This window comes from Mytilus edulis, chromosome 8, assembly GCF_963676685.1.
Source record: "Mytilus edulis chromosome 8, xbMytEdul2.2, whole genome shotgun sequence".
Taxonomy (NCBI): domain Eukaryota; kingdom Metazoa; phylum Mollusca; class Bivalvia; order Mytilida; family Mytilidae; genus Mytilus; species Mytilus edulis.
The window spans coordinates 33,803,403-33,875,491 of NC_092351.1; the positions used below are offsets into that span (position 1 = coordinate 33,803,403).

A 72,089-nucleotide genomic window follows, 5' to 3' on the forward strand; every position below is an offset into this window, starting at 1 on the left:
TTTTAATATTCATATGTATAATATCAGAAAAAAATGATATACTGTTATTTTTATTTTGGAAAAAAAGGGACATGATAATTTTGATGAAAACTAAAAGCCTTTTCGATATATTTTTTTTAATTGTGTCCCTAGGTTTCTGTCTAAAATATTTAAAATATATAAACATAAAAAAAAGCACTCCAAAGAAAGTTCCCGACGGAAGTCCCTAACCGATTGTCAAAATCTAAAACTTAAACACATCAATTGGATAGAAAACACTTGTCATATTCCTGAATATAGAATATATCAAACAAATATTCTTAAGGAATGACTGTTATACTTTTTCTGTCTATGAAAACATAACTTCAGAAATTTGGTGCACACTAAATAACCCGCGTAGTACTCAATGCATAAAAAACACCCATTAAATTATATTAACAGGTAAAAAAGGATACAGACGGTATATGAAAGTGATACATATGTGTTCAATTTGAACAGAATCATGTCAATAATGTCATTTGAAATACAAACATGTCTTTCGTCCTTGGACTTGAACAATTGTTTGTCTGAGAAAGAAAAGCGAAATTTACCAAAGAGATACTAAGTCAACACACTAACAATGACGAAAAACGATGAAAAGACAAGCAACAGAACAAAATAGGAATCTAACGACATGGCAACAAGGACAAAACAAAACCGGGTCGAACTCTTGTAACCAGATCCTGTTCTGCATGCGCACTCGTCGTTTTGGAGAGCATCAATTTTCTCCCTCAATATAGATCTTTTTTCTTCTCAATATAGATCTTTTTGAAGATCTTGTATGGCTGATAAGTTTTGCAGCATACAACATGATTTAGACTTCACTTTCCTCGACTTCATAAACGAATAGAACATCTTCTACAATATCATACAGGGACTAGAATTATGTATGTATCATGTTCTCTATAAATTTAGAATCAAATAATTTATTTGCAGCTGCGTGTTACTAAATCATTTTGATTAACAAATAATTTGAAACAGAAAAACTTAACTGCTATATGTCTCAAATACTTAAGCACGACCTGAATTCATGATGTAAGTTGATTTAACAGAATACATTTGACATATATAAATAAAAAGTACAGTTATACCGTATTTTATGAGTTTCAACTGACTGAAGTTATCTACTTTGCTTTTACTGTTTATCCAACCTGGACCAAAGGACCAGTGACAGCCATTGCCATCCCTTGTCGTCAGTAATCTTTCGTCCGTCGTCCGTTAACTTTTATAACTATTATTTCTTCTTAAGCAGCTGTCAGATGACTCCCTGTAGGAGGTATTCCCGTAAATGACGATTTTTTTTCTTTTTTCTGCTTTTTTATCAAATATAATATTATAGTCAGGAATAAGCGTTTATATCATATTGATGCAGACAAATGATCACTTACACCAGATGTAAAACACGTTTAACAGTTAGCTAATATAATCTATCGGTTTCTGATTGGAAGCCTCTGAATACGGTTTTTTATATATTTTTCGTCTTTTAACCTGTTTAATTCCCCAAAAAATAATAACAAAAATACCGATCTCAAAGAAAAAGGCAAGAAGGAAAGACCCTTATCAAACACAGCAATAGTAAAATAACAAAAGTATCGAATTCCGAGGAAATTTCTAAACAGAAATTCCCTTAGCAATTTGAAAAAACAAAAGTTCAAACACATCAACTCAAAAGATAACAAATAAAAGCAACAATAGTATATCGCTGTTTAAAAGTCATAAATCGATTGACTGTCATATTCCTGACTTGGTACAGACATGTTCTTATAGTAAATAAAAGTATTTCCCAATTACGCCCCATAAATTTTCAATCGTACAATTGAAAGCCATTGTATGATGATGCGCTGTCAATTAGCACTTGAACACCGAGTAATGTATCCACATAGACCCCCAGAACACGGTTATTTCATTGTGCATTTCTTTTAGAAAAAAGTGAAAATTAACAAAATCGCATCTACGCTTTTTCAATGATAGTTTTACGGTGTGGTTAACTACTTTTGGGACAAGTTATTACGAAATTATAAGACAATTCATAAGTGCTTACTCAAGATATAGACAATTTTATGTTAAACGGCTCTTTAATTCTTTTGTCAGCTTCCGTAATACTAGTTTTTGACTTTTTTCAGCTAAACAAAATCAATTCTTTATTCTAAAATTCATGACTGTTAATTTTTAACAGACGTTGAATGTCCCTCCTTCTATGTATGTACTGGTAAATGTCTCCGATATCCGAAGAACCCCCTCGAAAGCTTCCAGGATACAGTGGCATTCATGTACACTCCCTATCGAGATTAATGGTGATGTGTCACTAACGTATATTTATACGACAATTATTTTTACAAGGACAATCAATCCCCAACCAACACAAAGGGAGTGCTAGGACACCGTGAAGTGTGTTATTATGGTGGAGGAAGCCAAAGTACTCGGAGCTTTCACATAACATCAGTTGCATTACTGGATATATTTAACCATAGTACCAACATATGTACTCACCTAACTTTCAAAAATATGTTTTGGCTAATACAATGCCTCCCTGTATAATTTCTTGGCAAAAATTGAAAATTTGGCTTGTGAAACCCATAAAACTAGTAAATTAATGCTATATCTTTGATTACAAATGTAAAATGTTTCACTTGCTCGCTGCGAGTCAACTTATTATGCGTAAGAACACAACCGTGAAGTTTAAAAGATAATACTTCTGTTTCTGAATTTTTAATTTTAGAAAAAAAATTACCAATGCCTTACAATATAATACAATGAAACAAACTTAAATAAACTACATGTACACAATCAGTATCTGTCACATTGACACTGAAATCCATATCAATGTTATGTTTTTCAGCTTGAATGAAATCAAATATTACAATTTCTTAAATGCAGGTTATATTCACTTAAAAGAAATTCGAAAAGCCCAACCAAGCAAATATGTCAACAAAAGGAATTGAATGATTTTTAGACGCCATTAAGAGGTATGAATCCTAAAATGCGTAGGAATAATAATTCGAAGTAGAAAAAAAAATAAATGAAAATAAATAATTCTAATTATATTATTGAAATTGTGTTGAATTTGGAGGTAGACTTTTTCAATATATATTGTTGGCATTCCTATGGGAACAAGCCGTGCGCCTCTCCTTGCCGACATCCTCTTATTTTCACATGAATCGGAGTTTCTTCAGACACTTGTCAAAAACAAGAAGACCAAAGAAGTCAGATTATTACATTTGACTTTCAGATACTAGTATATTAATGATGTTCTTTCCATTCACAATCCGAACTTTTCTGATTAGGTTCCATTTATATATCCCCCAGAACTAGAAATAAAAGAAACTACAGACACGGCTTCCTCCGCCTCATTTTTAAACTTAAATTTCGAGTTTAACATACAACGTCATCTCAGTACGATTATCCATGACAAACGAGACGATTTTAATTTTGAAATTATAAATTCCCCCCATCCTTAGTAGCAATATACCAACTTCACCTGCATATGGGATATACATTTCCAAACTTATTCGATAATCAAGAGCTTGCAGCTGCTACTCAGACTTTGTAAAACGTCACCAGTGTCTTAGCTGAACGATGACAAATCAGGGGTATGTCAAAGAACGTCTCGTCCTTTTTCTTAAGAAAGGTTCATCGGAAGGTACCAAGATCTTGTTGATAAATATTCCATATCAACTAAACAAATAATGCATGATAGTCTTGATGTATAGATTCTGCGTACTGACGTTGTTTATCATCTTAACAACGTGTTAAATTGTTCTTTTATTTGTTTTTTTTTCAATTGTTAATATTAATTTTACTGTTTGGTCTGTTTTCTGTGATATCCATTTGACGTAGCTAGTTACTAATACATCCCGTCAATGTATTTGTGTTATTGTTAATTTTTGCTTGTGTGTTATTTATGTGCGATTTTTTTTGTGTTTTGGTTCATATGACATGGCTTTATACTTTTAAAGATTCCGTCATTATGGTATTGTTCTATTATATGTCGTTATGTTTTTGTTCTGTTATAAATTTATAAAAACTTCGAACGACTAATGACAAAATTATTTTACTCGCGTAGTGGTATTAACCATATGTGAGTTCTTAAACATTCTAAAGAACTTCGGGATAAATTTATATCTAAGTTTGTTTCTAGAATAAGCTCTAACATAAGTTCTGATTGTTTAACGCTGTATACCACAATTTCAGTTGTGAAATTAGATATATATTTTTTTTAAATAATTTCAACGACAAAATGTTGTGACGTTTATATTTTCTGACATCAAACACACGAATCATTGAATGTGGTTTTGAAATTTAATAAGAAGCTTTTTTGTTGAATATTTGATTTTTTTTTAGATTCTAACACAGTTAAGAATGCTGTACCAATATTTTGACTATATATTTGACTATATTACCTTTTATGTCTGTTTTGTACACGCATCGTTGTAAATATCACGATCGACTGTCATACAAGTGAGAGGTTTAGCGCTATAAATCAACAATTTCTACATTTGAAAATGCCCGTACCAAGTCGGGAATATGACAGTTATTGTCCATTCGTATGATGTGTTTTATTATTTGAGTTTGCCATATGATTAGGGATTTTCCGTTTTGATTTTTCCTCAAAGTTCAGTATTAACCATAATGATAATGAATAATATGTTACTCAATTCGTTACCATCTGACATTTTGAAGCTACTTCAGTCGCTTATCAATCTCATCATGAATATCAAATTTCAAACTTCTACTTGATTCAGTTTGTCCATATACAGCACAGTTAAAGTACCACCACTATCAAGTCACAAATATCACAGAGTCTAGTAATCAGTTTCATGTTGCATCTGGTTACATCATCAACTCATATATAAATGTGCATATTTTAACATCATCAACTTAAATATAAATACATTGTTTAGTCATGTTTTTTTTTCTATTCTTCCATAGTGCGGTATTTTACTTCAGATTTGAAAAGATTTAAGAAACCTGGTCTATATTCTCCTTGTTTATCTGATATCCTATAAAAAGCTTGGATTTTCTCATGTATAATGGTGACCTTCATAGTGTTTTTCCCGATTCTGTTTTTCACGATCTTTCTCCGATTTTTGTCCTTGTCTTCCACCATGTTGGAAGGTTTTATATCACGTGATTTTTTGAACACCTTGCATAACCATCTTCCAAAGCACAGGGCAAATGAAATAGCTACAATTACTCCTACAAACAATCCGAATGCCATGATCGGAAGAGGAGGTTGCTGCTTTTTCATGTTCCTGTACCTCCTGCCTTCTAGGAATTGCTGAAAAAGATATTTGTTTAGAAAATTATAGTTTCATATGAGAGAGAGAGAGAGAAATAAAAAAATAAAAAAATAAAGTTTGAAAAGTTACCTTAACCATCTCTCTCTCTCTCTCTCTCTCTCTCTCTCTCTCTCTCTCTCTCTCTCTCTCTCTCTCTCTCTCTCTCTCTCTCTCTCTCTCTTGGCTCTTTAGTCCTTTAAGATTTGACATAGATACACAAAATTAATAATTTAAAAAAAAAGTTTTTCCACGCAGTTGCACTTTGATGAAAATAATGATACTGACCAAGAAATATGTGTTTTCTAGAACAGGTATTTAGCCTTTATCATACGCCTTAGACCTTAACAATTGCTTGATGTAAGGTTATATTACAAGAAAAATATTTGAGGTGAAAGTTTCATGTGTTACATAGCTTTAATTAGGTCTTTCCACTTTTCTGTGGAAAGACCTATTGTTTTTCTTCTGATTATTTTTTTTTTTCTTCCGCCTAATTTTGTTCTTGCGATAAACATTTGTTTCGCAATATGTCGCTTAGATATTTTGTATATGATATCGAACAGTTTATGCGCTTTTGAAATTTACCCTGCGTAAACAAATACTTTTCTTTGTAGGAGTTATCTCCCCAAACACTGTTTTCCTTGTTAGCGCATCTCCTTCGCAACCGTAAAAGATTATGACAAATTTATTTTACAAAATTGCTCGTTATATCCTTCGCATGACTTGTCCTATTTTGACCGAAGCGATATAACCGCTCCATATGAGAGTTATTTCCCCTTATGCATCTGATATAAGTGATATGAATTTCTATCTTATAAACCATAAGTGATAGAGACCTAGGATCTTTTGATTTGAGGTCCTTGGTCCCAAAAAATGAAAATTAGGTCAAGGTCAAAGGTCAAGGTCATATTTTTATATTTGAATTTGGCTTATTTTCACTTATATCCAAAGACTGTATAAGATATCAACAAATTATTTTTACTAAATTGTTAGTTGCGACATGTCGTAAGATGTAAATTTTGATTGCAAGCGTACGTTGAATGTGAAAGGGAGTTTTCTCCCCTCTTGTATTAAAAAATACGCGTTTGGTGATATAACTCATTAACTAAATATAATTAAGACCTATGGTCTTTTGATTTGAGGTCCTTGGTTTATGACCTTGAAATTGATCTCAAGGTCATAGCTTAATTTGACGTTCTATATTTTGACCTTTGCTTTTATTCTATATGTATACATGATAAAGATATACATTTTTTAGAAAAAGGTATCAAGCCATTTAACCTTGAAAAAAAACAACCGGAAGTGACCTTTTGTAAACCGGAAGTAGCTATTTTTTGTACTTTATTAATATAAAAGTATATAGAACCAGATATTTTTGGAATCGGTTTCAAGTAAATATTTAAATATAATCGGAAGTAACATTTTTCAAACCGGAAGTAACAAATTATCTCCCTTATTTAAAAAAAAATGTATGGAAACAATATATTTTTGGAATCAGCTTACTAGGAGCTATCATTTGACAATTGAAATGACATTTTAAACTTAGTTTCACAACTTTTCATATCAAAAAGGATGGAAAGACCTTCAATTGTTCTCTGAATTTTTTATTTTTTTTCTTCCGCCTAATTTTGTTCTTGCGATAAACATTTGTTTTGCAATATGTCGCTTAGATATTTGGTATATGATATCGAACAATTGATGCGCTTTTGAAATTTACCCTGCGTAACCGAAAACTTTTCTTTGTAGGAGTAATCTCCCCAAACACTGTTTTCCTTGTGAGCGCAACTCCTTCGCAAACGTAAAATATTATGACAAATTTATTTTACAAAATTGCTCGTTAAATCCTTTGCATGATTTGTCCTATTTTGACCGAAGTGATATGAATGCTCCATACGAGAGTTATTTCCCCTTATTCATTTGATATAAGTGAATTGCATTTCTAACTGGTAAACCATAATTGATAGAGACCTAGGATCTTTTGATTTGAGGTCCTTGGTCCAAAAAAATGAAAATTAGGTCAAGGTCAAAGGTCAAGGTCATATTCTAATTGAATATGGTTCATTTCCACTCATTTCCAAAAAACGTTTAAGATATCGACAAATTATTTTTTTCTAAATCGTTTGTTGTGACATGTCGTAACACGTAAATTTTGATTGCAAGGGTACGTTGAATGTGAAAGGGAGTTTTCTCCCCTTTGGTATTTAAAAATACGCGTATGGTGATATAACTCATTAACGAAACATAATTAAGACCTATGGTCTTTTGATTTGAGGTTCTTGGTTAATGACCTTGAAATTGATCACAAGGTCATAGCTTAATTTGACGTTCTAGATTTTGACCTTTGCTTTTACCCCATCTGTATACATAATAAAGTCATGAGACTTTTTGACAAACGGTATCAAACCATTTAAACTTTAAAAAAACAACCGGAAGTGACCTTCTGTAAACCGGAAGTAGCTATTTATTGTACTTTATTACATAAAAGTATAAAAAACAAGATATTTTTGGAATCAGTGTCAAGTAAATAGTCAAATATTATCGGAAATAGAGTTTTTCAAACCGGAAGTAAGAAATTATCTCCCTTATCTAAAAAAAAATTGTTTAGAAACCACATATTTTTGGAATCAGCGTACAATAAGCTATCATTTGACGATTGAAATGACATTTTAAACCTATTTTTACACCTTTCATATTAAAATACATTGTTTTGGTGGAAAGACCTTCAATTGTTCTCTGAACAATTGGTTTTTAATTTAATTAGGGTCTTTCTGTTTTGAATTTTCTTCGGAGTTCAGTATTTTTATTCTTTTACTTTAATTGAGTATCTGACACACAACACATAAAAACGGATGACTCCTCTTGTCAATCTGACGGACTATTGCATTTGCTATTCAGATATTCGAACAACCAATATCAATCTTTGGAGTCTTAAAATTAAAATTATGAATAGTAAAGGGCCAGCATCATTAAGACAAATATTCAACTACACTAGAATTTACGTTTACCTGGGTGTATTGCGTTACAGTGCATGTACGTTTGTTTCACACAAACATTTTGTCAAATTGTATCAAAGGAGTAGGTCCGGTAAGGACCTATTTTGGCCTCAAATTTCAGGTTCATCTTACGAAAGATTTTGACCACTTTTTAAACACTAAAGTGTCTATTTCATTTGAGTCAATTAGATTATGTGAAAGATTTTTACTTATTTAGTCATTAATAACGATCAGATTTAAGCTCAAATATGAAAAATCTACCAAATATGCCGAAAAATGTGATTTTTCAGATGGTTTTTGTCAAAAATAAAAGTGGCCACATCCGTGTTCATCCTTAACCTTTATATATGTTAAGTATTATCATAAAACACAACTTATTTTTCAATACTTTGGATGAACACGAACGCGGCCACTTTAGTTTTACACGGAAACCGTCTTAAATAAAACTAAAATGCTAGAATAGCTATATATATAGTGAAAATCTCAGTAATTTAGCATGACCAAATGATGCTAGTACCCGATATATGTGCATTGTTTTGTCAAAAACAGCCCATATTTATGAAGCAGAAACATTTTACTGTCAAATGAATAACTAAAAAATTATATTTTAACAATCCTGTAAAACTGCTATATTTTTGGGCCAAAAAGAGGTCTTACTGGACTGGATTCCTTGAATCTTGAATTGAAATTCACCCTTTTTGAAAGCATCTGAGAATTTCATCAGTTTCTCATCTAAACTTGTATGTTTCTGCTCCTCATTATCTTTATCAGTTTTCGGCCGAACGGATGGACATAAATGATATACATGCAGTTGTTTTTTCACAATGATATTTCACAATACCACCGTATGCCATTTTCTTGCCAACTCATTTTTGCTACAAGTTGAGAAGAAGATTCCGCAATCATCTCATTGGTAACGATATTATGAAGTTTCTACGTTAGGAATAATCTCATGTTCTTGACATGTGTTTTCTAACCTAATGCAAAATATAGTCCATATATCATCATAGGACAAATCACATAATGATATCACGCCAAGGTGTTTTGAAAGACACTGGTTATGTACAGAAGTAGCTTTATTTCTTACTCTTGTTAAATACCAGTCACATTTAGAAAATTAGCTAGTGATATATTATTTAAAATCAAAACTAAATTAAAGTAATTGGTTTCCACAAAACAACGGATGTCAGGAAAAGTTTTGTAACGAGACTAATAAAACAAATCTTTGTCCGTTTTAACCATTCCTATATAGACATTATCATGTTTATACTAACATGTTTAACCCCGCCACATTATTTATGTACGTGCCTGTCCCAAGTCCGGAGCCTGTAATTCAGTGGTTGTCGTTTGTTAATGTGTCACATATTTGTTTTTTGTTCATTTTTTTTACATAAATAAGGCCGTTAGTTTTCTCGTTTGAATTGTTTTACATTGTCTTATCGTGGCGTTTTATAGCTGACTATGCGGTATGGGCTTTCTCATTGTTGAAGGCCGTACGGTGACCTATAGTTGTTAATGTTTGTGTCATTTTGGTCTTTTGTGGATAGTTGTCTCATTGGCAATCATACCTCATCTTCTTTTTTATATTATCCTTTTGAGAGCCCTATTGTTCACAAGAAAGTGAAATTCCCGATATTATATTCACACATTACCTGTGTTTTTTTGGATTTCTGTTTCTTTCTTGCTGCTTTAAAGGTTAATTCTAAAATATAAAATATTCATAATCTATTTTAAGTATGTCAACGTAAAGTACAAATAAACACAATTTTAAAAGGTAGGTTTTTCCGAGTGGATACACTTTGATCAAGTGTTGATCTCCATGTCACTGCCCAATGAATGTATGTTTGGTTTAGCAGATATTTAGCCTTTCAACAAGCGGCCGAATACCTTTTATATGACGTGTTGTATTTGTAACTAAACACGATACTTTGGAGTTATAGTTCCTTTTAAAAGTACCCAGTTAGATATTTCAACTAGCAATGATAAGATTTAGAATCTTGAAATTATGAAAAAAATTGAAGGCAAGCAACATTTATACAAAATGTCAACTACAGTAGAATATAAGTTTACCTGGGTACGTGGCGTTACGGTGTAGGTACGTTTTTTCACAATGAATGTCTTTACACGCAAACATTTTGTCAAGCTGTATAACGTTCCCCTGGATATTGAATTGAAATTCACCATCTTCGAAGGCATTTGCAAATTTCACCAGTGCCTTTTTTTGATGGTGTTTGTTGGTACAGCTAGATAAACAGTTATTTGTTGTGCCAATACGCAAAACCAACGCATACCGTGGTTTTGCCAACTCATCTTTGTTACAAGTTTAGAAAGGTAATTCTCGATAATTTCATATGTAACGTGCATATTGACCGTCGGTGTGAAGAAAAGTCTCATTTCCATGACATCATTTTCCTTTTCTGTTGTTGAACAATTCTGAATTAACTGCATGAAATGCGTAATGCTTGGAACAAGATTCGTGTTGAATGATTCCCGTATGCTCCAAAATATAGTCCATATATCATCATTTGACAAATCACATAATGATATGACACCAAGTGGTTTTGAAAGACATTGGTTACGTACGGAAATAGCTTTATGTTCTACAGTGGAACAGTTGAGATGCAACCACTGTGTCAAAACAGGAGCCATTTGGACCTGAAAGCATTTTTGAGCATTATCAAACCATGAAGAACCATTTTCGGATATCTTCTTTTTAGTTACTGGCGCAATTTTACAAAAGTTGATACCTAATTCCAGCAGTTCCTTGTAATTTGTACCGTCACAAGAATATTTGTAATTCAAGCAATCGCGAAACCAGAGGCAGTCATGTCCTGTAGGAGTGTAACACTGTTCTGATATAGGTAAAGGTGTAGTTGAAGTAGTCCTTGAGTATTTTATAACATGTTGTCCGGGGGTACATGCACAGTCGTTGTAAACATGTCCATTTTCCATATCATGCAATTCGACCATACACTGATACCAGCAGTATATAGGACGTCTGCCATACCGATCTTTCTCACAGGCATATCGGTAATTCGTTTTCATCTCGGCATAAGAATTTGTTATGCATGTTGCATACTGTGGATGATCGTACCTGTCCAATGATACACAATCGTATAACCCACTTGGTCCATAATCAGGATTACAATGCTGATAACCCGTACACAGAGTTATCAAACATAATATAGAAATTGCTTTGCACACTTGTAGTACTATATCCATGACATTAAAAACTGCTACCACAAACGTGAACATTTAACACAGATCATATTGTTTTTTGTTCTTCAATAAATTAAAACAAGAGGTGCTGTGAAGGATACCTAGGGGGGAAATAATCAGGATTGAAACGTATTTTTAGATTATAAAACCTGTTAAGATAATGTGATAAAGACAATTTTTTAATATTGGGTATTTTACAGAATTTTATCTTGCTATTTATGTTTTTTTTTTGCATTGTTAATGTTACCTTGTGAATTTAGAAAATTCCTTGTTTCGTGTAATGATATGTTACTTAGGGCGTTTTAACACCAAATGTTGTGTAATATAAATATTTTACAATTACGCTGATGTAAAATGTCCGATGAACATTGTTTTCACATTAAATATATTTTCTAAATTACCTGTACATGGGAATTTTTATGTTTATTACAATAAAAACATAGTTTAATGTATTTAAAATGACATGTCCTCTATAAAGTAAGGTTGCAATATGCAGCAACTATTTATATTTTGTATAAAAGGGGTATCTAATATAACATGCGTTGATTCAACATATTTAGAAAAATATGCGTTTTGGATGAATTCAAGTTCTTTGAAATTATCAAGAGTGTCACAATAACTTAATTAAAACGCAAATGCATCACCAGGTAAATTATTTTGCGAATAAACATGTAAAGGTGGAAAGGTTAAACAATGTGAAAGATTTTTTTCAAAGACCATTCATGGTTAGATTAAATGAATTTCGAGAAAGGGAGAATATAAATAAAAGAAAAGTCAATAGAGGATTTGAAACCCGAGTTAATTTTGAATGTTGTAAACTGTTTAATACGAAATGCATTCTTGTCTGCAATCGTTTAAAGTGTTGTTTTTGTGAGACCGTTTAAGACATGATTTCAAATTTTTATGATGACATGCTATATCAAGAAAAATGGTTCTAGTGTTCCATGAGATACAAGAAGAAACGACATTAATCATCAGATTTAAGTATGGTCCATCCTAATTTAGTGTCTCCTGCTTCTTCGTCAATATAAACCTGAAACCAAGTGTTACGCATATCGGAAAGCAAGCGTTACCGTCGATTGAATCGGAAAGCAAGCGTTCTGGATATACACCATGATAATACTTTTGAATTATTTCCTGGTTATTCGTAACATAATCTAGTTCTGAATACCTAGTTTCATAAGCACGTACCCTACACAAGACATTTATTAATGGTGCAACCAATAAAATTGTATCCTTTTAAATATATTAGACAAAATTTAACCTATAAATTCAGAAACTAGTATTGCTTCATTGATAACATTTTTGGACTCGAATAAACAAGAATTTTCATACTATACATTTAGCAAAAGGCCGTAGCTCAAAATTCTAGCAATCTAAAATTAGTCTGACATACTAAATGAAGTCGGACATCCTTAAATAAGCTAGACAACCTAAAATAAGTCGGACATCATAAAATAAGTTGGACATGATAATAAGTCTAACATCATAAAATAAGTCTGACATTCTAAATTAAGTCTGACGTCTTAAAAAAAGTCTGACTTCCTAAAATAGATCTGGCAATCCTGCACGTTTTTTTTTAATATTGATTACACATCTTTAACTTAATATTGACGAAAGATATATCATTCAGTAATTGTTGATTGTCAGCGTATAAACTTCCAAGGTTTTGTTGCCGATGTCTTGAAGATAGTGTTTAAAAAGTAAAATGACAAAAATACTGAACTTAGAGGAAAATCAATTTAAAAAGTCCATAATCACATGGCAAAATCAAATAACAAAACGTATCAAAAACGAATTGACAAGAACTGTCATATTCCTGACTTGGTACAGGCATTTTCAAATGTAGAAAATGGTGGATTAAACCTTGTTCTATAGCGCTAACCCTCTCACTTTAATGACAGTCTCATCAAATTCCGTTATATCAGATCAATGAATTATGAGTTATTACATTTTTTTTTTTTATATTTTCAATGTGTTCCTTTTTTTTTTAATCAAACTTTTCCTGAAGACTCATTGAATGATAAGTTGTATTGACTTTTTTCTTTCTGAATTAAAGGATAACTTTATTGCATTTGAAGCTTTAAGGACGTCCATCGGTAGTTTTATTATTTAATTTAGTTTACCTGGCGACTCGTAGCGGAGACAGGTAAACGGGTATTTGCGACAGTAAAACGACCGGTGGACGTCTGCAAAGCTTCAAATGTAATACAGTTATATGGGGACGAAGTCCCCAATTACAGTTGAAAAATCAATAAAAAAAAATCCAAAATTTCGGGAAAATTTCCCGAATTTTTAATTCTTCTAATGAACTCAAAATCGTTAACTTTTTTCAGATCTACTTCCGTTTCCGGTCTTTTTCCGTTTCCGGTCTTGTTTGCATGAGACTTTGAATAAAATGGTTATTTATCAACACATCAACAAATATAGGAAGGAATTCAACACCCAATCATTTTTAATAATTGTTTCATATGAAAAAAACGTTACCTGGATAACAGCGTTTCTTTGTTTACATTGAATATGACGTCATAACTTAAATAACGTCACAACTAAATCCCTAACAACAGAACCAACATCAGAAACGTTACGGTATTTCCGTTTCTTTTATCAACATGTTTGAATTAAAAAATAATAATACAGACTTCGTCCCCATTCACAGGTAATGCCTACCTCATATTATCTATTCTAATGCAAAACAAGTTTATAATTAAATTTCATTATTTCAGTGTAACTTCTTTTTTAAAGAAAATTTCGCGAAAAGATGTTATCTTCTTTGGTCCCTACACTAGGTATGCTTCCAGCGTCAAACATACACACCGGGCCTTTTCTGGCTTCTGTGCCGCTTCGGAATGTAATAAAAATCTATTAAAATAAGATTTTTAGGTGCAACATGTGAGGTTTTTTTAGCTTATTACTGTAGATATTACATGTGAATACATTCAGCAATTCAAAATGTCGGCTTCCTTAGTAACCGACAAGGAGATAGAGAATTTTACGCTAACTGTCATCCAATCAGAACCATTGATACAAAATAATTGCATTAGAATACTATTTATATTGCAACTGTTTATTTCCTTTATATAGTACTATAGCTGTATTTTGTATAATGTCAATTTTATCATGGAACATTTTCTTTACAGTTAGGGGTTCATTAAGGGATGGAAAGAGGTTTAAAATGTCAATTTATAAGTTTTAAGTTGCAGTATGAAAACAATTTAAGGTCAATAGTCAGAACCTCGCTCTACCCAGTTTCTCAGCCTCATACAAAAAAGTTTATATTTTTTTTACATTAACCTTATATTGTTTATTTACCGTCAAGTGCAAATTTGTTCACATTCTTTCGTCATATTGTTTTCCTCTGACTTGCACTTTTTATTGGCTGGATTCATAGCGAAAAGTGAAATCTCAAAAAAAATCAACGCCGAGTAAAATTCAAAACGGAAAGTCCCTAGGAAAGAGGTACAATCAAAGCTCAAACAAATCAAATGAATAGAGAAGTCTTGTATCAAGGTCACTGCATTCGGGGTAATTACGTCGAATGAGTGTCTGGGAAGTCAATAATCGATACATTGAAAAAGATTTGATGTTGTAAAGAATTTTTTTAATCGTTAACGTTCACTTCTTTTCGAGTAAAATAAAAAATATAAAACATAAGGATTTTTTTTTAAAATTTGAAATGCCATAGGACTTTTATATAGAAGGGTTTGTCTTATTATTAAAAGCCGTACGGTGATTAATAGTTGTTAATATTAAACATTAGACAAACAGTTCATTTGGAAATTCATTAAGTATGACTCCTTCATTTAGATTACTTTCTTTTTCGTACATAAGTAAGCACTCTTATGCAGCTGACATGACAATAGGTTTCATTCAGGTGAAGTGCCTTCTCTAATTGACTATGACCATTATCAACTTCCTGGATTGTGGACAGTCCAGCCTATGGCAATTTTTGTTCTTTTGTTGAAGGAGTCGTGGTCGTATATAGTTTACTTTTTAAAGTTGTCAACATGAACAAATTTTTGCTCTGTTGTACACCTGATTCTCACCACAAGATAACTGTATCTAATGTTTCACATTCAGCCAAAATATTTTCAAAATAACGATAAGGGCACTTGCTATTTCATGTCCTCCTCGTCAAGGCAAAGTTCCGGCTATACAGCATTGTATATACATTTATTCTGAGAAAAGTCAGCAGTAAGTTTGTCCATGTTGAGTTTTCTTTAATAAAAGAAATATGAAATATTAGCTCGAGGACGTAATAACATTCTGCATATCAAAGCAAACAATCAACAATAGGCTTGACAACATGTCTGTTCTTGTCTTGTTCCACTTAACGTTGTTTTCATTTCAGTGTGATTCTCGTATTCTTTCTTAATTGCAGATTTAAATTTGGCATTGCACAAGGTCATGTTTATCTCTAACTGTTTATGACGACTTTACACTAAATCCATTGGATGTGTGATGTGAAATAATTGATAATTTAGTCTTAGCTACAGTTTTTTTAATTGTTAGTTGTTAGTGGCTTTAAACTGAGCTGTTAATAACTGGGATTACTCGCCATACAGTATTTAGTATCTTTTTGTTTATGGGGTATACAAATACCCGGCCACGGCTACTCTGTAATTTGTTAGATGTATTTCTTTTTGTATCCATCAGATGAGTCAAGCCTTTTTTAACTGACTTTTCTAATTCGTTCTTATGTTGTACTGTTACACCACTGTCCCATGTAAGAGGAGGGTAAGAATCCCGCAAACATGTTTAAACCCGCAATATATGTTTGCGTCTGTCCCAAGTCGGGAGCCTGTAGTTCAGTGGTTTTCGTTTGTTGATGTGTAATATATTTGTCTTTCGTTCATTTTTGTACATGTATAAGGCCGTTAGTTTTCTCGTTTGAATTGTTTTACATTTGTCATTTCATGGCCTGTTAAAGCTGATTGAAGTTGAAGGGGACTTAAGGTTTGCAGTCCCTCAACCTCTCATAGAACAATAAGCAAATACCTTATATATGCGGTATGGGCTCTGCTCATTGTTGAAGGCCTTACTTAGACCTATATGTGTTAATTTATGTGGAGGGTTGTCTCATTTGCAAATGACCCCATCTTTTTTTTATATTGAGTAAATATTTATTGCTATGATTTATCATACATTCTGTCAATATGGTTTACCTATATGTTGGCAACGCACCAGGTCGTGTGTTTCTGTTTATGTAGTTTTTACAATGAATCCGATTGATGTGTACCGATTGATACATTAGTTTGTGATAACATGATGTATTAACTAATTGTCATTGGTTTGGAACTACATTCAAATAAGTCAAACTACTCTTATTTTTGTGCTTTGTGTCAATGATTTTATGTTATTGCTTTTCCCTCATGCCGATCTTTTGAGCTGGACCAATTGAAATTTATTTTACAGTTTGTTCTAATGGTGTAATTTAACAGCCGTGTCAATGGTAAGAGCGCTCACAAACGTGTTTTACTCTAGATCCGCTACATTCTTTGCAATACAAGAGAGATTGAGGAAGTGAAAACCTAAAGTCCGTCTTCAACTTCGTACTTTGTTTAACCTTTATAACATTTTTGGATTCGAGCGTCACCGCTGACTTTTTTTAGAACGCGAAACGCGCGTCTGTCGTAAATACAAAATTTTATCTAGTTTTCTATGATGAGTTCATTTATATCAAAAGTCAAGTGCATATAGTCAATTATTTGTAGTTGGTGTATAAATATCATAATAATTTTTTTTTTTAAATCATTCTTTATAAATTACAAGATTAAGATCATTTATATGGTGGCCGGTTATGACCATTTCGCGTTTTCGCGTTTTCGCCCTTCACAATAGGTAGGGCAAAAACGCGAAATAGCGAAGTCGAAAACGCGTTCCGGAAAGAAAAATGTTTCACTTTTTCGCGTTTCGACGTTGGATTTTTGCGTTTTCGACTTCGTGATTTCGCGTTTTTGCGTTTTCGCCCTATATAATATGAAGGGCGAAAACGCGAAAACGCGAAATGGCCTTATCCGGTCACCATACATTAATTTTCCCATGTGTTTTGTTTCACAATTTACGTCGGGGCTTTTTATACCCAGTATATGGTTTGAGTTCTTTTATTGTTGAAGGTCATACGGTTGCTTATTATTGCTCACAATCATTCGTTTGAGTACAGACAAACCTATGTATCTGGATAAGTTTTAAAGCAAAGCAAGCCCTCGATAAATAATATAAAAATGCATTTAATGTTTAGAAAAATTGGACATTTTTACACTTTTGTTAACTGTAATTTTAGAAAAATGTGTGCTGTTAACTGGTATTTGTTAATAACTGACTAATTTTAAGTAGCAATGGTCTGTTTTCATAACATTGACATTGTTGTGAACTGCTATTGTGAACTAACAATACCCCTATCAACGGTTTTCGATTTTTGAGTTCTCCGTTTTCTTTAAACGGTTATCAGTATTTTAATGCTGCTGTTCAAAATCAAAAAATGTAAGCTATTAATGGATCCCGCCCTGTCTGTTCCTCAGTTTCTTATTGTTTAAAAGTGTCCATCAGTACTTCTGTTAGGCGGAACAAATACCCGTTGACTTGTTTCGTGGCAGACGTTAACATGTAGAACTTTTTTTATTATTAATCCCAGAGAGTTTCAAAGTGCATGCATAATATTGTGAATGGTAAAAAGTCAAATTCCAAACATAAATGTGAACAAAAATGGTCGTTAATTCTCAATACAAACTCCAATTGGAAACATATCCATGTATTGCCCTTTTATATAACAAAAAATTCAAAATTGCAGTGGTTTCAATACAGATTAAAACATCAAAATTTTTAGTACAAATGAACTTCTTTTTTAAATAAAAATTAAAAATACAAATAAGTGTAGTTTTGGTTGCGGAGTGGTCGAAACAATAGAACATATATTCTGGACCTGTCCATATATATCAACATTATGGGAAAACATTAACTCCTGGATATTTGAGAAGACATAAATAGAACTAACTTTAAATATTGATTTGGTTTTATTTGGTATTCTAACAAAAACAGATAAAAATGATAAAAGAAACTTAATACTTCTATTAACAACATTCGACATTTATAAGAGCTATTTATAAATGGAACAAACCAATATAATAGCACTAAAAAATAAATTTTAAACTTTTTGATAGAAAAAAAGATATTTTATCAAAAAAAATTACTCTGTAGGACAGAGAACTGCTGGAACCCTGGATTCCTTTCTTGTCATAAAAACAAACTAACAAAAAAAATATTGACTCCACAAATATTGTCTATATATTTCATATCCAACTAGCCTCATCCTTGCAATCATATTCTGCAATGTACCAAACTATCACAGTTGTGTCTATTAAGTGATCATTGAGTATAATATATATCTTCTGTGTAGTGTATATAACTATTGTGCATAAAAATGTGTATAACGTATTATGCGGTGCATAACGTTTGTGCGCATTACCATTACATTTGCGCGCAAAAATCATTACGTTTGCGCGCAGCTTTTCATTACAATTGCGCGCATTTATTTGACAGGTAAACACAGGTAAGCTTAGGCAATAACTCTTATTTATCTATAAATTTATTCAATTATTTTTAAGTAAGAATACCCAAGCAGGATAAGTCGGTTGCAAAATTATATTCTATCAATCAGATTTGCTTTAAAAAATTTATAAAAAAATCAAATGTTCGTTACCTGACAAAACTTTACAAACCTAACTTAGATTTTTTACGAATTTTAAAGAGATCACTATTCGGGGTACTTAGATATAGGAAGATGTGGCGTGAGTGCCAATGAGACAACTCTCCATCAAATAACAATTTATAGAGTACTTGTTCACCCAGGAAAATTTGAAATGAAGTTACATGTATGCCTTAAGTTATAACAGAATATTTTGTCTAAGAATACAATATGAACAATATATGATCAAAATTAATGAATCTTTATTTTATTTATATTTCATTACATACCCTTTTTTTACCTGAGTTTACCTGTAAAATAAATGCGCGCAAATGTAATCAAAAGCTGTGCGCAAACGTAAAACAGTTTAATCCCTAAATGCGCGCAAACGTAGTGCGCCCGTATAATGTTAATGTGCAAATAAAAAAGAAATTCATAATAAAAAATTTACATATTTTTTCAATCTGTACATTTGTTATATCAGGTAATTATGTTTGATAATCTTAATGGTAATCTTCTTTTTTGAAACTACTGACATGTATATAAAAAAAATCTAGTATGGAACATTTTATGTAGAGTATTAACAAAAACTAACAGTTGTAGAAATATGTTATTTACTAATGTTAACGAGGCCGAGATAAGGTACCGGTACTTAATGTTTTTCATCTTACAAATGTACAAATTTCAATAAATATGATACATCTTTTTTTAAATATAGAACATATTCGATAACACGGTAATTTAAAAATGTATATAAATAGATATATATGTGAAGAGTAAATAAATACATGTTCTCATCGGTACACGTTAAGTTTAAATGGTCATCGTCTCACCTGATTGCTTATGTATACCATACGAATGATTTCCCTTTGTGCCATGCATACCTGTAGTCAACACCAAAAGTACACGAAGGTGTTGTAAATATCTATATGACATACGCTAACAATTTATTGTAGGAATCAACAAAAAGACATGGGCTACGAACTATTTGCTTTTGCTATTGTTGTAGCACTGATGGCCATTTACGTATACAACAATGAACGAAGAATGGGGGAAATCATTTATAAACTTGACCAAACAGGTAAAGAGATGTTACAAAACATGCTGTTTTTTAGACAAATGATCGTGAAAGAATATCTAACGGTTTCAAGCATTGCGATCGGATCGTGAAAGATCTGGAATCGGATTGTGAATGCTATTAAGTGTAATCTTACTTCAAAATCTGTGAAAATTAGTCTGTATTTTTAAACGGTGTAACAAATAAAAAAAATGTCTGTCAAAAGGATTTTACTTCCTTGAAAACAATGTGCACTACTTACGAAAATGAAGTTCTTTTTTAGAAAACACAAAAGTCGACACACAATCCCATGAGCATCATTAAGAAAACAAATCACGTTTTGTATCTATAATGGTCACAATGCAATATATTTCAAACTTAATCTTAATTGTGTGTCAGATATTAAAGTAAAAATATACAATATTATTACTTGAAAAAAAACAATTATTTTGAAAAAAAACATATCGTAAAAGAGCAGAAAACGCATTATTTTGGTCGTGAAAAATAAGGGGTGACTAGGTTTAATTCCCGATTGATACACTTGTAATTGGTTGAATGGTGTCTTTAATTACATTGATTCAATGCATTCATGTGTGTGTGTGTGTTTGTGTGTATGTGACATTTCTATACAAAAAAAAATTTAGACCTATTTTCATTTGAAAGGCAACGCTAACGAGGCATCCTAGATAGCGTACATTGTAGAAAAGTTAATATCTTAGTATTTATAATGTTAACTGAAGCCACAAATTAGTGAAGCGAGAAAAAGGTCTGGTGGTCTTCTTCTGGACATCTTTTAATATGTACGTTTTTGTTTTCACAGGGATTAAATCGAATAAGCGATATTATCTTATTTTACTTACAGATAAAATTGAACATGTTCTTCTTTCAATTAACAGTACAAACTTTTTTGATTGGGTCCCATTTATAGTCCTGAATTAGATAATACAGACAACACATGCATGTATAAAGCTCCAAATGCATGTTTTTTAGACATTTATGAACCGAATTTGATCATCGCATTACCCGAGTCTATGAAAAACTAATTCATTTCGAAATTATATATATTTTCCTTATCTTGGTAGTAATTTACATACTCTATATGCCTATGGATAATGAATACGATTTTCATGTACTTGCAACTGCTCCTTAGAATTTGTCAAACATCTTTAATGAATGAAGCTTGGATCCCAATATGGAATTAACTGATCCCATATATATCGTCTTGGATCTTCACATGTAGTATTTTGACTAGCGGCTTATCCAAGTGATCAATACTTCAATACTTATAGTATTAAGATCCTACTTCCATTGTCTATACAGAAAATATATGTCAACAATAACAACTGTTTAGCTTTAAATTTGTATTATTATTTAGTACAATCGTTCATTACATGTATGAATTTCTCCGCCTGTTGAATCCTTTCAGATTTCTTTTCTTTTTTGCTTTGAAAGGGAAGTAGCTCCAAATTGCGATGTTTGTATATAACTAAACAGTTATTCTCTCGACGAAACTGTTCTTTTGACGTTCATGTAAACATTGAGTTTTTATCACTTGGAATAGACCTGACTTTAAATTGGCATATTAACTGCAAATATCGCGCGTGATTAAGAGTAAAGGGTGATTCTATTGGGGAACGCAAATAAAGAAAAACAAGCTTTTTAGAATGAGCAAACGTGCGTTAAATAAATTTCAATAGTCTTTTTTTCTAATTATAACTTTTTTTCAAAATATGAAAACTTATAATTGGTAAATTGAATGCGCTATTTTAATCCTTTTTTATTAATAATTCTGGTACCTTTAATAACTTTTAATATAATAAAAAAAATCTCTAATAATATTAACTTAAAAAAACTCCCGATTCTTTTTTAGGTGATCGCCAACCAAAATTTTCATAAAAAGATTGAAATTCAATTCATAGTTGGTTATACTGATATCATGCTGGTAAATGAAGTAAACGATTTGTGCAGTAGATATTTTTATCTTGTTTGAAATGATTATTTTTTTTATCATTTCAGCTCAGCTACAGCAGGTATTGCATTTTGTTGATATCAAGTTTTCAGAAATTGAAAAGAAAACTAGGACGAAACTGGAAGAAGCTGAGAACAGACACAAATTAACGACTGATAATCTACAAAAACATATATATTGATGACATAACAAAACTAAGTAAATATCACTAATTAAATCAAATCTACAAATATACTTCTTCTTTCAGAATTCCTCGTTCTGCCCAATTTGCACTAACGTCTGTTTTGATGAATTATGTTATTAAATATCTCTGAGGAGGGAACAATAAGCATTACAAAAACAAATATTTTAATGATTAACTTACAGAAACAGGAAGCTATTGATTTTCGGAAACAAAAATGTATTTCGGCTTTGAGGTGTTTTCTAAAATCATTTAAAATACACAGTCGGAAAGCTGACCCCGGTTTGACCCCATTTCTTAAAGCAACAATGGACGTCATGTGATTACCGTATATGGGCATATTTTTACCAAAAAAAATTAAGCCCGTTTTTTTGAATTTGTAGTACTTTGCATGAATTAAAACTAATTCCTTTAAAGTGAACATTCTTTAGTATATAAGAAATATATTTCTCAACTCATTCATGGATTACACTCATTTTTCTTTCTCAAATGTGTCTTCAAAGTCAAGGTGTTGACGAAAACAAATGGTCACAGAAAATTAAAATCGTAATTTTCTTTCTTAACTTCTCGGATGCTGAATTCAAATTATGTTATGTAACATGGACTATGATATGTCAAATTTGTGCCAGTTGATATGCTAAGATACGCAAATGTGCCACTTAGATGTGTCAATATTTCTGACGAAGCGGTGCCGACGGTATTTCACGAGTTACGTCCCTTTGTTTGACACTACCATGAACAACTTATTGTTATATCAATCACCATATGCTGTTATTTACAGGTAGATATTATTAATATAATCTCATTAAGTATACTTTGATACTGTAAAAAAAATAGAGAAACATTTTTTATCACTTTTCAGAACTTAGTCCCAGTGAAATAGGCCCTATGTGTCCCTATGTGCCATAATAATTTAATATTAATTTAATATTCCAAGGGTTTATTTAATTTTCATTATTTTTACTGCTGTAACCAAATTATTTCTGCACAGAAATAAATTTCTACTCAATCAATACAAGGGGTAGTTAAAATATTCATGAATAATGGATCTGACAAGACAGGATTAAAATGGAGTTCCTTTTCATTACTGATACCTGGTCCTACCTTTTTCATTTAAACTTAAAATAGATCATAATGAAAGTATTCTGAATGTAAAATCTTCGTTATTTTAGATAAAAGGAAAATTAGTTTGCAATCCTTGTATGAACAAACTAAATATAACAATAAATGTTGTTTCTTTGATTTCATGCAAGTTAAAGTTCTATTGAAAGGACAAAAATTATAAAAATAACACACTAAACTAATAAATAAATGATGCTTATCATGAACTTGAAAATAAATTAGACAAAATTGACCCAGTGATATTTTCTTTATCTTTTTAAAAAAAAATAATAACATTCAAAAAACTATGCATTTTTATATTTATATAAAATATGAATCTTTATCTTTTATATTGATATAAAATATAAAAAAGAAGATGTGGTATGATTGCCAATGAGACAACTATCCACAAAAGACCAAAGTATTTCAGGGCAGTTTCTGGGGGGCTTAGTCAACAATTATGTTTAAGATCATAAGTCAAAATTAAGTCACACTTCATGTCACGGTCAGTATGATAAATTAATGCTTTGAATAAGATTGATTAAAATAATACTCTGAATGTGAATGTTTTAAGGCAGCAACCAGGGAGGGGGGGGGGGGGGTACTGTGGATTTTTTTCCAGACAAGTTGAAAACAATTCTTCTCTTTCAATTTTGGCATTCCATTTAATGGCAGCTGAGGGTTAAACAAACATTTTTTTCACAGGGTCAAAAACAAATTATTTTATATTCAAAAATTGGAAACAAACTTTTTTTTCAAAACAATCAATAGCCACCACCCCCTACCCCCACCAGAAACTCAAATGATTAATGGCTGACTAAGTTCAAATTTAGGACACTACTTTTTCATTTACTTTTTCAGGATTCCCATATCACAGAAAAAATATATTATTATAAACAACGAATGAGTTTTATGTCAGTCATCTCAAGCAGTTAAGGTTGTGCAAAGACAGTATAAGATTTTCTTACCTTGTTTTTAGTTAAATCGTACATTTCACTGACCTAAAGAGAATACTAAATCCAGAGTCAAATATTCACAGATGATTTGCCATTTCTTTTTCAAACAAACATGTGTGTACATTGACTGTGTTCAGATGCAAGGTGACATCGATGTGTAAGACCGAAAAACTACAATGTAAAAAAATGTCTTTCTTTAGGAATTTATTTCAAACGGGGTTTCTCAAGGGGTAATAGATCGTTATACTTGATGTTTTTGGTTTTTTTATTTTATGATACGTATTATTAATTGTTTGTACATGTAGTCTTTGTTAATCTGTAAAATAATAGAAGAAAATGACATGTTTGAAAAATTGTTTTCCTTTTGATAATAAAATCTATGCTTAACAAATCGAAATAAATCTATTTCAGACCCAAATGGCAAGTAGGAAACTGAAAAAAAGATTAACTTCCAAATTGGCGCCAAAAAAAAATCCGCGAAATTAACGCAATTTCATAATGGCGGGTTTTGATATCGGTCCCATTTTTGTCTTAAGTAAGTAGCAACAAAGGTCGTTTCTAAGGGCTTGCTTCCCAACTGTACATGGAAAATCGTAATAACAGGAGCTGACGGAACAGACCCAATTCATTTCAAACAAACTGATTAGAACAATCAGCACAGTTCTTATGAAACCTGAATAAAGAGAAAAGGGAAAAGGGAAAACATTTATATTCTCTTTTGGAAATACTCAGAAAGCATTCCATATGGAATTTAAATGTATCTGTCCTGTAACCGAACGTAATAACGCGGACTTAGTGAAAAAAATCCAATAGCTTGTCAAAAGGTTTATCATCCGTCCAAATTCTTGAAACATGCTTTCTTAAAGGTTAACTTTCCAACGATATGATTTGACAATTATTCAGTTCCATTCCAATTTTCCGTTTACTGCCCAGCTTTTTTTTTCTTAAGTACACACCAATATTTGCCGTCAGTGACGTTAACAATAACGTCGCGTCATAAGATTTTGAGTAAAAGGGTACGACGTCTTTCAGTGATTGATTGATAATTTTGAGACCTCTTGCTTCTCCATGCGTAGAAATATAATTTTCTTTTTCGGTAATACTTTTATGAAAAATGTTGGTTTTTTTTAATCCTATGGGCAAAAGTAAGTTTAAGGAGACGGATTTATATAGTTTTTTCAAACTTGTTTCCGAATATTTATTTGAACTTTATGTAACAGTATAATATGAGGCAGGCATAACCTGTAAATGGGGACGAAGTCTGTATGAATTATTTTTTTGTAACTTAAATATTTGTTAAAAGAAAAGAAAAACGGAAATACCGTAACGTTTCCGATGTTGGTTCTGTTGTTAGGGTTTTAGTTGTGACGTTATTTAAGTTATGACGTCATATGCAATGTAAACGAAGAAATGCTATCATCAGGTAACGTTTTTCATATCAAGGAATTATTAAAAATGAAATTGATATTGAGTTCCTTCCTATTTATACTAGACGGATAAATATATATTTTACTCAAAGATTCATACAAAAGAGACCGGAAAAAGGAAGTACATTGTAGATTTCTGCGCAGGTCCGGGATTTCAAAACATGACATAAAAAAAAAAGAACGATTTTGAGTTCATTAGTACAAGTAAAAATTCGGGAAATTTTCCCGAATTTTTTATTTTATTTAATTTTCTACTGTTATTGGGGACTACGTCCCCATAATATATATCATGTATTTTTTCATTAATAAATACTGTTTAAGCTAAAAGTTAGTTTCGGGGTTTTTTTTAGTTGAAAGATGGTTCCATAGTGTTCAAATAAACAGTGGATAGTTTTTTCATTGGCAATCATTACACATTTCCTTATTTTCATAATTTATACTGATACAAAATTTATCAACTTTCGGAGAGTTTTTGAAAACGGAAGAATTATAGTTACGCATTTTTTTTTATCAAGATACCAGTCATACTGTGGCTTAAATGTTCAAAAGTAAAAAAGAAAAATTAATTGCAAACACGAAGAGTAATCTTCGCAATTAAAAAAATAACAAATTAATGATTGAAAAGGGATACGCTGAAACTAGTCTCCATTTTTCTCCGCCTGCTTTTTTCTTTTCCAAACAATTTATAAAAACATCGATGAGAAAGGTTCGAAACTATTAAAACATTACTACATAAAAACAATTGGAAGAAGTAGAATTTCCCCCTATACACCGGCTTAAAACAAATGACCCCAGCAACAATCATTGTGTAAATGTATTGGCCGTTTTGCAAGAACAGTTACTTATAATGCCGTCATAGACAATCGAAAATTTTCCACTTGAGTTGATGTGTTTCTTTTGTTGTGGAGTATAATTATTTGTTGCCTGTAATTTTACTATTTGTCAAATTCTTTTAACTTTGGTACTAATAACTTTGTATTGAATATATTTTGCTCGTTCGAATAATAAATTGATGTTCAAATTTGCAAGATCTCCGAACAAAATGGCCAGTGAATTAGGCTCGGAATCAGCCATAGAAACGGCTAATATTCAAAGTTGTTAAGAACCGCCTGCAAACGAAAAGCAACTGATATTTTTTTTAAACGACCTTCAAAAAATAATTTCTAGAGCTCCGGAAGACTTCAACTCAGTAGGTAAAATTCTGGTCGCAAGCCCGGACGAAGGAGACAAGATAAAAAATCATTTACGAAGTAGTTGAAATATCAAAATTGGATCAAAAATAAATACATGCAAATTTTGGGCGAAATTAGATGATTTTTTTCATTTGTGCAAATGGTACCTATATTTTTTCAATGGACTGGCGCAGAAGTAGCATTGGCGCAAATAAGGTCATTTTTGGCGCAAAAAGATATCACCCGATTTAATGTTTGACGTCATGTAAAAATATATCGGTTGACGTCATATTGCTCGTGAATCAGATATGGCCGACTCCAGTGATTCAGAGCAGTTTTCAGACGTTGAGAGTGATGGTGATTTTGCTATTTGCATGACTAAAGATTTGCAGAGAACAGTGGCCCTCAGAATGTCCCTTCTGTCGACGCTAAACCTATTGACTACTTCTTGCTGTTTCTGACACTTGATTTTCTACGACATTTTGTCAGAGAGACAAACAGGTAAAATTTACAATTAACTGTTGCGTTATATGTTAAATTTCACATTTGAAAATAGTCACAAGTTTACTCAGTACGATATATTAATGCACACGTTGCGATTAATATGAAGACATTTGCCTTTGTTTTTTCTTACCTTTGCCTGGTCGTTTCAACACATGTTATAATATAAAATATAGATATGAAATTGGTATATAATTTTGCTGCTTATAAACACTAAGCAACAGAAAATAAATCATAAGAACAAAGACTGGTCAGCAGGGAGTCAGAATAATAAGTCAGAGTAAGGTGACATATCTTCCTGCGCAATATAAACTTCTGAACTAGTACAAAGCAGAGGACATTGTTTACGTTAGTATGATTATGTTCTCGTCCTAAATATACGCATTAATTTGACGCTGGACGTTAAACAAAAAAGCACTAAAAATTACCTAATGGGCTACGTGCATTCGTGAGTTAATAATTTATTAGGCCACGCGTTGAGAATGTTAACATGTTTTAATTCTAAGATTATTTTTACTATTTGAACATTTCATATCAATTGTACTGTCATTTTTTTTAACAGGTATGCACAAGACTTCATCACTAGTCGGCAGAGGATTAGAAGATTTTCTCGTCTTCATTCCTGGTTTAAAGTTGGTGCTGTAACTTTAGATGAGATGAAAGGATTTATATCAGTAATGCTTAACATGGGTCTCATACGTAAACCATCCATTACAGAATATTGGAACACCAAATTTCAAAGCCAGGATACTGTTTGGTTTCGTAACATGTTTTATAGAAATCGATTTCAGAGCATTTTAATATTTTTTCATATCGTCTTCATTCCTGGTTTAAAGTTGGTGCTGTAACTTTAGATGAGATGAAAGGGTTTATATCAGTAATGCTTAACATGGGTCTCATACGTAAACCATCCATTACAGAATATTGGAACACCAAATTTCAAAGCCAGGATACTGTTTGGTTTCGTAACATGTTTTATAGAAATCGATTTCAGAGCATTTTAATATTTTTTCATATCGTCTTCATTCCTGGTTTAAAGTTGGTGCTGTAACTTTAGATGAGATGAAAGGATTTATATCAGTAATGCTTAACATGGGTCTCATACGTAAACCATCCATTACAGAATATTGGAACACCAAATTTCAAAGCCAGGATACTGTTTGGTTTCGTAACATGTTTTATAGAAATCGATTTCAGAGCATTTTAATATTTTTTCATATCGTCTTCATTCCTGGTTTAAAGTTGGTGCTGTAACTTTAGATGAGATGAAAGGATTTATATCAGTGATGCTTAACATGGGTCTCATACGTAAACCATCCATTACAGAATATTGGAACACCAAATTTCAAAGCCAGGATACTGTTTGGTTTCGTAACATGTTTTATAGAAATCGATTTCAGAGCATTTTAATATTTTTTCATATCGTAGATAATACTACAATACCGAACCGGAACGACGACAATTATTCACCTATATCAAAATTTCAATGCTTCGTTGATCTTTTTAATCGAAAGTCGAAACAACATTACATTCTAAAACAGAACCTAAGTATTGACGAAAGCTTAATCGCATCTAAAGGCCGGTCATCAATAATACAATATATTCCTTCAAAGCGGCAAAATTTGGAGTCAAACTTTGGGTATTAGCCGAGGCCGTTAGTGGCTATATTTGTTAAATCAGTGTTTAAAAGGCAAACAATATGACCCAACACCACAAGGAATGTTACAGGATGCTTACGTAGTCAACAAACTGTTAGATGCCGCAGTATTGTTTAACAAAGCTTATCATTTATCTACTGACAGTTTTTTTCTCCTCAATTAATCTTGTTAAAGAGCTTTTAGCAAAAGGAACGTTATTCACTGGAACATTACGCGCTAATCGGCAATGCCAAACACAATAAAGAATCCTGTTTTGCAGGAAAAGGAGAGCATTTATATTAGACAAGGAAGAATTATGTTAGTGTGCAATGTGCATATAAAGAACGGAATGGTCGAAAACCAGTTAGAATCATATCCTCTTTTTCTAAAGCAGCATAAGAAAAGGATAAACCGGCTATGATTTGCTCGTATAATAAATTTATAGGGGGGCGTAAATTTGGCTGACATGATGAGAGTTACAATAATGGACGAAAAACGGATAAGGTTTGGAAAAAGGTTGTTTTTAATCTGATGCATCGTATGGTAATCAATGCATACATTATTTATAAAGAAAACACTTCCGATAATCCGAAATTGTCGAGATTATCCTTCACACAAAGGCTTATCGAGGATCTCGCTAAAGATCACATGGTACTAAGAAACGAAAACCAAGACGACAATAGACAAAATAAGAACAAACACAGAAGCAGAAAGTTGCGCGGTCATAGAGAAAAAGATTGCGATGTATGTTCAGACAGAAATGAATAGGGGGTCGAAGGAGGAGTAGGACAGTGTGTAGAGTTTGCGGTAAAGGTGTTCACCGGGAGTGTAAAGACAATCATTTATGTGTTGAATCATGATTAAAATATATTTTTTGTTTCTAATCAAATGTTTTTTTTATGTTATACCAGGTGTTAAGACAGCCCACTACAATTACACGAAATAGTCATTTATAATGCATCGAATCCTTATCCCTCACATAAAGATGGCTCTGTACAAGGAGCATGATAATCACTTTTTAAATTACCCTACCTGATCTATTTCTAGACGGTTTTTTTTTTATTGATTTTATCGGTCATTCTATTTGAATTGGCATTCGCTCATTGAATGTTTTATGCTTGTTGTATTGTTTGATTTCGATTCAGCGCACTTTTGAAGAATCATTATTCCATAAAAGGTGCACATCAAGTGCATCAAAATTGGTTTTTGTAATTAAACTTTTCGACTGCTATCACTATTTAGTGAAACTGTAACATTTCTTCGATACGATTTTTTTCATACAATACAAAAAAAATAATCAGCCGAAAATCCACACAAATTACAACAAATTCAAATTGCATAAAATTATGGCCAACGCGGTTTAAATGAAAAATTGAAAGCACTTTACATGCATAACACAACGTTCTATAGCCCCTCCCACAGTACACAGAAGAAGCGACGTCACTGAAGCCTATTGTTCGACGTCAAGAAAAAAACATCGGCCGAAAATTGGCCCGTGGCAGGCAACGTAGTAAATACAAATCGGACTAAAATCGGCCCATGGCACAGAAATTGTACCATTGAAAAATTAAGTTCACAGGTTTAACCTTCTCGAAAAGTGTGGGATGCGTCGTTGTTTCATTAATTACGTTTATTAAATATTCGAAAGAAACCAACAGAAGTCAATTCAGGAATACGATATACCAGATAACAGATAACCCAAATTCGTTGAAATCCCTTGTAATATTTCCAACATCTCCAGATTACCTTCGTTGTACAAATGTGAACAAATTGTAAGACAAACTAATATATGATCATAATATGAAAAACAAGAAATAGTAAGTTTGAATTTTTGGCAATTTTTTGTCATGGATTTATTAGGACAGTTCAACTATGTATCAACCGGCCAACGAATTTGCATTCATCGACAATTTCTCATTAATGTCCAAGATAAAAAACATTGAAGGGCAACCATCATATGTTTTCTCCAAATGGCGACTGGGCTACCAGACGGCAACTGTGATAAATTCAGCCCGTCAGTAAAACTATGTATTCAGTAAACATTCTGTCCAATCCATGACGCTTCTTTTGGCAATATCTGAAAATATACAACAAACAGCAGAAAAAAATATTCTAAAGGGTGGGATAGGGCGGGGTTTTGTGTTCCTTCAGAGTTCAAATCACACAATGAACAAATCACGAAAAGCATGCAATTTTATACCAAATAAAAGCGGGAAAACCGCTTATGAAAAATGTAGGTGAACAAAAGACGCTTAAGTCCGTCAAAATTAAAGAAAAGTTAACTCTAGTTTAGCAGACGATACTCTCAATTTATTAAATTGATTTAATGCTGAACGATTAAATCTTATTATTAAATATTCGAAAGAAACCAACAGAAGTCAATTTAGGGATACGATATACCAGATAAAAGATAACCCAAATTCGTTGAAATCCCTTGTAATATTTCCAACATCTCCAGATTACCTTCGTTGTACAAATGTGGACAAATTGTAAGACAAACTAATATATGATCATAATATAAAAAACAACAAATAGTAAGTTTGAATTTTTGGCAATATTTTGTCATGGATTTATTAGGACAGTTCAACTATGTATCAACCGGCCAACGAATTTGCATTCATCGACAATTTCTCATTAATGTCCAAGATAAAAACATTGAAGGGCAACCATCATATGTTTTCTCCAAATGGCGACTGGGCTACCAGACGCCAACTGTGATAAATTCAGCCAAATGCTAGCAAACTTCGTTTGTGAGCATCGCCAAACAAAATTTATCAATCCATGAAAAAAAAATTCAACACTTAAACAAATTCTGAAGTTACATAGGTTTTCAACTCAACCATTTCAGTTGAACTTAGTAAATCAACCATACTTACAACAGTTCAACGTAGTAATCAACCATACTATAGAACAGTTGAACGTAGTATATCAATCATACTGTACAACAGTTCAACGTAGTATATCAACCATACTATACAACAGTTCAACGTATTATATCAACCATACTATACAACATTTCAACGTAGTATGAAACCATACTATAGAACAGTTCAACGTAGTATATCAACCATACTATACAACAGTTCAACGTAGTATATATCAACAATACTATAGAACAGTTCAACGTAGTATATCAACCATACTATACAACAGTTCAACGTAGTATATCAACCATACTATACAACAGTTCAAGGTAGTTTTACAACTATACTATACGACAGTACAAATATAAGCAACGTGTACAACTCAACATTAGCTTGACCGGGTTCCTATGTTAAAACCAATTTGAAACTGAACTCTTATAAAGGATTTCTCATCAATAGGTATAAAAGCGGACCATTATTTCCAGGTCGTATTTGCAAAAAGTTATCAAACTACGTAAATGTAGAGGACACATCTCATTTGTTTATTTTTATCAACAAACTTTTAGAGTAATGTATCTCCCTTTTTTTCAGTTTAGAAAAAACTATAGTAATAAAAAGCTGACTTTACATGATCAATATATATATCTCGCCTATGTTCATCATGTGATGGAGTGGCAAGTTCATTCGCACGTAAAAATGCAGCAAATGCTGTTTGAAGCTTATAATTCTTATATTTCAATTTGCAACAATAGTCAAATTAACACAATGAAATTCATTTAAATGCATAAAAAGATGACTAAAGCATAGGTATTATTTTTATATAAGTAATGTCAACTAATAAAACTTTGTCCCAATTATATGGCTATTTTGAAAATGATCATGACTCATTTGAATAAACTGCACAACCCAAGAAAAAACCACCTGCACTGTCAGCATACAAATGTAAATCAGCATTAGAAAAGAGTTCATTTACATTATATGTAAATTAATTTTTGTTAAAACTTCCTTTTGGGTTTTGTCTATTACCAGAGTTGTTTCGGAAAGGTGCAATGTCATTCTTATTATAACTAGATGGATCAGTATCAATTTCATTGTCCATAAATCGACGACATCTTAAGGCAGAGTGATCTAAACCACATTTGAGACATGCATGTCTGTATTGGCAATTGCGTTTATTGCAAAATCCTTTGAAATTAAAATCGTAGCATTTATTACTAACATCAGCGTGTTGTTGTTTTGAAGTATTGGCTGTTAAAATACGTAACCACAAAAACCATCTATGGATGACCATTTCTTTGTATGGTCCCTTGATACCCTTAAACGGAATTGTTGGTCATAAGAATAGCATTTTTCAAAAGAATGATCAGCTGCTGCACCCCTTATGATGGACATATACGAAAACAGTTCACTTGCCTTTCCAGGATACCTTTCGACAAGGACCTGGGCATAGGCAATAAATGAATCAGTCCAATCTTCAACAGAACTTACAGTATGGGTTTTTTTAACTCTGTTTTGTATAACTAGCATACCCTCATTGATGCCAATTGTATTTTCGGTATTTGTTTGGCTGTTAAAATTCTTACGGTGCATAAGAGACAAATCAATGTATTCAAAATTCCAAATTTTGTCCTTAAGTTTTTGGCTTATAAATATGTCAACTTCATTAAAGCCAGGTAACATTAGAGGTTCATCATAAACTTCATTTACCTCACCTAATGCAGCTAATTGTGGCTCATTCACTCGAATGTCAACAGGTCGCATGGCAACTACTTCGGGTTCATCAACCCGCTGTCTTCTTTCTATATGTGCTTCTTGTTCTACATGAGCTGGTGGACGCCTTCCCACATTTCTCACAACTGGTTGTGGCTGTTGTACTTCCCTGGGAACCCTCCTAACCCGAAGCTCCGGACCTCTAACCTGGTCCTGTCGGCGACGTCTTCCTCTACCTCTTGGCATTGTTATAACTATTATAATCATAAATACAGATTAGATACATACATCAAGCTTTAAAGTCCAGATAATATTTAAACATGTATGAATTTAACATAAGATAAATTGAAATAAATTGAAATACCAAAATGTTTACAATGCGTAATCTTAACTGAACTTTTGATACATTTTTATGCATCAAAACAATGAAAGTTGATTAAAAACATAACTCAAAACAGCTTTCTTAACAAAATAAATATCGTTTTGAAAACGTTTGATAGCTTCTATTACCAAGCTTAACTTAATTAAACTATGTTTCCGCAAATTAAACACACATGTATTAATCATGTAACGTTTAATAAAATTAAACGTTTCCGGTCATGTTAAATATAACACGGCATACACAACATACATTGTAATTACCTGTTCAAAGTGTATCGCTAATACATTTAAAACAAAATATATCACCTGTAGTAAAGCATTTAATTTTAATGCTATAGTGTGTGATAACATTGTGTGAGGGAATTCGACGTTTGCTGTACCACTGTTCACTCCAGTGCAATTTATGACAATACCACTGCATCAATCAGAATTATTTTTTTTGCAGTGTTTTAAGAAATGATTTTGCTTTGTTGTCGAGTATTAGTTGAGAAACATTCAATGTTTTAAAAAGGCGAATTTTCTGTATAAAGTCAATGATTATGTTGACTTTTGAAGGCAAAACTTTCTACAGCCTTAAATACGCTAATGAAAGATCCAAAATCTATACCAATACATAATGACATGTTTATGAAATTATAACAAATCTATTGGTCCACAAGTTTTTATTCGTTATTGCAAAATAATGAACTGAAAATATCTGACATTTTCTCCCTACCCAGTTTACCCCTATACATTTTTATGATGTGGACCGGTCATTGTTATTAAATTGAGGCAATTTGATTGGATTAGATTGTTATTAGTTTACCTTCAAACTTGTTTATGCTTTTCATACATGACTATTGATTAATCAAAACGTGCATGAATGTGTACGGTAACTAAAATGACCTTCAGACTGGACACTGGACGAGTCAAATTATGTTTTATCAATGAAAGTTAAGGTATGAAAAGTAAGAACTGCCAATTATTCTATTTTCACAAAATTTTCGGAAAATACAGTTGAAAGGTTATTTTTTAAAAGCCTATTGTGAAGATTAAAGAGAAAGTTTACAAATAATAGGTGTTGTTCCATTGAACAAGTCATTTTCGTAAGAGAAATGCCGAAATATATTTTACGCACGAATACGGCAGGTAAAATTATTATTTATCATAATAAAAAAAAATATTTTTCAGTCTCATTGGAATATGTTCATTACAATTAATCCCAAACTTAAGAAGTAAGTTAATAAAGTCAAAATATATCCGAACTGCCTATTTCTGCACATCAAAAGTCAATACGATCGTTTTAAAGTCAATTTCGTCTACCTCACACAATCTTGTTAGGCACTATAGTCAATGAAATATACGTGTGCACAGTGTAACATAACTATTATTATTAATTATAGTTTGTTCCGTGATTTATGCTATGCAAGACTTAGTGAGAGAAAAATTGAATTAATGAATCGAACTGTTTGCAAGAAATAACTTTAATTAAAACTCAAATAATTTCTTTTACAAATTACAGAAATAAAATAATCCAGAAAATACAATTGCAGTAACTAATCTAACATCAATAAAACACTTATCTTATGTCCGAATCTCCTGTCCTTTTTGTGTTCCTTCAGAGTTCAAATCACGCAATGAACAAATCACGAAAAGCATGCAATTTTATACCAAATAAAAGCGGGAAAACCGCTTATGAAAAATGTAGGTGAACAAAAGACGCTTAAGTCCGTCAAAATTAAAGAAAAGTTAACTCTAGTTTAGCAGACGATACCCTCAATTTATTAAATTGATTTAATGCTGAACGATTAAATCTTATTCAATAAAGCAATATAAGTATTAACTTCTCCTATTTAAGACATGTTCTATATCTCATTCTACCCAATCGAAATGTGGCCACATAAAACAGCAATCAGTGTTATTTGTTAGTTTATAACTTCAAGGTGGCGTGAATATTGATAATTTTCATAATTTCGAAGTATGCAGAAAAACTATGACACCAAAGGTTCTTTTATTTTATACAAAGACATGTATAATGACTGCAACATCGGTTAATCGCGTTTAATTTTATTGGGGATATTTTCAATATAAGACATTCTTTTAAAGTTCGTAAAAGCCATAAATTTTCCAATACTGTGTGAAATGACCTATCATATGTAAACCGAAAGTCTCCCCCATTCTTTCAATCATGGGTGTATAGAAACCAGATTTTTTGAAAATCATTGTAAAAACTTTTTTTTTACAACGGAAGAGACTTTGATTAAATAAGAAGTCGCTGAATATTTCTCATTCTGTAATGAATTGCTACTTTAGATATAGGAAGATGTGGTGTGAGTGCCAATGAGACAACTCTCCATCCAAATAACAATTTAAAAATTAAACCATTATAGTTTGTCTGTTTCAAATCAGTGTAAAATAAGCTTCCGATGTTCAGTTTTGTTTAAATGTACGGCTGTTGTGAATACTAGAAACAACTTCACAATTTAAAAATAAGGAGATGAGGTATGATTGCCAACTATCCACCAAAATTCATATATAGTGGATGTAATTTGAAATTTGATATTTTTGATGATATTGAAACTTTCAGATGGAAACGAACTTAGTAACATATAATTCATTATTATTATCGAAAAACGACACAACAGACACGGGCATATCGAACGAGTTGTAAAATATAAACACTGTTAGATGGTGTCAAAGGAACATCACCAATCACAAAAAGGAAAATTAACAATAGGAAACGAAAAATCATCCCTTTTGTCGTAAATTTAAGTGTGGAGTTTTCCGAGTTAAAAAGAAATTTATAAATCTAGAAAAGGAAAGGTATTACCGTTTAATTAAGATTTATTTGAAGTAAGTTCCTTTAGGATTATTATTGATGATTTTCTTTTTGCTCATAATTTATAAATTACAACTGTTCAGTGACCCTGTCGCATTTTGTACTACTGCCAGTTATTGGTGTGGACAGTTTTCTAATTGGCAAGCATACCACATCTCCTTAATTTTGTACTTATTTATATGTCTTAATTAATTTTCATCTTAACATAATATTTGAAAATGACACAATGCTTTTCTTTGATGTTTTTTTTTCTGGGTGATTGCCACACCCAAAAGTTTAATACACAGCTTAACATCAACTATTAGTTGCTGATACAGATATGGTATTGGTGAATACGCTTTGTGCTGTACCTAATTTTCCCCTGGTTTGAAGTATCTTATTTTTATATAAGCTCAGCTACAGCAGCAGAAATTGGATTCACTTGATAACAAACTGGAAGACATTGAAAAGAAAAATGAAATGAAACTGCAAGATACTGAAAACAGAAACATTTCAACGATTTCCAACCTACAAAAACAAAAAAATGACATGAAAGAACTAGGTAAGTATTAATTATTTTTACAAATGTATAAATATTCCTCTTCTGATTATTTTACTAGAAACAAACAACCAAAAAACAGTATAATTTGTTAGGCATAAAATGTTCCACAACCATTGTAAGAACAGAAGGGAAATCAATTAAAATGCTCAAAACAATATAACGAGCGCACTTATCTGGACAAAAGCTCCAATGAGCATGTCAGGAGCTACAAGAATAGCCCACAGCTAAAATACTATTACCGTAATCCAAATTGAATAGAGATGTAGAAAACGCAAGCTGCATCAATAGTCCACTCGAACAGCAGCAGAAACAGTCGGCGATAAGGTCATTTCAAACAAACTCATCAAAGCACACATATATATGCATAAGGAACATACGTTGTTTGATATGTTGGTCAAATAAGTTTTGTTTAACTATATCTTTTCACTGTTTGTGGGATTTCTAGTTCTGTATTTAGACCCAATCTACAAAGAAATTTGTTTAACGAATAAAAAAATGCAGTTTTTATCGAACACAATCATAGGTCTGAACGTTGTTTTGAAGTTCAGACCCGTTTATAAAACTTGATATGCCGTAAATCTAATTTCATTTCAAACCAACAACAAAGTTCTGTTGAGACCCGCAAAAACTGTCCAAATTATCAAATGAGCACGATATGATTTACTGGAGCAAGCAATACACTACTGTCCTTCTTTTAAGGTTTAGAATCCGTTCAAAAATATCGTAACATGCTTTCTTATAAGTTGACTTTCAAACGATATAATTGGTTAATCCGTTGTTCAGTTTAATAACATTTTCGTCTTTTTTTTAAAATCAATTGTGCCATTGAAAAACTAAAGTAACAGGTAAAATCTTCTTCAAAAGAATGGGATGCGCCACAGTTTCACAAATTACGTCAAAATATGAAGCAATAATTGTTGATACGTTCTTGTATAATCAAATTTTGATATCTTCTCCTGTCCAGGTAATGTACAATATCTCAGTCTATCCAATCGAATTTTAGCCACACAATAAAACCACCAATGAGAACTGATTATTGTTAGTTTATAACTTCACGGTGGCGTCAATATTATTTTCAGGGTTTCAAAGTATACAAAAGCTATGACACCAAAGGTTCTTTCATATAAAATCATGTATAGATACGTGATAATGACTGTTATATTGCGTGACTGGTTATTTAATTGGAGATATGTTTCATATAAAATATGATCCGGAAGTTATATTTGTGCACCTAATTTCCTTTAAAGTTCGTTAAAACCATTTTTTTTTTCTAAATTGTGTAAAATGACCTATTATATGTTTAACTGGAAATAACCTATTGTAATATTACCCCCATTTTGTCAATCATGGATATATAGAAACCAGACTTTGAGGAACCCTTTCAAAAAAACTGTTTGGGGGTGGGGGACACCGGACGTGACTTTCAGTAAAAAAGAAGTCGCTTGCTATTACGTATTCCTTGATGAGTTGCTATAAATTTTGTACGTTTGAAATCAGTGTCAATATATTGAGCTTCTGATTTTCAGTTTGGTCTAAATTGACTGCTGCTGTGAATATTATATTTAAGCTCACAATATTAAGATAAGGAGATGAAACATGATTGCCAATGAGACAATTATCTATCGAATGAAGTGGATGTAAGCAATTACCATCATCTGGTCGGCAAAAAAAAAGAAAAACACATTCCTGATATCGGCTTTACAATGCCCGACATGAACTTTATAATACAATATAATTTAAAAAAAACCGGTTTAATAAACAACAAAACATACAAGAACTAATTTGACAGACATGAACTAACGACAACCACTGAACTACAGGCTCTTAACTTTAGACAGACATATTCAGATTGTGGCGGGTAGACATGTTTGTTAGCGCTACATATATATCTTATTCAAAGTCTAATGAAAACAAGACCGGAAAAAAAGAAGTGGATTTCTGTGCAAATCTATAAAAAAAAGTCTGATTTTTTTTTACCGTAATGGAGCTCATCGTTGGTTGCCGATTCTGATCTTTGTTTTTTCGTTGATTTGTTTGTCGTATTATTTCTTTTTAATTGTTTCATATTTTGTCACGTCAGTGCTGTTTACATTCATTTTAATTCTGGGTTTCCTCATAGGCTATCATGCAAATTCTCCTTATACATTATAAGGCCTTTCATCAAACATGACTTTCTTGGCATACATGTTTTATTATGAAAAATTAAAATATGACAAACTTCTGTTTTCCTTTTCTCATTGGAAAGCATACCACATCTCCTTAATTTTGTACTTTCATATATGTCTTAATAATTAATTTTCATCTTAACATAATAGTTAAAAATGACACAATGATTTTCGTTGATCTTTTTATTCTGGGTGATTGCCACATCCGAAAGTTTGATACACAGCTTAAATTCTACTTAATAGTTGTTGATACAGATATATTAAATGATTATACTGGTGAATAAAGTAAACATTTTGTGTTCTTTCTAATTTTGTCCTGGTTTGAAATGATTTTTTTTTATTGAAGCTCAGCTAAAGCAGCAGCAATTAGATTCACTTAATGAAAAAGTTGCAGACAATGAAAAGAAAAATGGGATGAAACTGCAAGTTACTGAAAACAGAAATAATTTAACGATTTCTCATCTACAAAAACAGATTAAGGACATTACAGATATACATAAATATAAATTAGCATTACGAATTTAAAACATATACTTCCTCTGGCAGAATCCATCGTTATACCCAAATAATGGTCTGATGTCTGTTTTGATTAACTGATTTATTTTAATAATTCTGAAGAAACAAAGAGAATTTCCAAAACCAATATTTAATTATTAAGGAAATTTAACACTGAATTATTTTCAGTGTATATAAAGTGCGAATCCAGCTAGTTCATTTTTACTGTTATATGCGGGTATGTCTATTGTAGAATAAATTATCATGGGAAAACTGTATTTGTTTACGTTTTGAAAATATCGAGTTAAAGGATTTTAAGTTAAGTTTTAACATATTTTCATTGTGATATGTCTTTATAATATACAAACAAAGCAATAAAGTTCAAATAAGTGTTATAAAAGCATCATAATATAGCATGTCGATTATTGAAAGCGATCCATTTTAACTATAGATGCGATGAATTATCACTGTTAGTGCAGTCATTATTAATGTAGGATTTTCAAAGATGCGAGGAATTTTTATTGTAGAATTATGTGATAAATTCACTTGCAACAAATGAAAAAAAAACTTAGTTGATGACTTTAGGATTTATGATACATGTATTTTCAAATTGAAATACAAACTCCTCATTCATTCCTCATCATATATATAGCTTTTCAAACTTGTAACAAAAGCGATTCTCAAAATGTCATATTGTATTCTTCAGATTACGTTTCTCCTTGATTTTAACTTATATAGGGAATCACTGGAGCGTGACAGCAGCGGGCCCTCTTAGGCAGTCAGTGGGCCCCTACTTATGAAAAATTCTAGATCCGCGAATGGATACTACCGCAGAGGTAAAACCATGCACATTTGGGTTATTGTACACGAAATGCATGCTACAATTCATTTTTGTTGATTTTAGACCCTTTGGAACTGTATGTGGGCTATTTCAGCAAGGAGGCAAAAAATCCCACCTGTTAGTTATAAAGCACCTGCACGATCTGTTCGTGAAATGTCCTAAATATTCACCTATTTTGGTATATATTTCACAACTGGATGGCTTTAGGCGCGATAAAACCCCGCTCGCATCTCTAACTTTGTTTTATTAGTATTATGTATTTCTGAACATATACATTTTAACTAATTTTCTTCATTTTCTTCAAAAATTAAAAAAAAAGTTCGTCTGTTTATATTATTTATCATTCTTCATTAGACATTTATGGCATATACAGTAAAAATGATATTTTAGGATCCGCACTTTACATACACTGATTTTGGTTTTCAGAAAGAATTAGAATTTTATGAACGTTTAATTTTTCTGAAACATGAAACTGTCGTAATACTGGAAACAAATTCATTTTCGGCTGTAAGATGTAAAGTTTTCCGAAAGAATGAAACGCCTGTCGCACTTAACTGGTGTATAAATCAATGAGCACGACAGGAGCAACAGGAGAAACCAAATGCCAATGCACTTTTATCTCACTCCGATATATGATGAACAGCAGTAATACCGCACATCCAATCAGCAGCAGAATCAGTAAATAAAACCTCAAAACAAAAAGGAGTATGAAAGGAGCTGCGAACCAATCAATGTTAATTTCATACAAACTCCCGAAAACAAACAGCGGTGTTCCTATGAGATCTGCAAAAATACGGACTATGATTTGTATAAGAGAAAAACAAGAAAACACATTTATCTCCTTTTATTGACATTTAGAAAGATTTCAATCTGGAATTGAAAAGCATCCGTTCTGTAACCAAAATTGAAGTCGCGGACGTGTAAGAAAACATCAAAAACCTTGTTTTAAGGATAAAGATGCGTTGAAATCTTCCGTAACATGCCTTAGTTCTCATGGGTTTACTTTCCAACCTTATTTCTCAAAACATAATCAAGTCAAAAATTAAAATTATTAAGATACGGAAGTTTATTTTGCGTCTGACTTGTACGATGTTTTCTTAAACTAGAATGTAATACATTTGTTTTTCATTTACAAAACGGATGCATAGTAAATTGAACAAAAACGTATTAACATGTGCATAACAGTTTATGTATTACGATGTTTCGGAGATTAAGTCCTCAATAACTCTGTGATTTTGCTCCTCTCAGTTCAATTTGCGGTGTGCGTTTAGTTAAATACTTATTTATTTAAGACATCGCAGCAAAGTAGCAGTATTTTCAAAGTACCTTACTTTCAATTCTACTAGTCTTATAGTTAGGAAGTAAGTTAATATCCTATTTACTCGCCAGTCATAATTCAATAACAAATAAAAATTTAAAAAAAATGGCAGTCTTATATTTTTGCCCTTCACTACTACTGCAAGAAAGTTATGAGAGCATAGTCCCCTTTCCCAGTTCCTAACCCAAATCAAATCAAACATACATACATACGTACAAACAAACAAACATAACCAAACAAAGACATATCTTTTGCCGCCTACCTTTATTTTAAAAGAGTAGTGGCGCAGTTTCCCTATTCACCGGCTCATATCCCCAACCATCAACAAACAAATGAAAGAAAGAAAAAACAATGAAATAATCAACAAAAATGTTTATTACAGATTTGTAAAAGACTAGAAGTCAAAGACGTCTGAAAATAAGTTTAGAGGGAGTAATCAAACAAACACAAATATGTAGGAATATGAAAGCAATAAAATAAAGAAAAAAATATATGAATATAGAAAACTGTTTCTTCTTTTTATGGAGAATAAATATAATGAAAATTAATTGATAATGTCTTCTATTAAATTGTTTCGTCCACTTATTTTTGGAAATCAAATTTCTTTTTTGTTTAATTCAATGCCCAGTCTCTATCATTATTTTCCCTTGAAGTGACAATTTTAAATGAAACCAGTCATCGGCTATGGCAAAATACAATGCATTTTTTTTGTTTTAAAATATTATGTCAATTTAGCAAATTGAATGTAAATAAAATTGAGCTTCTATACAAGATCGAAGAACGTACTACGGGAATCAGTTAAAGTCAAACTTGGTGCCATTAGAACAAAACTACTAGATTCTTGAACTATTTTTGTTTGTAGCTTAATTGTGCAAATCGCCAAAATGCAAAGTTCTAAGCGTTTGTTTTTTTATTTTTTTTTATTTTTACACAATTTCGGTCTGTATCTCATTTTTCTTGACAGAACATGCACATACAAAAGTCTGAAAACACCATGTGATTACATCTTCTTCGTAACAAAAAAAAAGATGGCGTAAAATTTTTTTTTTTTTATTTGTTCGTTACATCCTACCTTTACGAAATAAATTTTTTACTTGTAAACCTTTAACCGTATAACTCTGAAATGTTTTTGTTTGGGTTCCTAGGTTCTAACTTAGAAAATAAGATCAAGCTCACAGCCAAGGTCACTTTCTAAATTTTTACTTTTGCTTATTTTTGCATTTTCTAAAACACTTTTAAAAATATATTTAAAAGAACAATTGCACAATTTTTGCTTTATTGTAATGAAGATGTCTAACATTTGATCAGAAACAATCAAATGGCATCTTATATAATTACTGTCGCTGAAATGTTTAATTATAAGGTTGATTGATTATTACTTCAACTTGGCTCATTAAAAACCCATATGACCCTTTACAAAAGTTTAGGTGACATATGATCTTGAAAAGTGACAAACGGAAGTGACCTTGAGAAACCAAAAGTAGGCGTTTTTGCACTTTTTTCATGAAAAATTTATTGGAATTCATTTATTTTATTCATATTTTATCTTATCACTAAAGACTAGAAATGACTTTCGATTAATCGGAAGTGGCCAATTATTGCCTGGTTTTAAGGCAAAAGTATATAGAAACTATATATTTTTGGAATTAGTATAAAAGAAGCTATCATATGAGACCGGTTGATACATTTTCGTCACCGGAAGAAACAAATTAGCTTTCTTATTTCACTCAAAAGTATATCGAAACCACTTGTGTACCGCATCAGTATAAAATAACTAGCTTCTTCTCAAAATGTCTTTCATGGGGAATGACATTCTATTGTTCTCTGAACAATAGGTTTTTTTTAAATTGTATTACGATTTGTGTTTAACCAATTGGTGTGGAACTATGACACAGACTATTTTAGTTTTTACTTTTTTCTAGTCTTTGAACCTGGTGAATGTATGTGAATTGCATGAATGATCTTTATCTTTTGCAAGAGCCACATATATGTTTCATGTTTTAAATTCGGGTGTTTGAAAATTGTGTTAGAGTACAATTAAATTCAGAAAGTGTTTCTATTCTTGTTTTCCATTGCAGAACACAAATGTGATTGCAGTGGTACTCACAAAAAGATTGTTGCATTTCATGTCAATCTTGGAAAAGATTTTAAAAATTTGAATCCAAAAGCGGTTGTAATATTTGACATTATCATTCTTAATATTGGAGAGGCTTACAGCCCATCAAACGGATTGTTTACTTGTCCTGAGGATGGTGTATATAGTTTTACTTGGACTGCATTAACTCCACCTAATAACAGTTTTGAGAGTGATTTTGTAGTCAACGGTATAGTTGTTGCAGGAAATCGTGCCAGCCCTTACAACGAAAATGAGTATCAACCTGCAACTAAAACCGTAGTACTTGAACTAAAGAAAGGCGACGTAGCCAATGTAGAGGCGCATGGAACCGCTGCAAAGCACATTTGGCCTTATTGGTCATCCTATTCAGGTTTTAGGGTTTTCTAATAAATGAAATATAACTGATACAGTGTATATGTGTGTTTCAATTTGTTTATGTTTCTAACATAGCACAAGAAAGTAAATGAACAAATCAAATATCTTTTTGTCAAACGTCCAATTCAAAACATCACTGTATTGTTACACGAATTTATTTGGTTTTTGTTGTCTGTTGTTATCTATGTGTAAGTCAAAAATTATATCACAATACTTGAAATGAACCAAACGGCAATGAATAATTCACTTTTTTCTTCAGCCCATTATTTACTATTTTTGTTTCAACACCCTCTCTGTATTTTTGAAAAAACAGAGACGGAAGGGGGAATTTAAGAAAACAATTCTAAGTGAATTTTAAAACTCGATGATAAAAACACGAAAAACGAAAAACGACGAAAAAACAACAAGTCCACAAAACACTGAAAAACGAAAACCTCACTTAAACCTGGGCTTGATCTTTGTGGCTCTGGAAAGTTAGCAGATACTGCTCAACATGTGACACCCGACTAATTTCGATAAGTCAAAACATGTATAAACTCATCATAGATACCAGGACTAAATGTCGTATATACGCCAGACACGCGTTTCGTCTACAAAAGACTCATCAGTGACGCTCAAATCCAAAAAAGTTAAAAAGGCCAAATAAAGTAAGAAGTTGAAGAGCATTGAGGACCACAATTCCTAAAAGTTTTGTCAAATACAGCTAAGGTAATCTATGACTGAGGTAGAAAAGCCTTAGTATTTCAAAAAATTCAAAAAATTGTAAACAGTTACTGTAGATACTGATATAAGGCCAGAGTTTCCTGTGAAAGAAGAACTCAGTTTGTATGAATATTTTTTTTAATTCAAACATTTGAAACAAAGAAATGCTGTCATCAGGTAACTTTTTTTTCCATATCATACAATTATTAAAAATGAATTAGTATCAACTATGAAAGAGGATACTGTAAAAATACAACAGAGAATGATATTAGAAACGTTAGAAATACCACAAGCAGAAAAACAACCTTTTTGAAGGCCGATAGGACAAAGAATGTCCCACTCACTCTCATTACTAAATATAATCCAATGGCAAAAAACCTTAGTAAGGTTATAAGAAAACATTGGAGCAATCGGCAAAAAGACAAACAATGTAGTGAAATCTTCACACAGGTGCCTATCATAGCGTATAAAGGTAACAAAAATATCAAAGAATACCTTGCTTAATCAAGGAAATAGTTGGGAGACTTTTGAAAAGGGACCCATGCTTTAATAGTATAAGCAGAAAATCCCGAAACACTGTTAGTTATTATTTTAATTATAGGCAACAAACTTTCATTATATGAAATTTAAAAAAAAAAGGTGTAAAGTCTTCAGATTTTATACGTATGTTGGTTGAAGGAACCGCATTTAATTATAGTCAATAGAGGATTTGAAACCGGAGTTAATTTTCAATGTTTAAATACAAACAAAATCATTCGTGAGTTCAATCGTTAAAGTGATGTATTTATGGGACCGCTTACGACATGATTTCAAATTCTTATGATGGCGGGCGTTATAACTTTTTTTTATATTTATTTATTTACTGCATTCCGTTGTTGAAAAGTATCACTGAAGATAAAATCACTGAAAGCAAATATGGTATTTAATTCGCAGTTTCGCTGTCAACGACTAACTGAACTATTTCATTCTAAAAGGAATTGGTCTTATTCATCAAAAAGTTATAAAGACTTCTGTCAATATATTTGTATGATATACAACAACAAAAAATATATAAGTTGTGCGTATCTTTATGTACTGGTTTTCTTCCTAATTTTGCACATCCAGGGATAGCATCCGTCCAGTAGCTTAATGTGTATGTATGTTTGCCTATCTTTTCTACATTTATTCTAGATTTTAAATATTCAATTGTAATATCAATTTCGAAATGCGATGTATCTATTGTAGTAAAGTTGGAACCGTCAATGCTATTATTTGATTATGCAATATAAGGTGGTAATGTCTATAATGAGACTCTTTAAGGTCATATGAAACGAGGTTCAATGTTGCTGAATTTATTGAACCAATGTATGCATACATTCAAAAAAATAAGTCTGACAGGTTTGAAAGACATTGGTTACGAGACTATTAAAAGTGATCTTTGTCAGTTTTATCCATTAATATATAGACATTATCCTATAAAGAGCCCCATAACCATTTATATATAGAAATTATTCTTTAAAGAGCCTGATTGTTGACAAGGAAGTTGGAATTCCCGATATTATATTCCCACATTATCTGGGGTTCTTTGAATTTCTGTTTCCTTCTTGCTTGTAAAGGTCAATTGTAACATTTCAAATATTCATAAACTAGTGTAAGTACGTCAACGTCAATGTTAAACTAGGGGTGTCAAAGCGACACGAATGACTCCGTCCCAAAAAGTTGAAAAATCTGCAATTTCAATATAAACACATGTGGACACAAACATGTTGGTAGTCTCATATATCAAACATCAGCTCAAAATCTGGAGGTGTATAGAAAATAAATCTGTATAACTATGAAGTCCAAAGCCCGCAATTTCAGCATAAATAAGTTGAGCGAAACAAAACTTCAACTTGATCTGTAACTCACCATGGTTAACTCACATACCTAAATTCAGCCTATTATCTGAAGGCGTTTAGAAAAAAACCTCAGTATAATGGTTTGTTGCGGATTGACAGAAATGACGGAATTTCGGAATTACGGAATTACAGATTTCGGAATTTCGGACAAGGGTAAAACTATATGGCACCGACAACTTCGTTGCGGGGCCATACAAAACCAATACTTTAAAAAGGAAGTATTTAGCCTTTCAACAATCAGCCGAATACCTTTTATATGACTCGTGTTTGTGTAATTTGATACAATAATTTGGGGTTATAGTTCCCATTTAAACCGAACTTATCTGAATATGTATACATACAGAACAGCACAGCAAAAACTCAATACTCTGTAAATTCTATCTAGATTACGGACAGACGCAAGTACCCAGTTAGACATTTGAACTAGCAATGGTAATATTTAGAATCTTCAAATTATGAAAAGATAATAGGCCAGCAACATTCTTACAAAAGCTCAACTACAGTAGAATATAAGGTTACCTGGGTATGTGGCGTTACGGTGAAGGTACGTTTCCTCACAATTAATGTCTTTACACATACACATTTTGTCAAGCTGTATCAAGTTCCCCTGAATACTGAACTGAAATTCACCATCTTCGAATGCGTCTTCAAATTTCATCAGTGTCTTTTTTTAAACTTGTACCATTCTGTTTATCTTGATTTGTGTCGGTATTTGGTCGTTCAGTTAGATATACATGTAATGTCTTTTGTCCTGAAAATATGCGAACCAACCTATGCTTTCGTTTTGCCAACTCATCTTCGTTACAATTTTAGAAAGGAACTTCTCAATCATAGTATTTGTAACGTAAATATTGACCGTCGGCGTGAAGAAAAGTCTCATTTCCGTGACATTACGTTTATTCTCTGATGTTGAACAATTGTATATCAAGTTCATGACATGCTGGAGGTTTGGAAGAAGATTTGTGTCGAATGAATCCCGTATGCTCTAAAATATAGTCCATACATCATCATGGGACAAATCACATAATGATATCACGCCAAGGGGTTTTAAAAGACACTGGTTACGTACAAAAGTTACTTTATTTTTTAACAGTAGAACAGTTTAGATGCAACCACTGTTTTAAAACAGGAGCCATTTGGACCTGGAAGCATTTCTGAGCATTATCAAACCATAAAGAACCATTGTCGGATATCTTCATTTTAGTTTCTGGCGCTATTTTACAAAAGTTAAAACCTAATTCCAGCAGTTCCTTGTAATATGTACCGTCACAAGAATATTTGTAATTCAAGCAATCTCGAAACCAGAGGCAGTCATGTCCTGTAGGAGTGTAACATTGTTCTGATATCGGCAAAGGTGTAGTTGAGGTAGTCCTTGAGTATTTTATTACATATTGTCCAGGAGTACATGCACAGTCGTTGTAAACATGTCCATTAGTCCTATCATGCAATTCGACCATACACTGATACCAGCAGTATGTAGGACGTCTGCCATACCGATCTTTCTCACAGGCATATCGGTAATTCGTTTTCATCTCGGCATAAGAATTTGTTATGCATGTTGCATGCTGTGGATGATCGTACCTGTCCAATGATACACAATCGTATAACCCACTTGGTCCACAATCAGAATAACAGTGCCGCAAACCAGTGCATAGAGTTATTAAACCTAATATAGAAATTGCTTTGCACACTTGTTGTACTATCTCCATGACTTTAAAAACTGCTACCACAAGATGAACATTTAACACAGATCATAATTGTTTTCTTCAACAGATTAGAACAAGAGGTGCTGTGAAGGATACCTGGGGGAAAATAATCAGGATTTAAACGTTTTTTTCTAGATTATAAAACCTGTTGAAATGGTGTGTTCCAGACAGTTTTTTTAGTATTGGGTATTTTACAGCTTTTTGTCTTGCTATTAATTATGTTTTATTTTCATTGTTTATGTTACCTGTGAATTTTGAAAATTCCCTGTTTGGTGTAATGATATGTTACTTACTGCGTTTTACACCAAATGTTGTGTTATATGAATATTTTACAATTACGATTATGTTACATGTCCGATGAACATTGTTTTCACATCTAATATATTTTTGTATTACCTGTGCATGGGGATTTTCATGTTAGTTACAATGAAAACATAGTTTAAATGTATTTAAAATTACTTGTTCTCTATCGAGTAGGGTGGCTATATGCAGCGACTATTTATCTTCTGTTTAAAAGGGAGGTATAAAATATCTTGAAAACGATACATGTTTTGGATAAACATGGCGTTTTATAGGGATTGTTAGGGATGTCATGATAAAGTACGAAATAAAGATTCAAGCAGTAAAACATTTTGCCAAACAAAGGATACAATTTCAGGATTTAATAACGTAGAATTTCTGCATCCTGTACATTAATGTAATGCCAATGTGTCCCTCTCCTGCCAGAATGTTATAAATAGTTTCTGTGCATGGTAATTTTGTTTAAAACTTAGAAATGTCTCATATGCTTTGTAAATTCAATCAATTTGGGTAAACGTTTATGATTGACATGTGTCCAAATTGTTTTTTGAAGTTAAAATTATGTGATAATGCCTTTACGTTCATTAATACATGAGTCACATTTTGTGTTACTGAAAAATAAAACAAAAATATTACTCAATTCATAATACTAAGTAGTATTATTACTATTTAGTATACAACAGATAGTATGCAACGTGATAGATTTATAGTCCTGAATACATATTTTTATGTGCGCCTAATTGCCAACACAAGACATTTAACAAAGACGCAAATAAAGACATTACATCATATATAAACATGCATATCACTTTCTAAATGCAGATATAATTATACGATGGGTCTCTGTAATTGATATTTATGGAACATAACTTATGATGAATTCAGTAATCCGTATCAGTACTTTGATTACAATTTTTGTTTTTGATAATCGTGAATTTAACCATCATACTGTAGAAATTGACAAAAAAATGCATATCTTTAAATAAATCGAATGTTAACAGTATTATTTTTTCATATCTGAAATTAATATATCAGGTTTTTACTTGAGAAATTAAAAACGAAAACAATCATGACAGAAAAGACCAGTTTTCGTTTTCTATTTTTAATTACTCGCACTTGGACGATGAAATTCCTGCGGCTGCTCCACACGGTGTCTTTATTTCAGTGAAAGTTTTTGGAACTGTTATAATAACTAGAAAGAAGATTCGTTATCAATTTACTCAAAACAAGAAGTATTTTTTTCATATATAGACACAAAAATTAATTACGGCAGTTTGTCTAAACCTGCGTAATTCTTATAACAAGCGGAAAGTTGGGCTTCATATAAACGTATTCGTTAAAAATGTCAATATAAACCATAGTATGTGCTTTGAATATCGTAGTCCCACTACCTTTCTCACTCTGATCGGCTCTCCATACAATTGAAATGTCAATACATCGATATCAAATTTTGGTCATATTGATTTTGTGAAACGAACAATGTCCTGAAAGTTTTTTAAATGAAAAAAAGTTTGAAAACAAAGTATACCATAATAGTTCAATGGTAAGGAAATATGGCTGCCAGGAAATTTGAAATTCTGTTCTTTTTTATATCTTAAATATATGTGTGTGTGTGTGGTTTTTTGCTGTTGTTTTATTATTATTTATTTAATTTACTGCATTCCGATTTGAAAAAGTGTCACTGGATATGAACCAGGTTCAATCCACCATTTTCTACATTGAAAAATATCTGTACAAAATCAGAGTATGGCAATCGTTGTTCATTCGTTTTTTAGGTGTTTTGTTATTTGATTTACCATATGATTATGGACTTTCCGATTTAATTTTCCTCGTAGTTCAGTATTTCTTTGATTTTACTTTTCACTGCAGGCGAACATGGTATCTTCTGCCACAGTTTCTCCGTCAACGACAAGATGAAATGTTTCATTCTAAAAAAAATCAGGCAAATTCGTCAAAACATTATCAAGACTTCTGTCGACATTAAGTTTATGATAAAAATATTGTCTATTAGCTATGCGTATCTATGGTTACTGTTTGTTTCCTAATTTGCAAGCAGGATAATTCTACGAGGGGCCACATGAAGACCACCGCGTGTTGTGGCTTTTTTCTCGCTGCGTTGGAGACCAATTGGTGGCCTTTAGCTGTTGTCTGTTCTCTTGTCGAGTTGTTGTTTCTTTGACAAATGCTTCAATTTCATTCTCAATTCTATTTCTCTTTTTACTCATGTGCGTTTACGACATTGTGAGAGACTTCTAGATAACACAACATGTCAACCGCTTGAACATTTTATCTAAGCCAGTTTTATCTTTCTTACAATACTGACAAAATATCCACTAAAAAGTCCTGAACTCTTGTTAAGAATTTGGTTATTTTCGAAACTATTTTTGAAGTCAGGAACTCGCATATTGCCGAAAATACAACTCTTATAATTATTCGCACAGAGATTAAAATCCTTACACATATCTAAACATGTTTGTTTAAAGGCATTGAAAATTTTATGAATGTATCTATTTCTGCAAAACCGAAGACTTTGACCTTACGGCATCATATAGTCAAGAAATATAGGCTTTTTTGTGTTCTTACATTTTTCCTGAGTATGTCAAATTGCTGTGGTCTGTTTTCGAATTGGTTGAAGATGCAACTGAACTGTTCATCAGATTTTAGAAATACCCGTCTAATGGCTCAATTTATGAAATCATACTACATCTTTTTTAACTGATTGCTTTAAAAATGATTTGTGTATCAGTCTATGTAGGAAAATTATTGAAAAATAGAAACAAAGATTCATAACTGTTTAAAAATCCTATAGTAAATTTTTTACAACTATTTCTTATCACCTTAGCGTTCAAATAATTTTATTGTTTTCACTTAAAGCCTCCTCTGCCAAACATCGCTTTCTTCGTGTAGGAGAAGGCGTTGGTGTATGTTTTGTATAAGGTTAAATAAAAACAGTGTAGTACTTGCAAGAAAAACACGTATTTACTGCTGCTTATATCGAAAAGAATATGTGGTATGGTTGCTAATGGGACAACTCTCCACAAGAGACCACAATGACACAGAAATGAACATTTATAGGCTTGTTCACTAATAATATCAAATTGTGTTTTTTTTACATTTTGTATAAATAAATACAAATAAAATTTCTTGGAAAAAGAATCACTTGCAAAATGATTATATATTATATTCGAAACAAATAGGAATCGATTTCGGATCATTTTTCAACATGTATATATGATAGTTGACGATAGTACTGTCCACAGATGTTGATCCAATACGCATCAACAAACTTCGTACCCAACACAGTTTAGACTGACAAAATAAGAATATTCTGCATAATCAGTTATGTTTATTTTAATTTTGTTTTGCGTATTTACTTTTAGTGCCATTGTACACAATGAAAATGTTGAGAGGGAATCTTCTGGCAATAGTTTGCTGTGGATTATTGCCAAGCAATTAGGCCGACTAGAAAGCAAAGTCCAGGACATGCAGAAACAATACAACAGCAGGGGTGCAGAAATTCAAACGATGAAGAAAAAAATACATGGTACGTTTAATTTACAAGAACTATTGACAAGTGTTTTTAACATATGCAGTTCGTGCTCTCATTGTACAACCGGTGTTTGTCACCGATTTATGAAGGAAGTAGACTTAAACGCATAATTTTACTTGATTGCGGTTTAGAAAAACGACACAATTTACGATTAGTTTAAAATGAGTAGATGTGGTACAACAAATGTGGTATAAACACTGACTTTGTTCACAGTTTTTTTCCTTATTCTATTGGTCTTTTTTAATCATTATTTCAAAACTGCTTGCCATTTTAGTTAAGTATTTGTCGCCTTTTTCCCTCGCATTTCGATAAGGGGCTAAACATATGTGTAAAAATGACTGTAAACGATTTTGTTGTATTACAATTGAACTCAATTTTTAAATTTATTATATCCATACATAATTTGAGCTGGTAATAATTCAATTTTCGAAAATTTCAAGTACATTGAAATCACTATGTTTTACAACTTCATCTTATTACAAATTTTCTTTATGAATGTATGCAGCCTTTACCAAAACAACTAGTGTATTTTCATTTACAATGGTGAGTCAAAAATAAGGAATTGCGCACATTCTGAAATGTTTACTTTGTTGATTTATTTTATTTATTTATGCAGTATTTTCCATGCATTGAGAAATTACAGTTTCCCCCACTAGTTCATATTTGTTTGGTGTTAATGTGTTGAATTTTTAATCGTACCAATATCTACGTTTTGTTATTGACAGGCATCAGACCAGCCTTCAGTGCTCACTTCAAACGCAATGACTTCCAATTATTAAGAAGAGGCCAGGTATTAATATTTGACAAGGTCCAATTCAACATCGGAGGAGGGTACAACCCATGGACAGGATATTTTACAGTTCCAAGAGCCGGGCTATACATTGTATCTTGCAGAGTAAGATCAAATGTAAGCAAACATTTACACGTTTGGCTTAAGAAAAACAATTAACAGATCACGTTGGGATACGGATCCAACTATAATGAGGGAAGCTTCACCATCCCTGTACAAGTAGCTAAAGGAGATAGACTTTTCATAGAACATGGTACAGGTTCTTATGTTATTGACGAATCTGTACAGGGTAGCATTATTTCATTCTTTTCAGTCGTGTTTATATCGGACTAGCAATAAACAAGTATCTCTATGAATTTATATAATTGATCAAAAGAAAGATTTCAGTCAACTTAGTCTTCAACAACGACAACAATAAAAATCAGACATGAATTTGTTTGTTCTGCCTTTTAAGGAAGTTTGAAAAATAAATTCCTTCATACTTTGTTTGTACTATTTTGGTAACGCCGAGTGTTAATGCGTCGTTATTGAGTCTGTAATGACAATTTATCACAAACGTCCTTTAAGCTGGGGTCACACATTCACGATTTTTACTACCGTTCTTGACCGGACCATTCCCGATTAAAATTTATCAAAAGTCTGATTAAGATCCTGTGAATCGTGGATAGAAATTCAAACTTAAATCAAAATCTGTAAAAAAATAATTTGATCACGACAACAATCAGATAGTGTTCAGAAAGTACCGATATTCAACCGTTTCTAAGCGAATTAGTCCCGATAATCCCGTTCTAAATCCGCTTCTTATCCGATTTGTATTTTTCGCCAGGTAAAATTCGACCGAGTCTGTCACGACTGCGTCCCGACTCTACCGAATGTAATCAGACTGAGATCAGACAGTGACCAGACAGTGAACCGACGCTGACGGAAGTTATCCGTTCGAAAACTGTCGGCAAATTCGGGATGATCAGGTACTGTCGGAACGTAATCCTATCACGGTCCGCTCTATCGCATTGCAAACGGCTTTGTCTGGTCTCAGTCGTATTGTATTCTGTAGTTGTCGGAACTCTGACCTCGCTATCATTGACGAATTTCGTATTAATAACGGGACTGTGTCGGAACGGTTTCGGCAAACAACGGTTCGCAATCGACAAGATCTGGATGCAATCTGGACTCAATCGGCAGAAAAACAGCTATGAAAAATTACTCCAGATCATTCCCGTTCCACAGGACACCGTCCAGAACACACAAGACATTGTTCGGAATTCGATCCGATACAGCAGAATCTGTCACGACATAGCCACGAATGTAAACCGACTTGACAAAATCGGCTGAGTTGCCCCGAATGTTACGGGACGCACCTAACTGTCGGGATGCTTTGCCGAACTATTCGGACCCTTCCCGATCCGTAGGAAGTTGTTACGAACTAAAACGAATGCGTTCAGACAATGATAGGACATTCCAGATAATTGAGGATACTAATCCGACTTTTTCACTTTTCGTGTCGTATTGCTGTCTGATCTCAAACGGGAGCAATAATCGGCAATGTGTGAACCCCGCATTACTACTACAACTCTTTAATATAAAGTTATGATTTCCAAACTGAAATATATATATCAAATGAACCGCGCTGACGTACGTCCATTATTCATAGTTCACTATTCATTTTTCAATATTAAAAAATGAATAATGAAATATTTTATGTTTCATTATTCAAATTGAAGCGGTGAATAGTGAAATAGATATATAGAAAATTGACTTTGACACTATAGCTATATTTTGATTCGCGATGACCATAAGAGGGTATGCGGAGGACCTAAATGACACAATATGCGTGTAAATGAGGAAATATAAAAAAAAAATGTGGTATGATTGCCAATGAGACAACTATCCTCAAGAGACCAAAATGACACAAACATTAACAACTATAGGTCACAGAACGGCCTTCAACAATGAGCAAAGCCCATACCGCATAGTCAGCTATTAAAGGCCACGATAAGACAAAGAAAAACAATTCAAACGAAAAAACTAACAGACTTATTTATGTAAAAAGATGAACGAAAAACAAATAATTTTATGTAACACATTAGCAAACGACAACAACTAAATTACAGGCTCCTGACTTGGGACAGGCACATACATAAATATTGTGGCGGGGCTAAACATGTTACCCAATTTTAAATAATGAAATGGATATTTTGAATAATGGAATTGACTGCTGCGGCCCTTTAGCCCCTAATTATAGATAAATCTTATACCTCATTCGAAAGCCTATTACGAGAGGAATTAGTTGTATACGTCCGTCAAAGTTGTTAGTTATACATCCTTGAACTATGCAGCCACAATCAGCAATAATTTAATTCATTTAAACACATGGCTACAAATTTTTGTTCGCATAAATGTAGCGTGCCAGCATATTTTCCTTTTATTCAAAATATTGATACGTAACACAATTTGAGTAGTTTTGATACCTCATGCTGACTTGTGCAACAAAATTATTTGACCAAAACTGACCATATGTGCACTTTAATTTGTAAATCTATATACCCGCATAGTAAATCAACCATATTTTGTTATGTCAGGAATCAGTGTATGATACAATGGACAGCATTATTGCAATACAATATCAAACAATTTTTGTTCTCAGAATTTTAGGGTGCCAGCATGTCCTCCTTTTATTCAAAATATTGATAGGTAACACAATTTGAGAAGTTTTGATACCTCATGCTGACTTATACAACAACATTGTTTGACCGCATCAACCAAAACTGACCATATGTAAACTTTAATTTGTAAATTTATATACCCGCATAGTAAATCAGCCATATTTTTTATGTCAGGATTCAATGTATAATAAAATGGACAGCAATATCGCAATACAATAACAACAATTTTTGATCGCATAAATTTAGGGTGACCTCCTTTGATTCAAAATGTTGATACGTAACAAAATTTTGGTAGTTTTGATACCTCATGCCGACTTGAACAACAAAATTATTTGACCGCATCGACCAAAACTGACCATATGTGCACTTTAATTTGTAAATCTATTTACCCGCATAGTAAATCAGCAATATTTTTTATGTCAGGATTCAATGTGTAATACAATGGACAGCAATATTGCAATACAATAACAACAAATTTTTGTTCGCATGAATTTAGGGTACCAGCATATCCTCCTTTTTTTCAAAATATTGATATGTTACAAAATTTGAGAAGTTTTGATACCTCATGCTGACTTGAGCAACAAAATTATTTGACCACATCGACCAAAACTGACCATATGTGCACTTTAACTTGTGAATCTATATACCCGCATAGTAAATCAGCCATATTTTTTATGTCAGGATTCAATATATAATACAATGGACAGCATTATTGTAATACAATATCAAACAGTTTTTGTGGGTAGAATTTTAGGGTGCCAGCATGTCTTCCTTTTATTCAAAATATTGATACGTAACAAAATTTCAGTAGTTTTGATACCTCATGCTGACTTGTACAACAAAATTATTTGACTGCATTGACCAAAACTGACCATATATGCACTTTAATTTGTAAATCTATATACCCGCATAGTAAATCAGCCATATTTTTTATGTCAGGATTCAAAGTATAATACAATCATGACAATGGACAGCAATATTGCAATATAATAACAACACATTTTTGTTCCCATAAATTTAGGGTGCCAGCATGTCCTCCTTTTATTATACATATTGATACGTAACAAAATTTGAGTAGTTTTGATACCTCATGCTGACTTGTACTAAATTATTTGACCGCATCGACCAAAACTGCCCATATGTGCACTTTAATTTGTAAATCTATATACCCGCATAGTATTGTATCTAGCGCCTTTATGTTTTTTCATGGCGCTCCTGTGAGCATTTTAGTAGGACTGTAAATTTACATGTAATCAATAATATCATGAATATTGGAAAACAATTAATGCAAAAATTGTGAGAGTCAGCATTTCGTCTCTATATTCATAATATTGAAAAGTCACTAGATATAATAGTTCAGGATGGTGTGCAAAACAAAACTATCAGGCTGCATCATCAAAGTACAAACACTGATATGTCTGGATTCATTTGTATTATTTAATAAAAAAAAAAAAAAGTATATGAGGTTCTCTAGTGGGAATAGTATACTGTTTTGTCGGTTGATTTTTTTGTTTGTAGTTAAGCGTCAAGTGGCAATATTTCATTCAAGTGCGCATTGAGTGTAATTTTAAGACGTCCCATATATCAATTAACCGGCAAAGACAAATCTCTCGACAAATCTGACGAAATTGACGAAATTGTTGATAGTTTTACCACACCGTATGCTTACGGACACTGTACAATTTCTGTTAGAATATTCTGCGGAAAATAGAATAGTTAATCCAATGCAAACAAGTTGAATAACAATGAAATATCCATGCATGTATAAATTTATGCATAAATTAAAATTGAGGAAGGGACAGGTGAAAACGGGGAACGAAACAAAGTTGACAATGTTTTTGATATCCCGTGATATAAGAATATTGTTCAGATGCGTTGGATAACCTTTCTATCCGCCTTCTAATAAAAAAAAAAACCATTTCATTTGTGAGTAGCTCTATGTGATTGTATAGCCATTGTTTTATGTATATAAGAATACATGTATATCAAATTTAATAAAAAAAAAAAAGAAAAGAAAATAGAGTCTAGCGAGTAAATAATTAAATTTGACATCTGTGGAAAAACAATGCAAATGTAGTTTACATATTTTAATTAAAGCTCAAGTCTTATATATAAACACTTATAACGATAATCTGTCATAAGCAGACCTGTTCTCTTGTATGTTCAAAAGCAAACTTGTCCAAGGGGCCGGTCATTAGCAGACCTGTCGATAGTTCTGCAGCAGTCCTAAAAAAGCAGACCGTAGGTCTGGTCCACCAACGACGAAGTGTATTTGCTTGACTGCTTAAAAATTCTTAAGTTAACTTAGAAAGCAGTCATCTGTAGTTCATTCACAACATGTTCGAAATCGTGCATTCTACATATTCGTTGGTTTTCTGCCTCACCAACAAAACGTCCTTTTTCAAATCTTAGCGGAAGAATGCCACATCTAAACTGGACCATTACTGGACTTTCTCTACGTTTTAAATTTTGTTTTACATATATATGTTTCTGTTGAATATGTAGATTTAAAGTTTCTATTTGTACGTAGTTTCGGAAAGTTGGATAAGTTTGTATACCATTTTGTTGCGCATATATCCATAAAATTGTTTCTGACGCTATTAACATCCCATTTCAGCATTTGTTGAAAGTTAACGTTATCATCCAAACCAACGAAATATATCATTGATTTACACTAGATGACCATTTAGTAGTTAATATTTCGTAGTCCCATACGAACACCTTTTTAAAAAGTCTGCTATTGTCCATATCCATCAATCGGTTCCAATGTCTAACCATATTATACCAGCAACGTTTTTTAGCGTAACCATCCAACATCTCCGTTGATAGCCAGCTTTAATTTGGAGCAAAAAAGTATCGTATGGCCGTGTGTTCAACAAGTGATACAGTTTTTCATAAATCTTTATACCAAATTCTTTTGAACAATGTTTCTCCGATAAAATATCTCCAATTACCGCATTTTTAACCTGTATGACACCTGTATATAATAATGAATGTTAACACATCGCTGCAAATATATTAGAATAATATCGTTATTTAACTACAGAAAAACATTATCACCAGCCCAGTAGTCAGCACTTTTTGTGCTGACATGAATTGTCATTGATATGGTTATATTTATAAATCTACTGTTTACAAATTTTTGATTTTTTTTTTTTGAAATACTAAGTCTTTTCTACATCAGGCATAGATTACCCTAGCTGTAATCGGCAAAACATTTAGGAATTTTGGTCCTCAATGCTCTTCAACTGCGTACTTTATTTTGCTTCTTTTTTTTTCTTTTTTTTTTTTTGAATTCGAGCGTCACTGATGAGTCTTTTGTAGACGAAACGCGAGTCTGGCGTATAAGATAAATTTGGTCCTTGTATTTGTGATGAGTTTATTTACTATCGTAACATTGTTTTAGATCGACGGTTTATGTTTACTCTTTGAAACAGCCCAAGAAATAAATGATACCTGTAAGTGTAATTGTAATCCTAAATGTAGGTGTATGACATTTTTCGCAAATGTCTAGTTAGCAATGGTCTGTTTTTATAAAATTGACATTGTTGTGAGCTGCTATTGTGAAAAAATACCCCTGTCAACGGTTTTGAGTTTTAATTCTCCGTTTTCTTTTTCTTATATAAGATTTCTTAGATTGCTGTTAACGGTTATTACAAATGTAGTATTTCAATGCTGCTGTTATCAGATTTCAGCAAAATCAAAAATTGTTAGCATGTTAAGGGATCCCACCCTGTCTGTTCCTCGGTTGTTTAAAAGAAAGTGTCCATCAGTACTTCTGTTAGGCGGAACAAATACCCGTTGACTTGTGTCGTGGCAGACGTTAACATATAGAACTTTTTTTATTATTAATCCCAGAGAGGTTCTAAATACATGTATAATATTTTGAATGGTAAAAAGTCAAATCCCAAACATAAATATAAACAAAAATGGCCGTTAATTCTCAATACAAACTCCAATTGGAAAAATATCCATGTATTAGCCTTTAATATAACAAAACAAAACAAAATTGTAGTGGTTTCAATACAAAATAATACATCAAATTTTAAGTACAAATGAAGTTCTCTTTAAAATAAAAATTAAAGATACAAATAAGTGTAGTGTTGGATTCGGAGGGGTCGAAGCAATAGAACATATCTTCTGGACGTGCCCATATATATCAAAATTATGGGAAGACCTTAACTCCTTGATATTTGAGAAGACAGAAATTGAACTAACTTTAAATATTGATTTGGTTTCATTTGGTATTCTAACAAAAACAGATAAAAATGATAAAAGAAAATTAATTCTTCTATTAACAAAATTCTACATTCATAGGAGCAAATTATAAATGGAAGAAACCAATATCATAGCCCTTAAATAAAAACAACTTGAAAACATATTAATAGAAACAAATATATTTTATAGAACAAAAAATACTAAGTAGGACAGAGAACTGCTGGAACCCCTGGATTCCTTTGCTGTTATAAAAACAAACTAACAAAAAACATATTGACTTCACATATATATACTGTCTATCGTATCCAACCAGCCTTTTCTTTGCAATCATACAGTTGTTTAAATTTACTTATGTTAACGAGGCCTAAATAAAGTACCGGTACTAGATGTTTTTCAACTTACAAATGTACAAATATCAATAAATATGATACATTTTTTTTAAATATAGAAAGTATACGATAACACGGTAATTTAAAAATGTATATAAATAGATATGTAAAGTGTAAATAAATACATGTTCTCATCGGTACACGTTAAGTTTAAACGATCATCGTCTCACCTGATTATACCTGTATACCATACGGATGATCTCCCTTTAGTCCATTCATACCTGTAGTCAAAAACAAACACAGACGAAGGTCTTGTTTATATATATATATATATGATCTAGAGTAGCAATTTATTGAAGGAATCAATAGACATGGACAACGTATCATTATTCGCTAATGCTATTGTTGTAATACTGATGGCCATGTACGTATACAACAATGAAAGAAGAATGGGGGAAATTATCTATAAACTTGACCAAACAGGTAAAGAGATGTTACAAAACATGCTGGTTTTTTTTAGACAAATGATTGTAAAAGAATATCTAAGCATAGCGATCGAATCGTGAAAGATCTGTAATCGGATTGTAGTGCTTTTAAGTGTTAATTTATTTCAAAATCTGTGTAAAAATACCTTTTCAAATTTTTCAAACGATGGAAAAAATAACAAAAAAAGAAATATGTCTGTCAAAAGGATTTAACTTCCTTAAAAATAATGTGCACTACTTACGAAAACGAAGTACTTTTTAAGAAAACACAATCGACACACAATTCCATGAGAATCATTAAGAAAACAAATCACGTTTTGTATCTATAACGGTCACATTTCAATATATTTAAAACTTAATCTTAATTGTGTGTCAGATATTCAAGTAAAAATAAACTATATTATTACTTGAAAAAAAAATTATTTTGAAGAAAAAAACATATCGTGAAAGAGAAGGAAACGCATTATTTTGGTCCTGAAAAATAAGGCGTGACTAGGTTTAAATACCAATTGATACACCTTGTTATTCGTTAAAGCTTGTGATTAATTACATATGTTTGATGCATTCATTTTGTGTGTGTGTGACATTTCTATACATACAGAAACCATATTAAGACCTATTTTCATTTGAGAGGCAACGCTAACTAGGCATCCTAAAAGGCCTACATTGTAGAAAAGAAAATACCTTAGTATTTATAATGCTAAATGCAGCCACAAATGAATGAATCGAGAAAAAAGGGACAGTCTAGTGGTCTGGTGGACTTTGCCTACATATATTCAGCCTTTAATTATTTTTATTACATCAATATATATTTAAGCTATAGATCGACGTCCGGTCGCCTTATTGACATCGGCTGCTCACAACGACGTCCAATGTGACGTGCTGTATTACCAAAAAGACGCCCAATCGAATAAGGGTTTCTCTAATCGATGTCCAATATCACTTTATAATTCATTCTTAGTTTGAATATTATTTATATTCTCTATAGTCATTATTTGGTTTGTTTCATTGTGTGAAAACTAATTTTATTATTTTGGTATTTTACTACATTTAGCTACGTAAGGAATGGAAATGACTCAGCCAATATATCTGAGAAGAAACGACACAGCATACCTTCCCAAATAATCAACTGAACAAATATTATAAGGTTAAACATCACGGTAAATGACAAAAAGACAACCACATATATCATACTACATGTACAATTTGGAATCTTGACTATTTCTCTTGAAACTGCAAACATAGTGATCCGAAACGCTTCACAGATTATATCGCTTTTTTTTTTTATCTTTTTTATGGTTTTTTGTATAAAACCACTTAATCATATCCCCTTTGTTTTCTATGTTAAATAAATTCTGCAATTTCAAGCATTAATGGCTTTTTTGTCTTAAGTTCAAATAAAGTGGCGGTCATTACATGTCAAAACTATAGCTTATCCTGACTTGTACTGAAAATTCAATATAAAGTCTTTTTTTAATTGCATATTAGACCATGCTGGTTGTCGGAAATTTGTCAGTACAAAAACAGGTAATTCCGATCTGAACAACAGGACAAATTTGCCCTACTCTTATAATTTGAACTTTTTTATTATTCAGAAGAGTCTTTCAAAAAGGGTTCTACAGTGCTCCCAAGTTCCCAAGCTTTCATTTGATACCAAAAAATACCAAAATATTTCACCTATTGATAAAGAAACAGCTATGCGTAGGGACTAATTTTTTTTTAATATGTCCCACTTTCGTTGTATGTTCTTTCCGACCAGGCCCAAAAAAGGTTCTATACTTTTTCTTTTATCATACGCTTATTCCTTCTTACCTTTATTCCTGTTAAACACAGCCATCAATAGGAACTACGTCTTGTTCCGTTGTTGAGCCATCCATTCCGTTAAAATGACGTCGATTATAGAAGCTAAGAATTGGACGCTGATTTGAGAACAAATTTAAAACAAAATTGGTACTTTTACATTGAACATTTGCGCTTGTTTTACTGACACTTGTGGGTTTTTTTATAGACTATTGCGTTTCAATTTTTAGGACATGTGCTCTTTTGCAATACTTACTTTTTCTGACTTCCCTTCTCCTTCATCCGGTTTTTGGACCTTGCATAGTTTAGTTCATAACTTTCTCTCTGCGTAAAAAATTAAAAGTAATTTTCATATTACTTTTATGTCATATCACATTCGTGTTTAAAAGTCATTTCATAGTACAATGATATAATTATATGCACCTACAAGTAAACATTCTAAAGACATACTAGACTCATACATTCATCACAGGTCAGCTCTTTTAATCTGTTTGACATGTATTTTGCCTACATTTGGAATAAAAAAAAATCATTTAATTTAAACCACAAAATTTAATCACAGCTCAGTCAAACCTGAGTATCTACAAAAAAGGAAAAGGCATATCTTGCCCTAGAAATATGATAGTCAAGTACAATTTATACTTCAGAAATTAAAATCTTAACTGAAACTTACCTTAATCTAATTCAACTTAAATGGTAGATTTCCTTAAACTTTCCAGTCAAAAGAATAAAATTAAGAGGAAAAGTTACCATTTTTAATCCATGTAGGACAAAATTAAAATTTTCCGCCTATAAAAATTATGACGACATAAGCATTCTTAATTTGTCGTACATATGAATATGATTTATTTACGTAATGATTAAAACCCATTAAAATTATAGGGTAACGACTATAGGTAAAAAGCGCTAATGTCCGGTCAATTTAATACAGGTGTTTCAAAGTTTTAGCGCAAATGTACACAGTGTTTAGAACAGCAAATGTACTATCGTGTTAGATGTTTAAAGAAAAAGCGCAAACGTTTTGTGCCCGATTAGAGTTACATAATATTAATTAAACAATGATTTTCTTTGATCTCCAATTTGTATTTTGGGTGATCGCCAATCGGTTTATCATTTCAGCTCAGCTCCAGCAGATATTGCATCTTGTTGATACCAAATTTGTTGAAATTGATAAGAAAACTGAGATGAAACTGCAAGAAGCTGGAAACAGACACAATTTAAAAACTGATCATCTACAAAAACAGATTAATGACATCACAAAACTAAGTAAATATTATTCATTATAACAAATCTATATATATATTATTATACTTCTTCTATCAAAATTCCTCGTTCTGCCCAAATATGCTCGGCCGTCTGTTTTGATGATTTTGTTTAATACCTCTGATGAGGGAATAATGAGCATTACAAAAACCAATATTCGAATTATTTAGTAATAACAGTTAAACATTCGGAAACATGAAACTATCTTTAATCTGGAACCATCATTTCGTATGTGAAGTGTTTCTAAAATCTTTCAAAATAATTGGAAAAAAATTAAAATAAACGACAGCTGCTAAAATGAATGAAAGGAGCACACTTAATTGTCCAAATTATCAAATAAGCACGATATGAGCTACTGGCGCAGTCAAAAGCCAATACAATAATATCGTAATCATATCTTTATGCAGCAGCAGCTGCTGCAAAAAAAAAAAAAACACACACATTCGAGCAGCTACAACAGCGGTAGCAATACCAACCCTTAAGCTCTGATTCCTTTCACGGATTTGGCTATACTTTTTGGACCTTTTGGATTATAACTCTTCATCTTTTATATAAGCTTTGGATTTCAAATATTTTGGTCACGAGCATCACTGAAGAGACATGTATTGTCGAAATGCGCATCTGGTGCAAGAAAATTGTTACCATTAATTTTATTTAGCAATATGCCGCAGCTGCAACGCAACATACCCCACTCTCAGGCAACGTGCAGCAGCTGCAGCAAGTAAAACCTCAAAAGAATGAAATAATAATGACAGGAGCTGCGGGAACAGACAAAATTAATTTCAAAACAAACTTATGAGAACAAACAGCGCAGTTATTATGAGACCTGCCGGAATAAGAGAAAATTGATTTCCATTAATAAGAAAATGGGAAAACACAGTGTACTCCTTTTGGAAATATCTAGAATGCATTCCATATGGAATATAAACGTATCCGTGCTGTAACCGAAAATGCGAACGCGGAAAAATCCAATTCCTTATTAAAAGGTTTATGGTCCGTTGAAATTCCCGTTATATGCTTTCTTATAGGTTTACTTTCCAATGATATAATTTGTCAATCAATTGTTTAGTTTCATTTTATTTTTCGTCTTTTAAACAGACGTTGTTCCATTGAAAACCTGAGGTAACAGGTTAAACCTTCTACAAAAGTATTGGATGCGTCGCTGTTTCAAAATTACGTCAAAATATATTGCAATACTTGTTGATAGGTTATTGTATAATCAAATCGAGTCAAGTTGTTGTTCATTCGTTTAATGTGTTTTATCATTCGATTTTGCCATTTGATAAGGGACTTTCCGTTTTGAAATTTTCTCGGGTTTCAGTATTTTTGTGATTTTACTTTTTGATATCTTCTTTTATACACAAGCTCATAATACAAAAATAAGGAGATGTGATATGATGGCCAACAAAACAATTATCCACCTAAGTTCAAATGAAGTGGATGTGAGCAATTACAGTCAATCGTGCGACAACAAAGAGAAAACACATTCCTGATATCGGCTTCACAATGCCCGGCACGAAAAATCTGATACATTACAATTGAGAAAACTACTGGTTTAATTTATGACAAAAAATACAAAAACAAATATGACAGACGTGTACAAACAACAACCACTGAACAACATGCTCCTGACTTGAGAAAGGCACACAAAATTTGTGGCGGGTTAAACATGATTATGAGCGTTCAAAGTCCCTTTTACCTGGAACAGTGGTGTTACAATATAACGCGAGAACAAAGTATAAAACTCAGTTGAAAAGGGATAAACTGATCAAGTCGACACAAAGCAACAAAATAAAAATCTACATTTAAAGTTTTTTAGCTCTGCTACAGCAGAAAATGAGATGAAACTATGACATGTATGACATGTATGAGACACTGAAAACAGAAACAATTTAATGATCTCCGTTAATCTACAAAAAAGTTAAAGGATATCACAGTGTTCTGTATATACATGTATATATAAACACGTGATTAACGCTGTCAAATTACGTTGGAAAATTTTCATATCTGACAGAAATACTTAGTGACAATTTTTGCACTTAATGGCTAAAAGTGCCTAAAACCCGTCTTTGTAATTAAATCAGTGTGAAATTACTTATCATACATATACCGGAAATGACATATAATAAGTTTGATTTATTTCTATTATTCATGGGTATATAGAAATCCCACTTTCTGGGAACTAAGGATGGAGTAATCTAATATTTGACACCAGACTGAACTTTTTGAGTAAACTATAAGTCTTAAATAGTTCCTTCTGTCATGAAAAAGGTATTATACACTTCGTATGAAATTGAGAACTGAAACAGGGTATGTGTCAAAAATACAACGAACGAACAAAGCTTAACTCAAAACCACCAATGGGTCTTCAACACGATAACAAAATCCCTCACCTGGAGATGGGCTTCAGCTGACCCCTAAATATGTTAGAATAATTATAAGATAAGCTTCTGATTTTTCTACAAGTTTGGTGTAAATAAACAGCTACTATATAAACAACCTCACAAACACTTAAGCTTAACAATCAACTAAAATCCAAATATAACAGTAGGCAGCCAACGACAACCACCACATGGGCTCTTGAATTGGAATAGACAAACACAGAGTTGTCGTTGTTTTTATTTGTTTTTACTTGATTGTCTTGTCTAATGAACCATGTTGTATTATTTCGTTTTAATTGTTTCAATTTTTGCAATAAAACAGTGAATAACTACGAATCTATGTCAGAATTAGCTGATAAATGAGACGAGTGATCATAATAAAACAATTTCGAAAAACATAACAAAAAAAAAGTTATTTTTGTGGATAGTTTTTTCATTTGCAAGCATACCAGACACAACTCCTTAAATTTGTATTTTCATATATGTCTTAATGATTAGTTTTCATCTAAAAATTTAAAAATATTCTGCGTGATCGCCACATCCAAAAGTTTAATAAATAGATATAAATCTAATTTATAGTTGATAAGATAGATATTTTACTGGTGAAAGAAGAAAACGCTTTGTGCTGTATCTAATTTTCCTTTGTTTGAAATGATTTTTTTTAATTTAAGCTCAGCTACAGCAGCAGAAATTGGATTCAGTTAATAAAAAGATGGCAGACATTGAAAAGAAAATTGAGATAAAACTGCAAGATACTGAAAACAGAAACAATTTAACGATTTTCAATCTACAAAAACAAATAAATGAGAACAACGAACTATGTAAATATAAATTAATAATTATGACAAATGTAGAAATATACCTCTTCTGATTATATAACTAGAAACAAACAAAAATCAGTTTAGATTGTATGGTATAACATGTTTAACAACCATTTTAAGTACAAAAGTAAATATTGCAAATACACAGTCTGGAGCGCACGTATCTTGCAAAAGTTCAATGAGTAAGTCAGGAGCTACTATAACAGCAAAATACCAAATTGTGTTGTACTTATATTTGATGTTTTTCCCTCAGTTTTAGTTTGTAACCCGGATTTATTTTTTTCTCAACTGATTTATGAATTTCGAACAGCGACATGCATTATATTGCTGTTGTCTTTATTAATCTTAATTCAATGTTATATAGCAAAAGCAAGCTGCAGTAATAGAACGCTCAATCAGCTGCAGAAGCAGCCGCAATAACATAAAAATAGTAATACAGGAGATGCGGACGAAGTCAAGATTAATTTCAAACATGCTCATAAAAGCTCACATATACAGGTATATACATTAGAAATATCCGTTGTTTGACCTGTTAGTCAAAATCGTTTTGTTAAAATATACTTTTTTCACTTTTGGAAAATGTTTTTGTTCTGAATTTCGACCCCGTCTTCCATGCATACGTATGAAAATTGTTGTTTTTATCCAGCACAATCTAAGGTTTGAACGTTGTTTCCAAGTTAAGACTTGTTTATATTTTTCGTTTGGGATTGTATTATATATCTTCAAAATTGAAGAGTCTTTGCTAAATTGAAGTAAATTATATGGCCTACCAATTACCGTTTCGATCCCTTACTTACATCACTTAAAAGACATTATTTGACGAAATTCATATATGGTGCACCTTATGATTGTCGTATACCATCTTTTCTGTATTATTTTTTTTTTCGTTTCATCTGGTGATTTTTTTATTGGCAATCGCAAATGGAAATCATCAGGGTTTTGCAGATATTACAGTGTTTGGCTGGTGTTTTTACGAAATTTGTATGTATACAGTCCGCCAAAAGTTAAGCACCACCGAAATATAACTGGCAATATTTTTTAACTGTTTTAAAAAAAATATTAATATTTGGTGTTATAAATTACCTTAAACATACACTAAGAAAATTCATTACGACCAAAAAGATTGAACTCCGATAATGCAGTCAAGCAACCTTTTATTAAAGGTCAACTGTGCGTTTACAAATACACTGTTTCCCTAGGTGGTCGTATTAGTGTTCGTACATTGGTACGTCGACTGCATAGAGGCAACCTAAGAGCCAGTCGTGGTGTATAGAGACCTGTAATTACAGGAAGACACTCTACCGTCAGGTTTCAATGGGAAAATGACGTTCTATGCTTGAAAATAGGAAGCTGACAAAACACTAATTGGTCAGATGGGAATCAGTATCTTTTACTGTCAATAGACCCCATAATACGAATTTCGTGGGGAAACAAAACGGCCGATGACCAAAACAATGTTTGCACAAGGACTGCATTCAGTGCTGGTGTTGTTCCAGTACGGGGTTGCCTCTTATACCGTTATAAACTGGGTATGCATATTCTGATGGGTAACATAAACGGACATACATACAGAGATGTGATGCCTTTAAACATTGTAGTCCCTTGTTTTAATAATCCCCCACTTTCGTCAACATTGTCAAGACCCTTTTACATGGACGACAACGCTAGACCACGAAATTTTACCATTCAAACGACGGCTAAGCGGTTGAAAATGTATGGAGTGATTCGCAATATCAAGCATTGAAGCAATAATTGTAAATCAATTTCTCACTTATTCTATCGCTGATACTCAGACCATGAAAATAATTAGGACGCAGTGTAAAGAAGGAAAAAAAGAACCAGGCGGAAAAGTTCGAGAAAAGCAAAGCACGACCAACACCTTATAGCAGAAATCAACAAAAAGTAAGTAATTCAGTTAAAACTTGGAGCTACTTTATCTGTGAAAAAGAATCATTGGAAAGACTAATGTTCAGATTTGACTTTTAAGATAAGTAGGTTTTATACTTTAAGTTTTTCTTATAAAACAAATGCAATACATGATTGGCATCAATCTAATAATTCCAGTAATAATCTTGTAACAGAAGTGAAAATGTCCAGACGGTGTTGTGTATTGACATGCATGTAATCGAACAGCACGAATGAGTCTCGCAAGCTTGAAATTATGATGGTTTTATTTGGTGATCAAGATGTGAGCTCGTGTCTTAAAACTTGTCGAGAGATCAAACAGAAGTTACATCTTCTTTGATTTTTGATGCAAATAAAAAATGTAATTGGTTCTCTTCTTTTACTTAGATTTTTAGATTATTTGGGCACGAAAATAGATTTGTTTCGTTAAGAATGAGAAAATTGACAGAGCAGTAAAGCCCTAAATCGAATTTCAAACGAAACTTGAGGGGTAATTTTTCCAGTGCTGAAGCATTGGTTATTATCATAGGTCAGCTAACTCCAATGTCAATCGTTTTAGGTGATATGCTTGTATTATGCATTCACAAAGGGTCCTTGAACAAACAAAAAACGGATTCATTGGTGAAATTGTTTTAATTATCAGAGTTTAATAAGTACCTTTTTGTTACAGGTTTAAACTAGGACAGAATGTTGGGGACGCTGAAGACAGCAGTATTATTGGAGAAATCAGTGTATTTAGATCATTGTAGAATGGTAGAACTGCGCGGGAAAGATGAATACAGTTGACTTTAAGATTGAAAATACAAAAAAGAAATACTTCAGTGGCTTTAATCGTTGGTAGTCATTTAAAAAGGGGGCATTAGCTGTCAAATTCATAATTATTGATTCAAACTCTTATATTTGATTTATAACATACTGAAACGTATCTCAAAAGTATTTTAAGTCTATAATAAACATTCTAACATGACGTCCTTCAAACGCTTTGAGTACACACCCGTGGTAAAACATGAATATATTGCATTGGCTGTTCCTATTGTACTCCCACGTCATATGTATTTTAATGATTGAGCTACCCGACGTCATAAAACGACGACGTCAGAATATAAGCATTTTACGGGAAAATACACGCTTGTGAAACCGAAATTCATCACAAGAACGTAAACAAACGATTCTAAAATGTGATATAAGCCAATTTTTTTAAACATATAAGACATTTGAGTAAATTATCATTAAATTCATCCAAAACTATCTAAATACATTTTTGTGAACAGTTTAAGCATGTCACTTATTCAGTTTGTTCCATTCATTTACGCGAATTGAATGGTGCGTTTATTTATGGAAACGGCAAATATCAGCCTCCACCTAGAGCGCTTTGATCCAAAAGAATTGCCGTATTTGTCCTATGAGAATCGAAATAATTCATGGGGGCTTGAATATATCTATATTTTACCAGGGGTTGTCCCTTTATGCCGATATTTTACCCCTCGCTATCGCTCAGGGTAAAATATTTGTCATAATATTCAAGCCCCCATGTATAATTTCTTAAATTAACTATACATGGGCTCAACATTATGTATCAGCAATTTGTGTGTATTTTAGGCTAGACGCTATCTAATTAACCATCGAGGTTACCTCCGAAGAGTGCCGACGGTCATATAACCCGATATAAGCATAAACAAAGTATTTGTGAAAGCAAATTTACAGATCAAAATATTGTTTGGTTTATGTTTAGACGAGTTGTACATTCATAATATACACAGCCATGTATCACCATCACTGCTGGTGAGCCGATGGATAAATCTGTTGTAGAGTTGTCACTGGCTCAGACGTTCTTATAAATATAATTAATTTCTGTGACTGTATCTTACATTAAATTGTAGGATCCTTTACTATAGATAATTTAGCTGATCTGTAACAATATCATCTTCATGCCTTATATATCATGTACTGTAGTACGACGCTAGTTTAAAACTGACGTGGAAATGTAACATCCAACCACCGAAAGCTTCATCTTCTGAAGCCCAGGTGGTCGTTTTGTCTAGCGGGACGGCAACAGTGCAGGCGATTTGGTGTTAAAATAGCTCAGTAGCATGGGTGCGAATCCCGGCGAGGGAAGAACAAAATATTTGCGAAAGCAAATTTACAGATATAATAGTGTTGGGTTAATGTTTAGACGAGTTGTATATACATAATGCACACAGCCATGTATCACCATCACTGCTGGTGATCCGATGGATAAATCTGATGTAAAGTTGTCATTAGCTCAGACGTACTTTTAAATTTAATTATTTCTTATGCAGCAAAAAATCTGCATTCTGATTGGTTAATTACCCCGGTGTAAATAACACCCCACCCTTGTTCACCACGAGATGAATATAATTTTGCCAAAAAATAAAAAAAAATAAAAAATTTGCCAAAATAAAAAAAAAAACAAAAAAAGGTAAAAAAACAAAAAAAACAAAAAAGGTAAAAAAAAAATAATAA

At 32.2% G+C, this 72,089-nt stretch overlaps 1 protein-coding gene and 2 long non-coding RNA genes across 3 annotated transcripts in view; all 3 read left to right on the plus strand.

The window, feature by feature from the left end:
* The first annotated feature begins 20,074 nt into the window (after nt 1-20,074).
* LOC139485422 (uncharacterized) lies at nt 20,075-44,539 on the plus strand. Its single transcript, XR_011655314.1, has 4 exons — nt 20,075-20,271; nt 22,264-22,414; nt 37,356-37,505; nt 44,403-44,539. It is a non-coding gene; the product is annotated as an uncharacterized lncRNA (long non-coding RNA).
* An 8,123-nt stretch (nt 44,540-52,662) lies between these two features.
* LOC139486977 (uncharacterized) lies at nt 52,663-54,170 on the plus strand. The gene is made up of 2 exons (XR_011655700.1): nt 52,663-52,944; nt 53,676-54,170. It is a non-coding gene; the product is annotated as an uncharacterized lncRNA (long non-coding RNA).
* Nucleotides 54,171-61,236: 7,066 nt separating this feature from the next.
* The window catches only part of LOC139485423 (C-type lectin domain family 10 member A-like), a 15,963-nt gene continuing 5,110 nt past the window's right edge, over nt 61,237-72,089 (plus strand). Inside the window, exons 1-3 of the mRNA XM_071269898.1 lie at nt 61,237-61,433; nt 64,355-64,501; nt 67,551-67,700. Coding sequence (XP_071125999.1) covers nt 61,322-61,433; nt 64,355-64,501; nt 67,551-67,700 — 409 coding nt within the window. The 5' untranslated portion in view covers nt 61,237-61,321. The remainder of the gene's footprint in view (nt 61,434-64,354; nt 64,502-67,550; nt 67,701-72,089) is intronic.